We start from the raw sequence: 72,089 nt of genomic DNA, 5'->3' as shown, positions 1-72,089 counted from the left end.
CTGATGCATATCTTTCTCTTTACTCTTCCTGTCCCATGCTAACCTACATGAACTTTTTTGTTTTGCTACATACCAAGAACCACATTTTTTTTTTTTGCACATACACTATATCAAACATGCTGGAAACTTTCACCAATGTCACATCAGTTAATTCATGTAAATACTGCTAGGGTGAGAAAATGGGGCTAATAGAAGCTAAGACTTACTCGAGGTCATGAAGCTAGTGGCTATCAGAGTCAAGTTTCGAACCCAGGTTAATATGACTCCATAGTCCAATCTCTTTCCATTTCATTTCCATAAGAGCCTACTTGAGGTTCCCCAAAGAGACCATGTGTTTATGTTCCTCCACACTTTTGTGCCTGCTGTTCCTCTATCTGGAATGACTTTAATCCCTTGTCTCTAGGATAAACTCCTGTACATAATTTCAAACCCAACTCAGCTATTAAACTCTTTTTTCCCACCTCTTCACTCCTCCAAAATATCAGTTAACTCCCTATTCTCTGCTTCTAGGTATCTCCTATATGTGCTGTTATTTTACTTATCATGTTGTAGAGGAATTCATTTATAGATTTGTCATCACTTTTAGACAGTAAGTTCTTTGAGTGATGGTCCATATCTTTTCCGTGTTTGTATATTTAGCACATGATAGGAGCTCAACAAATTTTTGCTAAAACACATTAAATTGGGTATTCAGTTAAGGTAATTAGTATTGGGAATTAGAACTTGTATTTTTTGTAAAGGACCAGAAAGTAAATATGTTAGGCCTTGCAGGCCATAGGGTCTCTGTTGCAATTACTTCCCACTGCTGTTTCAGTGCAAAAACAGTCATAGAAAATAAAAGAATGAGTGTCACTGTGTTCCAATAAGACTTCGTCTACTAAAACAGTCTGGTAGGCCAGATTAGGCACTCACACTGTAGTTTGCTAACCCCTCATGTATTGTATGCCAGTAGCTTATGAGTGGGAATAGAGGCCTTCCTGAGCAGAAGGAACAGCATGTGCAAATGCCCTGCGGCAGTATCCATTCAAGGAAAAACACAAACCAGTAGGGCTGGTTTATGGTGTACAAAGAAGGGAATCATAATAGATACATCTGGTAAAGTGGGGCAAGGGTATGGACCTCAACAGCTAGAGTAAAGGTCTATTCTAAATCCAGTAGGTGTGGGAATGCCATTGAAGTTTTTTAACAAATTGATGACCTGCAGTGACTATACATTGGAAATTAAACTGCCCACATATACTTGAAGCACATGGATCAAGAGGTTTGTAAAATAACCTAAGCAAAGGAATAGCAGCAGTAAAAATGGAAAAACATGGGCAAATATGGGAGTGACAGAGGCAAAGTCAGCAGGAACTGGTAACCTATTGCACATCAGCATGAACAGAATAAAAATGACACTGACTTTTCTAGCCTTGTGTCTGGGAACACGGCAGACCCAATAATAAAATCAGGAAGGGCAAGAGGAGGAACTGACTTCAGAAAAAAAAAATGATAAATTTGTTTCAGACATGTTAAGTCTGATTTTAATACTTGTTTTGCCTGGTCAAAGCCCAAGTTTAAATACTGTGAATTATGACAACATTCCTTTCCAAAACTGGATTAAAATATTTCTGACATTTGGCAGGGAAAAGACTTTTAAGTTCTTTTCCAAAATATACCTTTCTGTGATGTTTGATCTCTGTTTAATTTTTATTTTAAGCTCCACTTGTCCTAACAACTAAAGAATACTTAGGAAGTTTTCTCTCCTTCCCTGTGTCTTTTAATTTTTCCAGTTGTGTGCTATGTAATTCAGACCATTCACTTTAAGTTCACATTTTCTCTGTAAAAATGGGATAAATTAATGGTCAGCACAGGGGATTTGGGTCTTCCCTTATGAAATGTGATTATTGAGTAAGCAGACTCAGGGTACAGTCCAACAATAAGAACACAAAAACCTAAATATCAAGTTAGAGACACAATTGAAATTGAACTCCAATCATAAGATATGTCCTGAAGGAAAGTTGATGTGGCACATAGAAATTGAGGTCAGGCCCCAAATAGCCAAAGCAATCTTGAGAAAGAAGAACGGAGCTGGAAGAATCAGGCTTCTGGAATTCAGACTATACTACAAAGCTACAGTAATCAAGACAGTATGGTACTGGTACAAAAAACAGAAATATAGATCAATGGAACAGGATAGAAAGCCTAGAGATAAACCCACACACATATGGTCATCTTATCTTTGATAAAGGAGGCAAGAATATACAATGAAGAAAAGACAGCCACTTCAATAAGTGGTGCTGGGAAAACTGGACAGCTACATGTAAAAGAATGAAATTAGAACACTCCCTAACACCGTATACAAAAATAAACTCAAAATGGATTAAAGACCTAAATGTAAGGCCAGACACTATAAAACTCTTAGAGGAAAACATAGGCAGAACACTCTATGACATAAGTCACAGCAAGATCCTTTTTGACCCACCTTCTAGAGAAATGGAAATAAAATAAACAAATGGGACCTAATGAAACTTAAAAGCTTTTGTACAGCAAAGGAAACCATAAAGAAGATGAAAAGACAACCCTCAGAATGGGAGAAAATATTTGCAAATGAAGCAACTGACAAAGGATTAATCTCCAAAGTATACAAGCAGCTCATGCAGCTCAATATCAAAAAAACAAACAACCCAATCCAAAAATGGGCCGAAGACCTAAATAGATATTTCTCCAAAGAAGATATACAGATTGCCAACAAATACATGAAAGGATGCTCAACATCACTAATCATTAGAGAAATGCAAATCAAAACTGCAATGAGGTATCACCTCACACCAGTCAGAATGGCCATCATCAAAAAATCTACAAACAATAAATGCTGGAGAGGGTGTGGAGAAAAGGGAACCCTCTTGCACTGTTGGTGGGAATGTAAATTGTTACAGCCATTATGGAGAACAGTATGGAGTTTCCGTAAAAAACTAAAAATAGAACTACCATACGACCCAGCAATCCCACTACTGGGCATATACCCTGAGAAAACCATAATTCAAAAAGAGTCATGTACCAAAATGTTCATTGCAGCTCTATTTACAATAGCCAGCACATGGGAGCAACCTAAGTATCCATCAACAGATGAATGGATAGAGAAGATGTGACACATATATACAATGGAATATTACTCAGCCATAAAAAGAAACCAAATTGAGTTATTTGTAGTGAGGTGGATGGACCTAGAGTCTGTCATACAGAGTGAAGTAAGTCAGAAAGAGAAAAACAGATACTGTATGCTAACACATATATATGGAATCTAAAAAAAAAAAAAGAAAAAAGTTTCTGAAGAACCTAGGGGCAGGACAGGAATAAAGACGCAGATGTAGAGAATGGACTTGAGGACACGGGGAGGGGGAAGGGTAAGCTGGGACGAAGTGAGAGAATGGCATGGACATATATACACTACCAAATGTAAACTAGATAGCTAGTGGGAAGCAGCCGCATAGCACAGGGAGATCAACTCTGTGCTTTGTGATCACCTAGAGGGGTGGGATAGAGAGGGTGGGAGGGAGATGCAAGAGGGAAGAGATATGAGGATATATGTATATGTATAGCTGATTCACTTTGTTATAGAACAGAAACTAACACACCATTGTAGAGCAATTATACTCCAATAAAGATGTTTTAAAAAAAAAAGAGAGAAATTGAGGTCAGGAACTTGCAAATTCTGAGTCAAGTTGCCAAATCTTGGTAACAAACACCCAAGAGCAGAGTCAGAACGACTAAGTCAAGTCACACAGTTGAGATTCACATACAGAAACCAGGTAAGTTTGAAGGTGCAGAAGAGCAGCCGAAGGGAGAATTTCTGGGTCTTAACTGACCGTGATCAACCAGGAAGTGTGTACTTAGCCCAAACGCAGCAATGTTTGGATCCCTTGATGTCTGTCCATGGCAGAGTTGGTTAAGTATATAACTTAAAATTGAAAACTACGTTCAACTCCCTATAGCATAAAAAAATGTAGATCCACCCCTACACACCTAATAGAAAGGCCAAAACCCAGAACAGTGACAACACCAAATGCTGGCAACAGGAACTCTCATCCATTGCTGGTAAGAATGCAGAATGGTACAGCCACTTTGGAGGACAGTTTGGCAATTTCTTACAAAACTAAACATATTCTTATTGTACCATTCAGCAATCGTGCTCCTTGGTATTTACCCAAAGGTGTTGAAACCTTATGTCCACACAAAAACCTGCACATGGATGTTTATAGCAGCTTTATCCATAATTGCCCAAACTTGGAAGCAACCAAGATGTCCCTCGCAAGGAGAATGATAAATAACTGTATACTGTGTACTGTGGTACATCCAGAAAATGAAATATTATTCACTGCTAAAAAGGAATAAGCTATGAAGCCATAAAAAGACATGGAAGAACTTTAAATACATATTTAGTTTTCTTAAAAGTGAAAGAAGCCAATCTGAAAAGGCTACCTATTACGTGATTCCAACCACATGACATTCTGGAAAAGGCAAAACTATGGAGACAGTAAAAAATATCCGTGGTTGCCAGGGGTTGGCAGGGAGGGTGGGGGGGATGAATAGGTGGAGCACAGAGGAATTTTAAGGCAGTGTAACTATTCTGTATGATAATATAATGAAGGATACATGACGTTACGCATTTGTCCATACCCATAGAATATACAACAAGAGTGAACCCTAATGTAAACAAGGGACTTTGGGTGGTGATGACATGTCAAAGTAGGTTCATCAATTGTAGTAAATGTACCATTGTGGTAAGGAATGTTGATAATAGGGAAGGCTATTCATGGGTGGCAACAGAGGGTGTATGGGAAATCTCTGTACCTTCCTCTCAATTGTTCTGTGAACTTAAAACTGCTCTAAAAAACCAGTCTTAATAAATTTTAAAAAATTAAGTTTACTAAAAGAACAACAACAACAAAGACGTAGATCCTAAAAAGGGTGATCAAATCAAAAGTTACAAGAAAAACTTGCAAATAAAAATTGTACCACAATCTGAACAATGTCTGTAGTTTAGTTATTAGTATTGTACCAAAGATAATTTCTTAGTTGTGACAAATGTAGCATGGTTATGTAAGATGTAAACATTAGAAGAAGCTGAATAAAGGTAGACAGGAGTACTCTATTGCTATCTTTGCAACTTCTCTGTAAAATCTAAAATAATTCCAAAATAAAATAGGAAAAAAAAAAAATCTCCACATAGCTTTCTGGTACTAAAATTTACGTGCTTGAAAGATTAGTCATTGCTTAGGATGGCTTTTCTTCCAAAAGCCCTTACTGCAATGAGTCAAGTAAGTCAATTGCTCAGGGCACGTATGTAGAAACTGACGGACCTTTTTTCCAAGCCTCGCTCTGTTATTTACTAGCTGTGTGACTTGGAGCAGGTTTACTTAACTTCCGTTAAATCTCTATTTATTTCACCTATAAAGTGAGTACACTAATACTTGCCTATTACAAAATAATCCAGAGTGCGTTGCACATCGCCTGACACATGGATAGTGCTCAATAGATGTGACAGTTAGTAGTACTGATTGATATCTGTATATCATCTGTGTGTGTGTGTCAAAATTTAACCTCCACAGGCAGAGCTGCCTATGCGGCACTCAGTGTGTCTCATCACTGCCCCAAATGGAACGCTAGACTTGTTTTGCTGTGCTTTGGGTTCACAAACAGAAGTTTCGTTCCAGCCTTCTCTCAGAAATATGATTTTCAACTCAGCCCCTCTTTTATATTAAAGTAAGCACCATGACCAGATGGTCCCTGTTCTGGAGTTCCAGAATGACATTAAAAATGAGTGGGCAGAGGGATCTTATTAGTCATTTGTTGGCTTCATAGCAGCCATTTCCATGAAATTATAGGACAATGACAAAAATTAAAGCAGCTTATGCTGGGCTTTGGAAAGCTGGTCTCTGTGTCTGCAAATACTCACAGGTCAGGAATGTAGAACAGGGGCAATAAATTAAAGAGTTACTGCTTGGCAGTCCCAGGTCCTTTTGGCTGAGAAGCCAAGACCTCTCTGGAGCTAGGCCCTGAGGAAAATAGTCTCATGACTGGAAATACTGCCATGCTAAAGGCCTGCAACACCTCAGCTTTCTGGTTAGCATTACCCCACCAGCGGAAGGGAGGTAGCTCTTAAAGGGCTGTGGGGAACCGCCCATGAACTGGATCCAATAGGCGAAAGAGAAAATGGAATCAAACCTGGGACTTTAAGCCCAACCCATCGAGGCAGAGGCTCCTGTTCAAGTATTCCCTGAGGCAGCCGGTCCCCCGATTACCTTTCCCTACCTTGGCCGCCCTCGTCTCTGCCCTACCATTCCTCTGTGAAGCTGCCTTCCCACTACCTGCCCCCGCCTCCTCCAGCCTACCCCGCAGCTCCATCTCAGAAGCTAATGACAGGGCTTCCCTGGTGGCGCAGTGGTTGGGAGTCTGCCTGCCAATGCAGGGGACGCGGGTTCGAGGCCTGGTCTGGGAGGATCCCACATGCCGCGGAGCAACTAGGCCCGTGAGCCACAATTACTGAGCCTGCGCGTCTGGAGCCTGTGCTCCGCAACAAGAGAGGCCGCGATGGTGAGAGGCCTGCGCACCGCGATGAAGAGTGGCCCCCGCTTGCCGCAACTGGAGAAAGCCCTCGCACAGAAACGAAGGCCCAACACAGCCATAAATAAATAAATAAATAAATAAAAATAAAAAAAAATTAAAAAAAAAAAAAAAAGAAGCTAATGACAGATACTGTGGAACAAATAAATATGGAGCTCAGAGACTCAAGACCTGAGTGCTGGTCCTAACTCCACCACTCGCTATGTGAAAAAGAGAATGAACACCTCTCACAGTTCCAGCTTTCTCACATCGAATAACTTCCTTTGCATTAAAAACAACAAATTCCTCATTTGGCCTATACTTTCCATATGGGATTGTTGGGAGGTTTAAATGAAACATTTCAAAAGTGTCTAGTACCTTGCAGGCACTCAATTGACATTAATTACCTCCCCCTTATTATCCATCAGAGAACTTTAGGAAAATACCCAGGGATTAGTGGTATAATTTCCACTGTCATTGGCCTCAATTTTGGCCTTGCTCATAGCACAGTGAAAAGTAGAATGTCTTAGCATTCCAAGAAATGTTGACTTTTGAGTTTTTAAAAGCCAAGTGAATATCAAACTTGAATTGTCTGCTCTCTGAGCTCAGATTCCTCTGACAACAATCGATTTTGATTGTTACACCAATATGTAGGAAGTAACTAGGGAATTGAATGGCCTTCTTTCTTAACACCCATATGATATTTGCTTGAATAATTTTGCTGACTCTTTCCACGTATATTTTTACTCTAAATCCATTGAGAAGAGAATAGTGAATGTGTCTTGGTCTAGATATTGTGTCTCCTTAGAAGCTTTTTATAAATATCTTCAAGATATGCACCCTCTTTTCCCAAAGAAAAGACACAGAAGCGATTGGAAGCCACTTCTCCTAAATATTATCCATTTCTTTAGCAGCTCCTAGAATTTCTAAAGGTGACAGAAAGTCTGCTTTTGTATTTTTTTGAGAATGATAGGGAAATAGAAGCCATTTACAAGTGACTAAAAGGTTGTATTAACTTTTCAGATTGCCTTTCCTTTAAAATCTCAGGTTGGATTCTTAAGTGCCTTTGTTTCCAAAGCAGACAAGGGTCAGTCAGCTGCTGTGCTTCAGCTGGACAGCATGTTAGTGTCAGAGTAACTGTCATTTTTTGTGCAATGATTTCAGCAGGGAGCTCTTATCTGTCTGCACACCTCAAATTTCTGAACTCAGTAACAATTGATCAAGTGTTAACTAGACTTACTGTGTTGACCATTTTGCAGTTTTTACACATATCGAATCATTGTGTTTTACACCTGAAAGTAATATAATGGTATATGTCAATTATACTTCAATAAAAAAATTATAATGTATTTTTTCCCTTACCCTATATTGTATCTGGTCTCCAACTTATAGAATAAATTATATTTTAATGTGATTACTTGAAAAACTTTTGTTAGAATGATGATTAGATTTTGAATGAAGAATAAACATATGAAACTTGTTTTAAAAATTGAGAGGGCTGGTAATGAAATGTAGCAGGTAAGAGTTAAATTCAGTGTATGGTAAAAGGAAAATTGTTTTAAGATGAAGAAGAAGAAGAGAAGAAAGCCATAAAAGCAAAGTAGAATAAATAATTATAGGGAAGCAGGATGTATAGTGATTAGGAGCACAGATGCCCTGTGTTCTCAATGCAGATCTACCCATGTTAGTTGTGTGATTTTAAGGAAATTACTTAACCTCTCTATGTCTTAATTTTGTCACCTATACCAGAGATGATGTGCTAATGGTATCTGTCTAATAAGGTTGCTAAAAGGAGTAAATGAGTTAGCATCTATCACATAGTAAGCACCATATAAACTTTGTTAAACAAATAAAAATCATAATGGCATAGTAGATACATGACACAATGCATTTGTCAAAACCCATGGAACTTTACAGCACACAGAGTAAAATTTATGAAGCCCTCATCATGTGATAGGCACTTTCTATGCATTAACTTTATAACCCCAAAATAACTGGTACCAGAAAAAATGCCACTTATAATGAATCAACCAAAACTAGGGTCTTAAATTTCATAGTGAGTAGTGAAAAAAATAGGTTTGATTGGATGTCCATTTCAAAAAGAAAACTAAAATTATGAAACTAACTTTATTAAAATACACATGTTTTAAAGTTTATATTATGCATGTATATTTATTTATTTATTTATTTTTAAGTATTTTTTTAATTGGTTGCACTGGGTCTTAGCTGCAGCACGTGGGCTCCTTAGTTGCAGCAGGCAGGCTCCTTAGTTGTGGCTCAAGGGCTCTTTAGTTATGCATGTATATTTATGTGGGAATTCTTAGAATTAACAAGTAACAAATCAACTTGGGTTTGTTTTCGTATAATTTTTGCAACCAAAATGTATGATGTCATGAAATGGCATCTTTTTCTTTGAAGCATGATCTTAAAGAGGATATTTTTACAAAAGATATTTTATGACTTGCTTAATTTTCCCAATATTTCTTTTAATCCTCTGATGTTCAAATCATTCTCCTCTGAAGAAACTATCCTGTTACCATCTTTGTCCCCCATGAAGTCCAGCCAGATCACACCACTTAGAGTTATTCTTTCCTGCCTTTGACTTCCAGAATCTTTTTTTCCCCTACTTCTCTGGTAACCTCATTTTATTCTGTTGGGTATTATAATTAGTCATTTAAATGCCTTTCCTTTGCCAGAAAATGATACTAAGAACTGCAACAATGTCTAAGTAACTTTTATGCCCTCTGTAGCACCTAAAACGGTGCCTTGTGTTCAGTCAGCCGCAGTTTCCCCATTTATAAACTAGAGGACAGTAACAAAACCTGAAATTCCTAATTCACAGGATTACTGTGAGAACCCATGAGACTGACCTTCCCCGCCCCAGACAGGGCCATGAGGCCACTGGCGCTTTCTTAATCTTCCCTGAGAATGCCAATCCTGCTGCTTCATAAGCCACGGCAGGGAGAGTTTAGAACTTTATCTCTTCCCAATAGCCCAGGTTTGTCAATACACTTCAACCTGCATGGTAACGCCAATCTATTAACCTCTGACCTCTGAGGTACAGCCTTGAGAACAATTCTGAGACCACGTACAGGACCAATGGGAGAGACTGCCATGATGGGATAGAAACGTCTGCCATGACTTTAGGATTGGGAACTGGTGATGTGTGGTCTATAATCTCAAAGTACGGCCACCAGCAGTTACTCAGCCCCTGATTGTGCATGCTGCTTTTCACATCAAGGAGTAGAACTGATTTCCCCCCGCTGAATCTGGGCTGGCCTTGTAACTTGCTTTGACAAATAGAATTTGGAAGTAGTGATGTGGGACTTCTAAAGCTAAGACTTGAAAGAGACTAACAGCTTTTGCTTCTTCTCTTTTAGAATCCAGATGCCATCTAAGAAGTCTGACTTACCTGAGGCTACCATGCTATAAGGAAGACCAAGATAGCCGTGTGGAGAGAGGGGGGCCATGCAGAAGATCACTGAGGTGTCTGTCATGTGAGTGAAGCCTTATTGGACCTTCAGGTCCACTGAATGCAGTTGAATGACTCTAGGTGACATTATGTGGAACTGAAGAGCCAGGCAGATGTACCCTGCCCAGATTTCTGCCCCACAGAATCATCAAAAATAGCAACTTGTTTTAAGCCATTAGGTATTGGGATGGTTTGTTACACAGCAATAGAAAACTGAAACATGGTAGTTTGGACCAGAGTTTTGCCATTTCTAACTTAAAGGGTACTGGTTAGCTCCCAGGCCCCTATTCCAGGTAATCTAATTCAATTGCTTAAAGATTAGTATATTTTAAAACTGTCCATCAGACTCTCCTGTAGAATTAGGGTTCAGAACCACAGGTCCAGGTAGAATCATAAGTGGATGCACCGATTTAGAAAGTCAAACTGAGCTGAAACAGAGGAATAAGACTTTATCTGGCTAATACCAGATCAACAAAATAAAACAAAAACTCCTTAGTCATCGACAACAAGCCTCATTACGTCAGGCAAGATGCAGAGGAGCAAATAGAGAAGAACACAGCAATTAGAGATAAATGAGTAAACTGGAAGATAAAAGAACATTCCTCTTGGGTTTTTTTTCCCCCTGAGCAAATATAATTTTTCTATGTTTTTTCTTTTCCGTGTGTCTGTACTAAATGAAACTTGCCTGGAGTTGGGTGACAAAAGTCTGCATTTCATTCCTATTAATGTCATCTTGAGCTAAGTTTGCAGTGTGTTTATGGGTCCATTAGGTCCTTATCCCCAAATTCAGGCCCAGTATTACCTGAGTTGCAGCATAATTAACCATACAAACAAGATAGATAGATAGATAGATAGATAGATAGATATACATATTTTTTTGCCAAGATTTTCAGGATGTTACATTGTGCCTCATATCCCATTTTCAACTGAAATTTGGATTAAAAATGTTTGACAGTTTTTGGTGAAAACACAAGAGGAAGGAGTTTAAGCCCCTCAGATGTGTGGAGTGCTGTTATACATGTTCACATTACACTGGAAAGTCATTAAGGAAATACATATGCCAAACCACGTCATCAATTTTGAGATATTGACTCTAACAGAGATGTCAATATTCTAGTCACATCAGCAGAGTTTAATTTCAACTAATGTCTACTGACATGTGACACTTTGCCTGCCCTTTAAACCATTTATATCTTTGCTTTAGGCAAAATGCATTCTGTCTCTATTGATATATAATTAGCAAGTACTTGAATCTAAAAAAACTGTAGACGTGAAAGAAAGAAAGAAAGAAAGAAAGAAAGAAAGAAAGAAAGAAAGAAAGAAAGAAAGAAAGAAAGAAAGAAAGAAAGAAAGAAAGAAGAAGGAAGGAAGGAGGGAGGGAGGGAGGGAAGGAGGGAAGGAAGGAAGAAAGGAGGGACGGAGGGAAGAAGGGAGGGGGGGAAGGAAGGAAGGAAGAAAGGAAAGAAAGAGAAAGAAAGTGCTGGTTTTCACTGGAGGCATGTCTGCCTTTGAAGCCTCATATTTCAGAAGCTGAAATAAGAGTCTCCAGTGGTTTTGATTATAATCATTGCTATGTGGTCCTCGCGCTTTCCAGGGCACCTCACATAAGACCACATGTGAGATTGGCTGAATAGCGCTGATTAGTGAATGAATATTACAGAGAAAAGCCTAGAGGTCTTTCAGCCCCCAGCCACTTTCCAGGAGGGGGAAGAACATCCTCTGGGCCAGGCACATTCAGTCTTTGGATGTGTTACTATGAAATACTTTCATCGCTCCAGTTTCTACTCATGTGGATTTTTCCTGGCTCCAGCTTAGCGACCTGATTCTCTAATTTTCCCCCCTCTGAGAACATACTTTTTCTTAAGTTATTTTTTCTCTGAAATCCACACTGCCTCCCCTCCCTTCCCTTTTGATTTCTTAGTCAGCCTGGAGACTACCTCACCAGTTGTGATTAGCCTGAATACTTGAGGGAGGGAGGAGGGCTCTCCTTAGGGAGCAGGGGAATAAAGCGAGATCCCCTCTTCTAAGAGTAAGGAAGAGAAACCCAGGCCCACGTAAGCTGATTAGGGCTCTCTTTGCTTTTTCATCTATTGTAAAGCACCAAACTCTGATGAGGGCCTCTTCTCTCTGTTATTTTATAACCTTAATTGACCCATACCACACACTCTCAGCTTGTTAGGCTAGATATACTTTCTAATATACTTTCCTGGACCAAGTAAAGAGCAGAAATATACAACATTTAAGTGCAAGTTAGCAGCTTTCTCAGTTTTTCTATCTCAGTCTTTTCCGTGTGTCTGTTCTAAATGAAACTTGCCTGGAGTTGGGTGACAGAGGTCTGCATTTCATTCCCATTAATGTCATCTGGAGCTAATTTTGCAGTGTGTTAGTGGGTCCATTAGAACCTTACAAATACTATTTCTGTGAAAAAATTATGTTTCCTATGTTTTTCACAAGTCAATTTGTCATTTTCATCAATCATAATAGCTATGATTCATGCATGCTGTGCTCTGTTCAGGTTTTTAACTACATTATCTCTAATAGTCCCCAAAATAACCCTGAAAGTAGTTATCAATATCCCCATTCTATAGATGAAGAGTCTGAAGCCTAGAGTTAAGTGTATAATAATTTGCCCAAAAGGGCACAGTTAGTAAGTGTCAGACCTGAGATTCAAACCCAGGACTCTTTAGCTCCAAACCTTTATATTAACCACTACGTTCAACTGCCTTTCAAAAACATGCATGGCCAGCTTGAAAATTATCGAAGAGGGAGAGAAAGAGGAATTTTTTTTTTAAGAACAGGAAAGACAGGAAAAGAAATGAAAAAGTTCCCTATTTGAGCGTAACAAGGGGTGGGGATGAGAGTAGGGAGAACGAAGGAGTGGCGTTCAGAGCTGTTTAAACTGAGGGCAGGGCAGTGCAGAAACACCCTGTTTTATGGAGAGCTAATTTAATACAAGAAAGCATGTTATCTAGGTGCCCAGTTTCCAAGAATGGTTACAGGCAATGCCATGTTTAAAAACCAGTTGTTGAATTTGATGCAAACTCTACCTAATAAACAAGAAGTCGTTTGGGCTTCCCTGGTGGTGCAGTGGTTGAGAATCTGCCTGCCAATGCAGGGGACATGGGTTCAAGCCCTGGTCTGGGAAGATCCCACATGCCACGGAGCAACTGGGCCCGTGAGCCACAATTACTGAGCCTGCGCGTCTGGAGCCCGTGCTCCACAACAAGAGAGGTCGCGATGGTGAGAGGCCCGCGCACCGCGATGAAGAGTGGTCCCCACTTGCCGCAACTAGAGAAAGCCCTCTCACAGAAACGAAGACTCAACACAGTCATAAATAAATAAATAAATAAATAAAAGAACGTGAATTTCTAAAAAGAAAAAGGGAAATAAAAAGAAGTCGCTGAGCTGCTGGGCAATCCCCTTTATCAATTGATGGCCATTATCGATTTGGAGAAGAGATTGACTTCTCCCTTTTGATACAGAAAGCATAAAATTCTAGTCTGCTACCATAAAATTTCATAAACTTTCTCTTGACCCTTTAATAAGTATAAAAACAAGACGAAATATGAAGACAGAAACCTACTTCATCATGTTTACACATCCCCCTTTGCATGCTAAGACCATAATATTTTATTCCCTTTTATGTATTTTTCAAATTCCATAACAAATATCTATATAATTAGAATTATTAGATACTGATTTAAAAATCTCTGTTGATTTGTATTAGTTTATCAAAATTGATGTTGATAATGGGCACTTGCCATATGATTGCTTTATTGATAGACACTCTCTTTAGATCAGAGACTCCTGACTGAACAGCCTGTTATACTGACACCAAGCATACCAGTAACCTGCTCCCTGACCTATATAAGGTAACTATTTTGTGTTTGGCTTTATCGTCGATGAAGCTCCTGATATTTTCCGGAGCTGAGTTTCCAGAGCAGCTATAGCTGAGAGTTGGCTGTCTGGCTGGAACTGAATCCCTAAGAGGTACATGGATGAAATCATGGGAGACCGTGGTCACTGGTCAACAGATACTCGGAAACCTATGGGACATGTAATTTCATTTTACCTTTGAGGTTTGTGTCAAGAAGATCATTCACTTTTGCAACCATGGCACTGAGACATTTTTGTAATTTCCCATAGCTTAAGGGCTTTTCATGCTGCATTAAGTATCTATGGCGTTTAAACAGCATTACAGCCTATTAAATCCACGACCCACAAATAAGGAGCTCTATAGACACAAAAGAGTAATGCACAAGAACAGTTTTCTATAAGGTTATTTCTCTATAAAATAGAAAAAAGAGGGGCTTCCCTGGTGGCGCAGTGGTTGAGAGTCTGCCTGCCAATGCAGGGGACGTGGGTTCGAGCCCTGGTCTGGGAAGATCCCACATGCCACGGAGCGACTGGGCCCGTGAGCCACAACTACTGAGCCTGCGCGTCTGGAGCCTGTGCTCCGCAACAAGAGAGGCCGCGATAATGAGAGGCCTGCGCACCGCGATGAAGAGTGGCCCCCACTTGCCGCAACTGGAGAAGGCCCTCGCACAGAAACGAAGACCCAACACAGCCATAAATAAATAAATAAATAAATAAATAAACCCAAAGTTTAAAAAAAAAAAAAAAATCCTTGGAGGCATCCTCGATTCCTCTCTTAAAAAAAAAAAAAAAAAATTTATGTAAAGTAGGAATTTGGGTCCTTGGGTCATTGATAAATGGAATATAAAGGGGAAAAAATTTCAACTGCTTCTACCTAATTTCCTCTGTCACATGATTTGGCTTCTTACAGCAAATGTGTCTGTGGCATTACATATTCAAGGCATTAGTAGTCATTGCCTTAGAATTCATGACTTCTTACTTTCCATGCCGAAGTTTGACCACACCTGTGTACTCAATACACAGCAAGGAACCTTCTCATTGCAATAAAAATAGCTTCAACCAGGGGCTGCTCTAATTTTGCTTGGCTTTGGTCTTATGAAATGACTCACCTAACACTTTTTAAAACTTCTCTGCATATTGAATAAATAAAATGTAACTGAATCACTAATTTGCAGTGACTAACTGCACTAACTAACCCTCACTTGAAGAGAGAAGGATTGCAAAATTTTATGCCCTGAAATGAAGCTACTTTTTTTTTTTTCTTTAAATGGATGCTTGGAAAATCACCGTTTGACTTCTGGACACAGTGTTTCAGACTCCAGTGTTAATTTTATTAAGCAGTATAATCAGAAAGTCACTTGAATCATCATGTAATAATTTGTGCTTCTGGACCTTAATAGATATGGCTGTAAGAACTCAATGCTCAAATAATTATTCCAATAAAGAGAGACATAATCAACCCAATGTTATTCAGACTCCAAAGTAACTCACTGTAGTGATTCTTATTTTTTTTAAATGTAATCTTAAAAAAAAAAAGAATAGGGAACTAGGAATTTTTGGAGGCTTCCTACAACGATGGTGAGTTGGTAACTTTGGAAACTCAAAAGGAGGTAGAGAGACACATTTTATTGACTCTTACACCAAGTACACACAGTCTAAGGGATGAGGGTAAATTTCCTAATTTCGATAGAATTTCACTCTACTCTTTAGCAAAATTGAACTAGTTGTACTGAGGGATCTCACCATATGCTATGGAGAATAATTTATGTATAATTTAAATACAAAAATAGTAAAATATTCAGGGAATAGGGAATAAACCCAAATATCTACAGTGTCACAACACTGTACAATAATATACAGTACCCATCACCCTCCCTTTTAAAATCCTGCTTATTTGTGTTACTTTTTCTAGTCTAAATGGTACTCAAATTCATTTATATGAAGGCTTTCTTAGATTACAATTCCACATTCATTTGACAAACGTTTAATGAGTACTTAGTGCTGTGTTGTATAGAGGATGATGAATATGGTTCAGCATTCAGATTGCTCACAGAGTAGTTGCAGAGATAGAAATACAGGCCAATAATTGTCATTGTGAAAAATGTTATGAGAGTATCAAGTATTATGGGGTCCCAGGGGAAGGAAGGTACTATTTGGGTCTCTTCCGTTCTCTGTTATCCATTCTCCTTACAGGCTTTCATCCTCGCCACTCCACACTGTTCTTATCCAGGTCAACGATGGCTCCCACGTTGCTAAATCTGGGTCATGTCTTAGTCCTCATCTCACTCAATATGTCAACAATATTTCACACAGTTGTTCATTTCCTCCTTCTTGAAAGACTTCCTTCACTTGGCTCCTGGGAGGTCACTCTTGCTTCACTTCATGTCTCACAGTCACTCCTTTTAAGTCTTCTGTGTTGGCTCTTCTACAGCTTTCCAAGCCCTGAACATCAAGTACTTCAGAACTCAGTCCCTGAACTCTATTCTCTTCTCCCTTCTCTCTAAGTGATCCTACCTCATTTCAGGGCTTTAAATATCATCTATTTCAGATAACTCCCCAATACCTAGTCCCACCCATGATATTCCCACTGAACTCCAAAGCATTTATGCAATGGCCTACCTGACATTTCCACTTACAGGTCCAACAGGCATCTCACACATAATATGATTTTTTAAAAAATCTTGATTTTTCCCACCCAATCTGTTCCTCCTACAGTCTTCGCCATCTTAATAGAGGGAAACTTCATCCTTCCAGTTCCTCAGGTCAGAATTCTTGGCATTGTCCGTGACTATTTCCTTCACATTCTACCTTTCAGCTTTGCCTTCAAAACATATTCAGAATCTGACGACTCTTAATACCTTCCCTCTTGTCACCCTGGACAACATTTGTCACCTGGATTATTACAATAGCCTCTTAGCAGGTCTTTCTGCTTTTGTTCTTGCCTCCCTATAGTCTATCCTACACATGGCTATCGCTGTGATCCTATTAAAATCTAAGGCAGATTATTTCACTCTTCTGCTTCCTACCCTTCAATGGTTTCCAGTCTTACTCCAAATAAAAATTAAAGTCCTTTCCATGGCCCACAAGGCCCTACAAAATCTTGCCCATAGCTACCTCTCTGATCTCATCCCTCACTCATTCACCTCACTCCAATCTCACTGGCCTCCTATCATTTCCTCCAGTATACCAAGAATGCTCTGCTTTGGGCACTTTGCACTTGCTATTCCCTCTGCCTGAAATGCTTTTCCTACTACCACTCCCCACTTTCTATATCCACATAGACTGAACTCATGCTTTATTTTCATCTCTGCTCTCATATTACTTCATCCTAGTGGCCTTCCTCAACCACTGTTTAAAATAACATCCTCACCCACCTACCCTGCCTTATTTTTCTTCATCCTAGTTCCACCTGGCATGCACGCTGTTGCTTGCTACTTGTTTATTGTCCACTTGCTTCCACTAGAATCTAAATTCTATCACAGTTGAAAATGTCTGTTTTTTCACCGTTGCCTCTCTAGATCTTAGGACAGTATCTGGCATATAATAATCTTCCAATAAATAATGAATTTTAATGAATTAATATATTTGAGCTGAGAAAAAAGGACAAAGGATCCCAGGCAGAAGAAACCAGCACCTGCAAAGGAATAAATTTGGTCTGTTTAAAACAGAAGTGAGCAAACTTACAACCTGGGGACCAAATCTAGCCTGCTACTTGTTTTGGTTAAAGTTTTATTGAAATATAGCCAGGCTCATTCATTTACATTACTATTTATGAATGCTTTCGTTCTACAACAGCAGAGTTGAATAGTTATGAAAGAGACCATATGGCCTGCAAACCTGAAATATTTACTATATGGCTCTTTACAGAAAAAGTTTGCCAACCCTTGGTCTGAAGGGTAGAATGCATTTTGGACACGGTGGGAAGATGGAAGAGTCAGTACGGACACGCTGGAAAGGGTTTATATGAGTTTGGACGTCACATGTAAGTCAAGAGAGAGTGAGACAATGGGTGCTTTTAGGCAAGGGAGTCCCCTGAAAGGCAGGAACTATGTCTAATGTACTTTGTGCATTAAAGAGTACTTGCTATTTAAACCAGTTATCCCAGTGGCAGCTGCTGCCAGGACGCCTGTCTTTATGTCATGGCCACGTCTGGGATTAGCTCTTGACGTAGGAACCAGAAAGTGGTGAGGATCCCTTTGCTTCTTCCACCCTTCTATATGAGGTGTTGGTTTGGAAATGATCTATCTCTTGTGGTGAGTCTGGCACAGATGGCCCCAACAGAATCCATTATTGCCTCTAGATAACTGGCCTGGGCTGATCTCAAGAGTCCCAGAAACATGAGGGTGGTTCTAGGGTCACCAAGAGACTTGTGTCTCCTCAGACTTGTTGGTCCTGCTTTAGGAAGCTTCTGGAATTTGAGAAACTTTGGAATCATTTCTATAGAGGGTGACAAGAAAAACTCTAAATTTTCAGTGGTTTGACAGCTCGTCAGACCTTTTCCAAGTTCTCTAAACCACGTGAATCAGTGAGACTTTGCCACTGGGTAAGGTCAAAAGACTGCTGATCCGTTTTGCTTTTACTCAGATTGGATTTCACAGTAAAGCAGCCTTTCCCCTGCTGTCTTGGGCTGTTATGATTTTAGCTTCAGCCAGACCCTAAGTTAGGGCAGGAGTAAATTTTGAAGCAAAACAAAAAAGGAGAATAAATGTGTTCTGAATTTCACAGAACAAAGTGGAGCTCTGGCTTGTGGTGGAGCTTGGGAGTAGATGCCCCCCACCCCTCTTTCCTTTGAGAACTCAGTGGTGAAATCAGGTCTGCTCCAGTGAAGCTGCGGCATTCGGGTTTAATCTGATAGATCCCAGTGTGCCTACTTTGGTTTGAGACTCGGTTCTGGCCTGACATTTTTTGCCCATCCCTCAAAGTGTGTATAAGCAGGGGAAGCCAAGTTTCCACTTGTATATACTGAATCATTCAACTAGAAGTCCATAGCCCTTACAACAGCTCATGTTGTTTATTGGCTTGCCTTTAAAAGTTCAAAGTATGGGTTATCTGAAAACTGATAGGTTATCATTTGAAGGAGGAAGTAGAAAGTGCCAAATAGGCAACAGTCTAGGCCTAAGAAAAAGAAACAGAACTTTGATTTCTACTGTAGCCTTTGGGAACCCGCCTTTCTTTAGGCTTTTACAGTACACCAGAACTTCTTTTTTTTTTTTTTTGGTTTAATTTAATACTTCAATTTTCAGGAAGAAGCCAGATCAAGCTTTTTAGGCTTTATCCGCTTGGGATGTGCTGAATTAACTGCAGGCTTCATTTTGTAGGAGTTGGTATCAATGGATGGGGTGCTAGCTCAGCCCTTTTGAAAGTAGCAGACGGAGGTGGCTCCAATAATTCCATTAAGGCCGTGGATACACACTTGCCTTGGGGATTTGAAGTTGGGCTTAATCAAATCTGGATTTGACATTTCACAGCCCACATCAAGGGTTTCTACAAAGGAACATCAGAGCAGTGCCAGCTATGCTCTTGCTCTGACTTAGTGCCTTCTCCTGGGGAACTGAACAGGCCTTGTGCTAATCTTGTTGATGCTTTCGCTGCACCTCTGCCCTGCTGTACAGCACTCAGAGCTTCTGCAGGCCACAGTTTCTTGCCGTCCATGAAAAAGTATTTATTTAGTGCCTATCATGCCCCACGGCGCTGGGCTAGGGTCTGGGATGGGTGCGACGGTAAACAAGACTAACTGTACTCTGAGCTGCATTTGTAAACATTACACATAGTAGGAGCTACAGATGCTCAACCCATGGCTGAAAAGCAATTAACTATTTTTATTCATTCATTACCAACCGTGTCCTAATAGGTTATGTCCGCCCTTGAGGAGTTTAAAGTCCAGTCCAGTGGTTCTCAGCTTTAGTCACCTAAGAAGCCCCAGGAAGGCCTATTTCAAATGGGAATGAGGCATCTGCACTTCTCAGAGGCAGATGTTTTTGAGGCACTTGTTCTTTGGACCACACTTTGAGAAATATTGATACATGTAGAAGTGATGTAAACAAACCACTGTGAAAATAGCATAATAAATTCTGCACCTGTCACAGTGGAGGCTCAAAGGTGGGAGAGCACAGTCCTATTTGGGAGGCCAGAGAAGGCTTCCAAGATGAAGATCTAGATCTTGCGGGATGATGGAGGGTCATTTTTTTTTTTTTTTTTAAAAACAGACTTTGGGCTTCCCTGGTGGCGCAGTGGTTGAGAATCTGCCTGCCAATGCAGGGGACACGGGTTCGAGCCCTGGTCTGGGAAGATCCCACATGCTGCGGAGCAACTAGGCCCGTGCGCCACAACTACTGAGCCTGCGCGTCTGGAGCCTGTGCTCCTCAACAAGAGAGGCCGCGATAGTGAGAGGCCCGCGCACCGCTCTGAAGAGTGGCCCCCGTTCACCGCAACTAGAGAAAGCCCTCGCACGGAAACGAAGACCCAACACAGCCAAAAATAAATTAATTAATAAAAAAAAAAACAGGCTTTAAGACTTCACTAGATCTTTTTTTTTTTAATTTTTTTTATTTTTGGCTGTGTTGGGTCTTTGTTGCTGTGTGCGGGCTTTCTCTAGTTGCGGCGAGCGGGGGCTACTCTTCATCGCAGTGTGCAGGCTTCTCATTGCGGTGGCTTCTGTTGTTGCGGAGCACGGGCTCTAGGCGCGTGGGCTTCAGTAGCTGTGGCGTGTGGGCTCAGTAGTTGTGACTCGCGGGCTCTAGAGCACAGGCTTAGTAGCTGTGGCACACAGGCTTAGTTGCTCCGCGGCATGTGGGATCTTCCCAGACCAGGGCTTGAACCCGTGTCCCCTGCATTGGCAGGTGGATTCTCAACCACTGCGCCACCAGGGAAGCCAGTCAGACAGTGCCACAGGTGGGAACAGCTGGGAGCGGGAGAGAATTCCAGGCAACGAGGAGAGCAGGAAAAGGACACCAGAGTGGAGAGGGTAGACCTGTTTAGGTGCCCTGTGAGCATAGAGCTGGGAGGGACAGTGAGGGCATACGGTGCTGGAAAGTAGTCTGGAGGCAGGTCATGGAAGATCTTGAAAGCCAATGTCGGATTGAGAAACCATTAGTGAGAAACCATTTTGTAGCAGAGAAATAACGTGATCAAATTTGCATATCAGACGGAGTAGTCAGGGGGCAGTGTGGTGTTGGATGGGAAACAATGTAGGAGACAAGGAGCACTTAGGAGGTTCTCCATGAGTGTCATTAAGTGTAAAAACAATAGGGTTGTTGTCAGGATATACATGCAAAGCATTCTTTGGCCGTAAAGATATATATGTAAAAAAGCTGACCCACCAGCCACAGGAAGAGTGGGAATCACAGAGGAGCAGGCTGCCAGAACCTTCCCCTGGGAGCTCCGCCGTTAGCATTAGGCAGGTACTATCCCTGCACCTGCTCTCACCTTTCTTTCCATTCACTGGCTTCCTCTATGTGTTGTATCTTCCTCACACCTTCTTCCAACTCCAAATTTCTACTTGCTTAGGAATAAAGGAAAAAGATGCAGATGGAACACATGTGACATATGGGGTGAGTGTAGGAGGACCCCCAGAATCTCCTCAATGCTGCCCCTTCACTTAGCAGGTGGCCTTGAACAAAGCCTTTTGCACATTAGTGATCCATTTGTTAGTGGACCCTGAATTTATTTATTCAATGACAGTCATTGACTGGTTTTTTTTTTTTAATTATCTTTTTTCCTAATGGAAAAACCTACAAGTTTGAATTAATGCCAAGTAATTGATTTTGTGAGCCACAGCTGCAAAGGAGTATGAGATGCATAAATGTAGGTTTTTTATTTCTCTAGCAAGACTTTGTTAATTCAGAATAGGAGAAAACAATTACTAGCATAAATATATGAATATTCTGAACTATGGACCATTATAAAGCATTCAGTCTTATTTTCAGGTGTAAGAATTTAAACTTAGTTCCTATTACAATTACGTCTTTGAGGGCCTCCTTAAATAAATTATTTAGAGTGATTCGTAATGGACATGTCAATTCCTTTTTATGTAAACAGTCCTCCCACATTTTTTAAATGGTATATTATTTTGCACAACTTTAATATTCTCCTTGCTAAAGTTGAACGCATTATTCATTTCTTTAGAAAACCCATTGCCCCATGAAGTGAAAGATAAATTTCAAACTCTGCCCTAGCACCAACTGTTACAGATTAAAAATATGTCTCACTATCTAAGATTGAGAGGAGCATATTTTGGCAACCAAACTTCGTAAACGTCAGAATAAGTAAGGTTTTTCTGTGTCAGCCACAGCTTCTTCCCAGAGGTCATTATCCAGGCCTTCAAGACTCTAGGTCAGCCTTGGATTCAGGTTTCAAAAGCCTTTAGTTCTACAAACATCCAAAAGTCATGAAAAATTCTCATTAGCCCATTGGCAGTGTTCCCCGTAAATAGCGACTTCCACTTCTTCCCACAAGGCTGGGCTAAGAGAACTTGCTGTCTGAAGCAAATACATACCCCACGTCCTCACCACACACAAGTTCCCACGAAAAACAAGCAAAAACGGGACCGGCAGGAGAGGCAGACACAGAGATGTCTATCCATTCCCTGTGCTTCTTTGGCCCATACCTGCTCTCTTTGAGGCTAGTGCTGATTTGCAAGCCTTGGAAGGAACTGGTTATGAAGGTTTTTGTCAATTAAACGGAAGCCAAGCCTCCCCCTCTTGGCTGCTCCAGTGGAGCTGGTTGCCCTGTGGCTCTGGATATTCTCTCTACGTGGTGGCTTCTGGGACGGTGAGCCTAGTATCTGTGCAGCTGACATGGAGGCAGAGGGGACGCATCTAATCATCTACAAGCGGCATGCATTTAAGTTCTCCTAAACCATCTCTGACAAGCTTCAGGTGAGGCCCCATCCCTGGGGTGTGTATCAGTTTGGGGGAATCACTCCATGTCCTTCAGGATTTTATAAACTTTGATCTTAGCCCCTCTTAATGGGAATCTCTCAAGGCCTAAGTCTTGACTATTCTGTTCTGTCCTCACAGGATATCTCTTAATCCACTCCATCGATTTAGCAGCCCTTTCTTAGACTTTGGAGTTCTGTCCTGTTTCTTTGAGAATTCAATTCAGGGAGCAGCCTAGTATAACGGGTAACTTCATGGTCCTTGGCATTTGCAAGTCCAGAGATCAAGCCCAGGCTCTGCCATGGAATTGCACTGAGATCGGGGACGAGGTGCTTAACCTTCCTGAGTTTATTTCCTCATTAGTAAACTCAGAAGAGCAACAGCACACTCTTTATCAAGTTTTTATACGGGTTAAATAAATTAACACATATACCTGTTAGAATACCTGGTCCCTACAAAAGTAAGTGTGATAATCTGGAAACACAAACATAACTAGATGACTGAGTTCTCTTCTTTACATGAATGTTTGACCAACTACGATCTACGTATTTGGTAACAATACAATCCCAGAATTTTTCTGACCCTGAATAAAGCGCAGTTGATCCCATCTAGCCTTAAAGTGGCAGCTGTTCTAAAGGTGTTGACTTTGTACCTTCCATACACAGGACCACACTGTGCATCTTACTGAAAGCCACATTCATTATTTGTCACTTGTTCAATGCCTACTCTTGTCTAGGCACTGTGTTAGGCAGTGAAATCTCACAGGAGAATAAACCAAAGCCTTTACCCTTAGAAACGTTATAGTGCGGCTCATTGTATGGACATAGTTACTGCAGGAATTGCCCTGCTGATTAGTCAGTGTTTAAGTACCATAACAAACAGTCCCAGTGTCTCAGTGGCTCAATGAAAGCTGACTTCTTATTCACATTGTATTAGTTATCTATTGCTTGGCAGCAAATGACTCCAAAACTTAGCAGTTTAAAACAACAAACACGTCAAGTATACTTCAATTTAAAAACAAAAAAAGGAATTTTCTCACAGTTTCTAAGATTTGAGAATCCAGGAGCAGCTTCGCTGGGTGATTCTAGCCCAGTGTCTCTCACAACGTTGTATTCAAACTATCTGCTGGAGTTGCAGTCATTTGAAGGACCAACTGGGATTAGAATTCTTTTCCCAACTCACTCACCTGATTATTGTCAGGCCTCAACTCCTTGCTGGCTGTTGGAAGGAGATCTCCATTCCTTACCATGTGGGCATCTCCACAGGCATGGCAGCTGGCATCCCCAGAAAGTAATGAGAAAGAGAGGATGAGAATGAGCGAAAGACCACCAACGGCAGAGGTTACAGTCTTTTATAACCTAATCTCAGAAGTGGCATACCATCACTTCTGCCATATGCTATTGGAGATGAATGCACAAGGGTATGGATACCAGGAGATGTGACCATTGGAGGCTGGCTACCACACAGTGAACATGAGTCATAGTCTACTGTGAGTCGTTGGTCAGGGGAGATGGATGGGGGCAGAGAGTCTGCTCCACACAGTTTCATTTTAGGACCCCCATCTCCTTCCGTCCTGAGACTCCTCATTATGCCCTTGGCGTTTTCCACCTGATGCTCTGCATCTTGCCAGGAGGTCAAGAGTAAGGAAAAGGCACTAGGGTTGCCCAGCAGATCTTAGTGGCCAGACTTGGACGTTGTGTACATTACTTTGGCCCACATTCCTCCAGCCAGATATCACCTAATTGCAGGGGAGGCTGGGAAATGTGTTCTATCTGTGGCCCTGGATTAAAAGGAAATGGGATTTGGCAAATGTATAGCAGGCACTCTGCCACACCCTCTATTTGAAAAGAGATTGTACATTTAAACAGCTTAATTTTTTAAAAAACCAGTCTGTTCAGTTTTAACACAACGACAGAAAAATATGATTGCCTGCCACTATGTGACAAAGCAGCTGATTGATTGCATATTTTCACCTTTTCAATGCATTGTAAATGCAGCCCCTATTTAAGGGGCCTGAAAGCAGGTGGTGGAGAGCAGTTCCTGAACCATTAAGTTTGCCGCTTTTTCAGGAATACTATTAGGATGCTGGCAGAAACAAGTCTTGCCTTGTTTCCCAAGTGGGGAAAGAAGAAAGTCTTTGTTCCCAAGCAAATGAAAATACAAATCACAAGACTAAAATTATGGATGCCAAACAATATATTAAAATGTGGCTTGTGTGTAGTATTTGCATGCATTTTAATATGCATCTGTCCTTCCCCTTGCTAAATGCAGTAGGCACTGAAAATATTAAGCCACTGAGTACACCTAATAATTAGAGGAATTGTTTTGAAATATATTGTCACCCATTTATGTTCCTATTGCCAAACCTCTTGGTCTTTAAGGGCTCTGAGATGTCAAATCAGATCATTTAATTGGTCAGATCTCAGATCTCTGTGGCCTAAGAACAACTCACCAAAGTATTTTTCATAAACTGACGTGATAACACTCAAATGACTGGAAAAACTAAAATCATTCCTAGGATAGAAAAATTTCATATCAGATTTGAAAGTTGGAAAAGTCTGTAGAGAACCTCGGTATTAGATATTCCCATCTCTCCTACTTCTTCTGAAGTCTGGCCATATTTAAGATTTCATGAGACATTTAAGACCACTTTTTGCAAAACCCAAATTTGCTGAGCCTTTTGCTCCAGTTATCTTTGCAGCTGAAGTTTTCAGAATCAGTTTTGCCCTTCTCTGGAGTTTGTTTGCCTGGCTTTCTAAGTTGAGCAAACCCCAGAGAGAGAAATCACTTTTAGGGCCCTAGCAAAAATGAACCAAATTTCAGCCACACGTAGAATCTTTGCTCTCTGCACATCGAGGCTTCTGGGCCAGAGAAGAAGAATATATTTCATGAGAATGCAGCTCTAAGTCATAAACATGAAATACATCAAGCTCCGTGTTGTTAAATGGCACTTACCTCACCTGAAGGCTTTTGCCAAGAAGAGCAGAGGGTTTTAATGGGGAAGGAAGTAAGGAAAGAGCCTGGAGCTCTGGAAAACAGGCCCAGCCACATGTGATTTTTAGCTGAGGGGGCTTCCCACCCCCTAGGACGCTAGAGCAACAAAGTGGCCTATGTGCTTTCTCAAACCTCGGCTGTTTGTTTGGGGGGTAATGCTCAGACTGGGGCATGAGTGATAACTGCTTCACGTAATTACGAAGACAGCTTGAAAACTATGCCCCTCTTTGTTTCGGCCTCCAGATGACGGCCGTCTAACCGCTGTTTGTGCCAGTTTTATTTCAAAGCGCTTTTCTTTCCATATTTCAAAGGTCAGTGTGTTTACTGGTGGCCAAAAAGAGCCTGTGTGTGAGAGAAAGAAACACATGTGGTTGAGTGGCAGAGCTGGATGAGGAGTCAGAACTGAATTCCAATCCTAGATTGGCTTCTAGATCTGTGAGAGAACTGAATTTATTTGACCTCCCCTTCTTCATTACCATAGAACGGAGAGGAAGTAAATGGCATCAGTGGTCTCTTCTAGGTGAGAAAAAAAAAAAAAAAATTCTAGAAGTCTGATTCAGGAAGAGGAAATGGAGGTGTTCCCAGTAAAGAAACATCATCAAATACGTAGCCAAGAAAATGTCCATTTCATCTTCTCAAAATGGAAATGTTTCTTCCTTCAAAGAAAGCAGGCTGTATAGTCTGGTTACCCTTGGAAACCTTGAGATTGTTTTCAGTCAAGGAATATTAGCACAGGGAAATAAAGCAAACACCAAACACTTTCTCAGGAGTCTCCGTTGGCTTTCTGACATCATTGCTTAGAACATCAAAGCTGATCAGACTGAGTTACCTGCCCTTTTATAAAACATTAGAGTTTCTATTATGAATATTTGAAAACAGCATCAAATTTCAATTACATAAGCTCAATACCTATTTCAAATGTCCTTCATGATTCATTTTCTTCTAACCTGTGTCTTCCACATCCATCTTCCCCCCGTTTTCTGTATACTGAGCTGCTGGGGAAAGGAGGTGAGTAAGCTGCAGAAGTGGTAAAGAGCATGTATTCCGAAAGCAGGTTTACCTGGGTTCAAATCTTAGTCTTCCCACTTATTAGTTGTGTGACCTTGCATAATTTACTTAATCTCTCTGTGCCTCAGTTTCTTTGTCTACTAATCCAAGTACTCACTTCCTGGTGTTGTGAGGATTAAGTGGATTGATATGTAGAGTAGTGCCTGGCTCTCAGCAAGCATTCAATTAGCTAATCATGAAAAACACTCCCCTTTTTGAAATGAATTCTGTATTTGGAAAAAAAACTTCTCTTTCGTGCCACCATTTCTCTTCTTGAATCAATCCACCTACACTTGTAGAAGTAAAAAAGTAAATTTGCAAATGCCAAGGGAACAGTGCCTGTGTTGTAAAAGGGAGAAAAAAGTAAAATAGAAAAAGAGAACAAATGAAATGTCTAAAACTTAATCTTCCAGTGACTGTGAATTTCCAGCCTCCTTTGAAGTAAGGGTACTCTTTACCTTGAGTTCATACAAGACAAACAGAATTCTCACTACTTGACCAGGAAAAGGCATGGCAACTCTTGGCTATGAGTCAAGAAGGAATGAAGGGGGAAAGGGGGGAGCACAAAAAAGGGGAACTGCAATGTATTGAAGACCTTGGCTAGGCCTTGCAGTTTCATTCCATTTAATCCGTTAGTTGAATATTATTACCTCCATATTACAATCAAAGAAAGCAGGGTTCAGGAAAATTAAGTGACTTTTCAAAGTCTATTCAGCCAGCCATTGGTGTTGCTGGGATTTAAACCCACTTCTACTGGATGCCAAGACCCCTGCTCTTGTCTCCTTTCTATATCGCCTTTCTAGGAAGGATTCGGCTAGGATGGGGTCCTGAGGGGCCATCAGCAGCATAGACTGAACCAAGACTCCAGCTTATCCATTACCACGTGCACAATATTAGCAAGAGGCTAATATTTCTAAGCCATTTCTGCCCTACTTCAAATGAAGTAGACTCATGTGAGTCTTTGTTGTGAACCACGTAATTTTAGGCATCAAGGAGAGGGGAAACTTTGGAAATGAATTCCCTTTCACTGCTGAAGTCAGAACCTCCTCCTGGGTCACAGCCTTTCCAGCAGTAGTCCATGCTAGCTTTTCAGCGTCTTCAGCATCTCTGCAGAGTAGACAGCAGGCTGACCTCACCCAGACGCTCGCGGCAGCTGGTGCCACGCATACGCAGAACGCCAACCCCATCCTCACCCCCCGGCCCACATCCGCCACCGCAGACCCACTGCGGGAGCTCCCCTGTTGCTGCTGGGGATGGCGATGTCCACACAGCGCAGAGAAGAGTCACTGTGACACAGTGATGGCAGGCGGTTTAACATAACACGGTTCTGAGATCAGACCTGGATCAGTAACCGCCGGAAGTCGCAGCTCCAGGAAGGTGGCCTGGATAGAGTTAGGGAAGTTCCCAGAAGAGAAGCGGCCACCAGTAGAAGCGGCAGCAGCAAACTTCAGCACAGCTCACTGGCCAGTATCCCTGGAGGATATGACACTGAAGTCAGCCTGGTTTCCAATGGCAACCACGGGCGCGAGCCGCCAGGGGAGGCTTCTCCCAGGTTCTCTGTAGGTGTATGAGGTGACACCATCACTTTTCCTTTCACAGATGTACTGTTCCATTTGGTAGTCAAGGTTGGTGCCACCTAAGTGGGTTCCTGCTGCAAGGAATTTGAGGACATCCTCCTTTTTCATTTGCAGGTCATCAAGGGCTCCCGACACTATGAACGTTTCCCTTTAAGTCACAAAGGGAACCCAGAACAGTGCCTTATTGACCCCTCTCTAGGTAGCCTGGGAAAGCACAAAACTTTTTCATGAAGATGAAAAGAGTTTGGGCACTTGAATTCCTTCCTGATCATGACCTTGACCCCCACCCCCTTTATTGCCTTAGAGCAAGTATGGTCCATGTTGATAAGAATCTGGCAAAGAAGCCCAGGTTATTGTTTTCATATCTAATTATTTCATTTCAATTCAGCCAGGTTTTCTAAACCTGTTTGTGTGTGTTTAGACATACAGCGTAAGTAATTTGTGAGTATTTACTGAGAAGCCTTATCCAAATTCCTTTTAAGAAAGATGCCAGGACCTCATTCTCAATTCTGTTACTGAAGCTGTGATTTTTCCATTTTAGAGTTGAGATGCTAAAGCTAAACACGAATATGGATTTCACTTTCAATAAAATCACCCGCTGGTAAAACGCAGATTAAAACAGAGCATTGGAAATCAAGCTGCCTTTTTCTATTAGAACTAACAAAAGCTGTTTCATTTTCCAAATCCAGAGTTCTAGATGCTGAAATCCTATTTGTAGGAAATGCTAGGCATTATTAAAAATGCAGATAATTATCACAAGCTGGCATGTTTTCTTGTGGTTGCCAGGATGTTTTAACGACAAAGCTAAGGACAGGTGCACATAATACATCAGCATTTTAATCAAAGAACAAAGAACAGGGAGAAGACATGAAATGCTCCAAAGCATTTAGGAAAAATAATGCTTTCTCTGGACACTTGGCAGTGACCTCATTGTTAGGAAAAAGCTGTCTAATAAAACACATCTCTTTCCTTATTATCTCTTTTTCTCTGCTTATATTTCTCTTCGGTCTGTAGTTCTTCATCTTAAAATAACAGCTATAATAGTAACAATAACAAAACCAAAAATTTTGTTTGGCTTAGTGAGCCCTTTAGTCCCTATCTAAAAAAGAGATTCTTAACCTGGGCTCCATGTTTTTTTCTAATGGTATTTTTTTTTTTCTGGGAATTAGGTTCATAGCTTTTGTAAACATGCAAAGTACTTATATCCCTCCCAAAGAAGTTAAGCCAAAAAAAAAAAAAAGACAAACAAACGCTGAAGAAATATAAGGTACCCTTCTCTTAGTGCATCACTCTTGTACTGCCACTTTGTTTCAGCTGGGCTTTTGATAATAGCTAGAGTGGTCAATTCGAAGTTAAATTTTCTTGTCAGAAAAGATACGGTGCTGCTCATTACTTTGAATACTGTAGAAAGATGGAATCACTCAGATATCCTGCTATCCACTTCAGTTCAAACTCACCTTCCCTCCAAACCATTTCCACTTTACCAAGGTACCATGACCTCTTCCTTCTCTTTTTTTTTTTTTTAATTTTATTTTATTTATTTTTGGCTGTGTTGGGTCTTCGTTTCTGTGCAAGGGCTTTCTCTAGTTGTGGTGAGCGGGGGCCACTCTTCATCGCAGTGCGCGGGCCTCTCACTGTCGCGGTCTCTCTTGTTGCGGAGCACAGGCTCCAGACGCGCAGGCTCAGTAATTGTGGCTCACGGGCCCAGCTGCTCTGCGGCATGTGGGATCCTCCCAGACCAGGGCTTGAACCCGTGTCCTCTGCATTGGCAGGCAGATTCTCAACCACTGCGCCACCAAGGAAGCCCCTCTTCCTTCTCTTAAGCACCCTTGTTTGAGATCTAAGTTGTCTGGGAGTCTTTCCAGATGTTTATCTCTCCGTCTAATCTGTTGTCAATCCTCTCAGGTCATCTTCAGAAGTCTCTTACATACAACTCTTCCTTTTGGTTCTTAAAAACCAGCATAGTCTACCCTTGGTGGTTTTTACCACTGACTGAACATGAGGATTACACGGGGGGCTTTTTACCTCATACTGAAGCTTAGACCCTAGACCCAGAAAGTTCCATATAACTACTCAGGGATAGAGCCTAGGCATCTGAATTTATTAAAAGCTCCTTAGGGTGCAGCCAGTGCTGAGATTCATTTGCCTACCCTATCTTATTTGACTGTATTTTTTACTATTCTAGTTATTTTACCATCTAGCTGGTGATCCTGTCCAATCTTGCTACTCTCTGCCTTATTCCATATTACTTTCCTCTCCCCCAGATTAATCTTCTCAGCATCTTAATTTCGTTATGGTTTTTTTTTTTTTTTTAATCAGGAAGCCCTGTTGCGTTCCACTGCCTGTCTGTAGAGGCATTTAAGTTGCTCTGCAGGGCTTTAGGGGCTCCCCGGAATCCCCTGGGGCCTCTGACTCGGAAGAATGAAGGAATAGTGCTCTTGAGCCTGTCTCTCCCCTAGTTTTGCAAATACGACCCTCCAAAATAAAGTGACTCAACTTGCTTAAAGACACAATCAGTTAATGGCAGAGATGGATCTAGAACTCAAATCCCCTTACCCTCGGCCCCTTTGTTGAATTCAGAATGCTGCCTATCCCAGGGCTATAATAATGGGGGATAGAAGCCAACGCTGGGCCTTTGCCATTTTCCTCCATCGGCTCGCTCTGTTCTGCAATTTTGGTTTTTCTCTGTTTGGAACGTTTTCAGCAGGTGTATCTGCATCTTCAGGAAAATCAGACGTGACTGAAAATTTTGGCTGGTCCAATTTTTCGTGACTTGTTGACAGCAGCCCTGGGAGCTGTGGGACCAGTAACACCGCGGCCTCGATGCCATGCCTGTCAACCTAATAATGCTGTGTTTAAACACAATGTGTTCTGCTTTCGCCTAGGAGTCTGTCTATGCTGCTTTATATTAAACAGTTAACTTTAGGACAAGCTCTATGGGTTATGGAAGTAGCAGCTTATCTGTGAGTCAAAGAAAACCAATGGTCAACCTGCCCAGAATTATTACCCTTACCTGCCTTGCACATTAACTGAAGTTCTCAGTTTTGGTCACTCTTCCTGGTAATAAGGCAATCTTCATTTTGTAAAATGCAAATGTGACATCCAGAAAGCATAACATTAACTTACCAGCATTCATTACTATCTTAAACCAGATTTGATTTTTTACTTTTTATATTATCACCTAGTTCAGAGTGAAGTCCTAAAGGAATGGAGCTAGTGTGGGTAAAAGTTGATTGGTGAAGGGTGGGTATGGAGGAGAGCAGAAAGAAAATCTACAGCTTGGGTACAGTGTTATATAAGGAGCCTGGACATTAACAGGAGAGAGAAAAATGGAGAGAGTGCCAAAGAATAAGTTCTGCCTGATTCCCAGTTTTGCCAAATTCAACATTTTCCCCAGAGTTCTCCTTGGTTAGCTCCCTTTCTTTGTTGATTTTGCCCAGCATTGGATGAAATGCTGAAAAATTGGAAAGAATAATAGCAATCATGATAGCTAACTTTTATTGATACTGTTTGCCAGACATTGCTTGAAGCATCTACATGCATCAACTTATTTCATTCTTCCCCCGACATTTGGAGATGCCATTAACAGCCCCATTTCACAAATGATGACACTGAGGCCCAGAGGTTTGAAGAACTTCCTTAAGATCATCCAACAAGTAAATGGTGGAATCAAGGTTCCAACCCAAGCAGTCTGGCTCCAAAGCCTGTATTCTTAACCCCTGTGATCTGCTGTCTCCAAAATCACATCATTTGTTTTATTTATTTATTTTTTTTAATTTTATTTATTTTTATTTTATTTTATTTATTTTTGGCTGCATCACGTGGCTTGTGGGAGGTTAATTCCCTGACCAGGGATTGAACCCCGGGCCCAGGCAGGGAAAGTGCCAAGTCCTAACCACTGGACAGCTAGGGAATTCCTGAAGATCACAGCATTTGTAAGCAAGTGGTAGGGTTAACCTTCAAATATAGACAGTCTGATTCCTGCTCATTCTACTATAACCTCCTGGGCTGAAATGGATTCTTGAAACACATCAGACCTTTACAGTCATGGAGACTCTAGTGGTCCAGAGAAAGTTTCTTGGTTTAGGAACTTCCTAAAGTTGTAGCAGTATGGTGTCTTAATAACAGTGCTCTATTGTTTTAATATAAAATGCCAATCTGACAAACGCAGTTGGGCGTAAACCTCACAAAGTGTTGGGCAAAATCCCTGCCCGGCTGTTACTGTCCTAGACTGAAATGGAGAATTCAAGCAAAATTACTTCTTGTCTCTGTAAAAGGTCAGCTGGAATGAAAATTGGTTAATATTTCTCCTTCCTCTATATAGCCAAACACTGCTAGTATCCAGGGAACATCAAAAGTAAACCTGAAGTCTTGGGTTTAGGAAATCACTGCACCATCTTTGGTTGTATTTAGCAAGGCCCTCTGGAGGGCTTTTTGGATATTATCTAATGAATTCTTATAGACATTCAGCCAAGTTTTAACCCCTTGGAGTGCCACCTTCCCGCTAAGAAGAACTTCCTGGAAATAAAGCAGATGACAGGTGTCAGATTAATATAAAAATGTGGCTATAGTTTGGAGAAAGACTTGCTCAACTCGTCTTCTCCCCTCTAATGATGGGAAGAGTTCTGGGAAGATGGTCCATTTGGCAGCTGGAGAAAAGAATCAAACGTGTATTAGGCTAGTGCTACTGGAACTCAGCTTCTTGGTGATTCTCTGGGAGCTGAGAGAATGGAAACAGGATTGCTGAAGGGAGATGGGAAAGGCTGAGGGATGGAGCAGCAAGTTTACATGATGTATAAACTACAGGGGGCTCCATGTTTGAAATTATTCCCTCTTCTTCTAATAACTAGCTATTTTCATATTCAAATTATTTCTCCCTACTGTTCAATAAATAAATGTGAAATGAAATCAAACAAACAAAAATACTCATTTTGTCAGAAAAGGTTCTTTTCTGTTATTCCACAGTTTTCAGGAGGGAAATGCCTCGCCCGCTCTGTTAATAGATTTGACCTATCTTTGCTTGAGAACATCTTTCATTTCCATGGAAGCCTTAAAGAAGCAGTAAGACATAGCAACAGGGATTCCCAATCTTTTTGTCAAGAGAAGCCGCTTTTCCTTTTCTCTAGAGCTTTAAGGTCAAGGGATGGGGATGGGGAGTTTCCAGCAGATGTTTCATTCCTCCCTGGGGAGACTGTCAACCCCCAGGCCACTGACTTCTGCTCTATGAGATCAGGCTTCGAGATTTACCAGCAGATTTTCATTGACTGGTTGAGAACTCAGGTACAAGGATTCTTCCATCTGACGAGAAATGGTAAAACTCAAAATAAAAAGAAAAAAGCGATCACTTGCTGTTTCACTTCCCCAGAACATGTTCCGAGCACCAGCTAAACTCATTTCCCACCAGGTTTAGAATGAAGTTGACATAGTTTGGCCTCTGGAATTTCTTCGTAGCTTTGCACCATCTTTGTATATATCCCGAACTGAGTTTCAAGTTTCATTCTCTTGTTGCCCTAGGCTGAGTTCCAGGCTTACCATATTGATCGAATGGGACCTTCAGCCAAGTTTTCACCCCTTGGAGTGCCACCTTTCATCTAAGGTAAGAACTTCCCTGGAAATAAATCTCTGACTATAGGTGCTCACAATCCCCACTGTTTACTCTTAAACCGTTCGTATTTCTTGAATTTTCAGGGTAAAAACTGAGATGTTGAGTTGAGGGTACAAACTGTGCTTCTGTTCTGAGTTGGAGGATGTGTAATATGGAGATGGAGAAACTGTTTGAATTGTCCAGGTAGCCATGCTAGGATGATTCCCTAGGAATACCTTATGGAGGAGTGTATGGGCATCAGAATTTAACCCATAGAATTGTAGATTTTAGAGTTAGAAGGAATTTCAGTATATCGTTTGGTCCAGTCCAAACGTCATGGGTAGAATGACCTCATTTTACAGATGACACAGAGGCCTGGAGAGACTAAAGCCATATCTGAAGTTATCTGGTTATCTTCTAAGAGTGCCTAGGGTCCTTATCTTCTGCCTCCTACTTTATGCTACTTTACAAATATTTAAAGGAACCTATGATGCCAACATGTAATGACTTATGTACACGTGGTGTTTGCAAGGGAGAGAAAGAGAATGGAATCTTTATGAGATCAGTCCTTCTTATTCCTAGCCTAATTTGACTCCTTTAAGAATCTGGCCCAAACTCAATCAAAGTAATGCCCTGTCACATAGAGTTTATGGATTAATTGTTTAGATGCCTGACTTTATGGCATAACATGTTTCCTATTCCATCTTTGTTAACTTTATTCCATACTGATCCTCTGTTGAAGTCTCCTCCTATCCTTCTCCTGTTTGCCTCGTGACCTGCCACCTCTGCTTGGTTTTTTTGCTTTTTCTTGGGTAATCCCCCAATAAATGAGTGAGTCCTCAAAAGGTCGGATAGGTAACACTATTCCTGGGTCAACCAGTTTCCCAGGTCTTACCTCCTATATGCTGCTTGTAGACGACCCACATCCAGTCTATAAGAGACATTGGTGAGTGGCGAAGACCTTTTCTGGTGATAGTTATTGTAATTACGAACTCCAGAGCTATATAAAAATTGCTTTCATCATCACTGGAATAAAGATAGAATTTAAGAAGAGTGAGAGAGAGAAGAAAACAGATAGTGGGGGTTAGTTTGTGGAGTTCCCAGTTAGTGTGTGTCTTTGCAGTAACCAAGTAGTATCTGGAGTGCTAGATTTAGAGTTGAAATACAGATTCTGCACTTGAACTATGCATTTTGAATTACTGCAGACAGAGACCAAGAACGCAGTTGAAATAAAAATACCCATTCCCACACAGACAAATGTGGGAGAGGGAACAATATGGAACCTGAGAAGGAATGGCATCAGGACATAGACATTTTTGTTAACCTCAGTAGCTAACATTCCCCCAATTGCTTTGTAGAAAGAAGCAGAAGCTTGTTTTAGATGATTATTATCACCTAATATTATTGTGAATTTATCTCATTCAATATTGTTGTAAATTTGTGCATATATAGTTATACTGTCCTCAATATCTATTGCTGTGTAACAAATTACCCCAAGATTTTGTGGCTTAAAACAACCACCATTTATTATCTCGCAGTTTCTGAGAGTCAGAAATCCCAGAGTGACTTAGCTGGGTGGTTCTAGCTCAGAGTCTCCTTTGAGGTTATGGTCAAGATATCAGCTAGGGCTGCATCATCTGTAGACTGGGATGGGCCTGGAGGATGTTTCCAAGAAGGCTTGCTCACTGGAGTCGCCAATTTCTCACTAGTGTTGTCCAGAAATTTTAGTTGTTTGCCATGTGGGCATCTCCATAGCGCTGCCTTGGTATCCTCAAGACATAGTAGCCGGCTTCTCCCAGAGTGAGTGGTCCAAGAGACGGAAAGAGAGAGAGGCAGAACACTCAACACAGAAGGTGCAGTCTTTTGGGGGGTCCTTTTTATTTTGGTAAAAAATATATAACATAGGTTTATCATTTTAACCATTTTTAAGTGTATAATTCAGTGACATTAAGTGCATTCAGTTGTTGTGCAGCCATCACCACTATCCATTTCCAGACCTTTTCATCGTCCCAAACAGAAGCCCCGTATACCCATTAAACGATAATTCTTCATCCGCCTAACTCCCAACCTCTGTTCATCTCAGTTCTACTTTCTGCTTTATGAATTTGTCTATCCTAGGTACTTCATATAAGTGGAATCATATAATATTTGTCCCTCTGTGTCTGGCTTATTCACTTAGCACAATGTTTTCAAGATTCGTTCATGTTGTAGCATGTATCAGAATTTCATTCCTCTTTATGGCTGAATAATATTCCACTGCATGTATATACACGTCTTGTTTATCCATTCACGTGTGAAGGGACATTTGGGTTATTTTCACCTTTGCTGCATCTTTTTATAACCTAATTGGAAGTGACACACCATCACTTCTGCTGTAATCTAGTCCCTGGAAGCAAGTCACTATATCGAGCCCACACTCACTATATTCACACTTAAGGGAAAGAGAGGAATATCAAAGAATTTGTAGATGTATTTCTAAAAGAATAAAAAATACCTAAGTTAACTTTACTAATTGAACGTGATTCTTTTCATGGGGTTTAGACATTGTTCTTAATTCTCTTAATGGTTTTGTAAAATCCTGAGCTTAAGAATCTTTCCAAGGACTGTACCCAGAATAGCCCCAACCAGAGCAAAGCACTGAAAATGGGCAAACCAGAAAAATGACATGCTTTACACAAGTTGCCCAAACAAGGTTCATTTTGGTACATGAGATACCAAAAAAATGCAGACCTAATTTCTATGCTGCTCTTAGGCCTGGATTTATCAGCAGGAAGAATGAAAGTAGGCCTGCCTCATGTTTCATTTTACTGCATGTGAGTGGGAACCTTTTAAGTGGCAGTAGTGGCCGCAACATATGTGTTTAGAACATATTCAGAGTTATTCCTGTTGGAGCCTGTCTTTGTATGTGGTTGAAAGAAGGCTTGGTCTCTAATGACAAAAATAACAACAAAGGAATGATCCCCCACCCTCCTCCTATTTTCCTTTTTATTAATCCTGTAAATGTTTCCTTCTTTTCCTTCTTTTAAGACTGGTACCACAAAGCTGAGCTCCTTTGCCTTTTTAGTTTATTACACTACTTTCAATTGTCTATTTTGTGATGAATGTAAGGAATTTGGAAGTAGTTTGCAGAGGTGAAGCCAGGGAGGATAAAAAAGCAATTACCTCGTGCCAATTACACCAGGAAATTGTGGAGGTGCCATTCCTGCGGCATTTCTGTCCATTTTTCTTCATTACTGTAATGGTGGCCGCTCTCCTTATTAGCCAACACATTTCTCTTCATTACCAGCTGTGGTGATGGGGGTGATGATGAGCGCTATTTACAGCTGGAATTCTGTGACAGGCCCAGGAGATGAATAATAATTATTCAAACAGATATACGGAGGCCAAAAAAGGCGAGTGGTTAAAGTCAGGCTATTGTGTCCCAGAAAGGCAGGGAGATAATTTCTTTTGAAGGGGGTTTGGTTCATATTCCTCAATCAGGGACTCCTGCAGTGCTGGGCTGGAATGGCTTATCTGAGGTACTCAGTGTGTTCTTACAAGAACTGAAGGGAAAACAATGAATCGTTTAAACCGTAAAACAAATGTCTATTCCCATTGAACCCTAGCTTCATCTACAGGGAGGAAGCAGGGCTTTCCTTGAGTCTACGCTCAAAAGATAACTTATCCCAAAACCTTCCATCCCATCCCTCCACCCGTGTGTCCTGCTATCTATCTGTCTATCTGGGGGAATCTTGTTATGGCAATACTTATAAAGTGTATTAACTATCATCTATCTATCTGTGTATGTATGTATGTATGTGTGTATCTGTCTGTCTGTCTATCTGTCTATCTATATAGTCAGCGTTCTCCAGAGAAACCCAACAAGCAGGATGTGTACAAAGAAAGAGGAAAAGAGATGTATCTTAGTGAATTGGCTCATGTGATTATGGAAGCTTGGAGAGTTCAAAATCTGATGGGGTAAGCCAGCAGGCTGGGAACTCAGGGAAAAGTTGCAGTTCTAGTTCAAAGGCAGTCTGCTGGCTGCTTGTTCAGGGTACGTCAGTCTTTCTTCCATGAAGGCCTTCAACTGATTGGATGAGGACTACCCACATTGTGGAGGGGCAGTCTGCTTTACTTGAAGTCCACTGATTTAAAGGCTAATCTCATACAAAAAACACCTTCACAGAAACATCCAGAATAATGTTTGACCAAATATCTGGGCACCATGAGCCAGCCAAGTTGACACTCAAAAGTAACCATTACTCTATCTGTCTGTCTATCTATCTATCTATCTATCTATCTATCTATCTGTAAATCTAGACCAACAAAGTACAAAGAATTTCTGCCTCATAAATAAAGGTGCTAAAATTGGGTTTTTACCTAATGACAAGTCTTTAAATTGGACTATTAAGATTCTTTTGGAGGTGAGGCCAGTAGTTGAAGAATCCAGCAGCTCTAGTCAGGAATCGAGCCTTGCTTTCTATCCAGCCTCCTTCCAGACACTTGAATTGAGGGGAATAATTGCTCGAAGGGCAGGAGAGGATCTGTAAGTGAATTTGGAAAAGAGGCAGAGTGTAAATATCTTTGGGAACTGTGGTGAATTGTTTAGTAAAGAACATCTTTCAATTTAATCATCTAATTGCTCCTTTTGCTTTGACTTTCTCCCTAGCAATGACCCTCACAGTTATCCCATGAACCTTGCTCAACTAAAAAAGGTGTTGTTGAAACAGGCTGCAGAAGTTCCAAGCCAGACAAGTAGGAACAAGTCAGCTTCCCAGAGACAGGCTCACGGGCAAGACTCTAGTTAACCCCTGCTGGCCTGGAACATTTGGGAAGGAGGCCTTAGGAAAAGATTTCCACTAGCAGGGCATTGCCATTTGCAAACTCTGATGTTGTGTGCAACCTGTTAAGAATGATAGAGGCAGTATTCCAGCACAGCAGGCTTTCAATATGAGACAGAGGGATGAAAGGAGTACAATATGAAGACAGCAGGTGAGAATGGATGTATCACACAGGGAAAAGATGTTAGAGGAATACTGAGATATATTAATTCTCCCCAGGTCCCCTCAAATTCGGTAGCTTCAGTGAAAGCAAAGGCAGGCTCTTGAATTAGGCCCAGGCTCCTAACAGGTGCCACAGCACCATCTGCTTAGTAGCAAAAGGCATAGGAGGTGAGAAAGACACACCTGCATGCCAACCAGTGATATTTTCTTCAATAACCTTGATTTCCTTAGGGGCCCTCACAAGCTGTCATGTGTGGACAAGCTCAGGGAATTTGATGTCTCCTAAGTGATGCTTCTCCAGAGTTAGGCTACTCCTGCAGGCAAGATGGCATTTGCCCAGTGGCTTTTGGGATAATTTGCACTTTTCTAAGGGCTTGAAACAAGCAACAGAAGCAGCAACTGCTTGGCACCTGGAAAGTCCTTCCTAATGATCTGGGTCTGGAGAGGCTTCTCAGTTTACTGTCTATGGGCAAGTTGTCAGACTCTGTCCATGACAAATCGTTCACCATTGAGAAAGGGCATGTACCTTCCCACCTATCTCATTATAATTTAATGAAACAAGGACCAATGAAAGGTAAATAAAAGCATGAGTCAACTACATCTCTGAGAGATAGAGCTCAGGGATTTCCTGAAGTAACTGGCTCAGTCTTTTGGACTAGGTATTTTATTTATTTTCCTTAGTGTTTGAGCAACTTGCCGTTTCCCTAAACCAATTTCTTGAGCCTCTGAGCAGGGAGCATGTTATGACAATCTCCCCTATGTAGACCCAACCAGCTTGAGTCCATTATGACTTTGCCCTAGCTTGGCATCTGACATCCATTTGGAAGGTGTGGGTGCACTAATTTCACCAGGCCTCTCCCCACTGCCCCTGAGTAACCTTCTCCAGTCTCATGGATTCAACTACCACCTATAGTTGATGACCTCCAATCCATATCCCTCTTCTGAGCCCCATACTCTCATCTGAGCTTCAGCCTGGACCTCTCAACCTGCATGTAGAATAGACACCTCAAACAACATGTCCAAAACTGAACTCACCCCAAACTTGCTCTTCTGTTTTCTTTCTTGACTCTGTTAGTGGCACCACACTTCACCAGTCACTGGAATTAGTTACCCTTAGCTTCTCCATCTCCACCCACCCTCATGCATGCACATTTAATTTATCACCAAATTGTGCTGATTTCATATTCTGAAAAGTGTTTTTTCCAATGTATCTCTTTCTTTTCATTCCTACCACTATTACTGTAACCCAAGCTCTTAGAGTCATCCTGATTTGCTTGTAACTACTCTCTCTGCCTCTTGTCTTAACTCATTTAAGACTACATAGCTGCTGAATAATCTCTAAAATACTTAAAATCTTTTAAATCTCCCCATCATTTACAGAACTAAACACTAAACTACTTATTCAGGCCCTCTTTGACATCCTTCTCCAGTGTTTTCTCCCAATAACTGCCCCTTTCCCTTTCTCCTCTTGTAATACCCTTTTAATTCCCCACATGTGCCCTGCTGCTTCCAGCCCCATGCCTCTGTGGGAGTTATTTCTTCAGTCTGGAACACTCATCCCACCCTTCTTCACAGGCTAATTATGTCTGACTCATCTTTAATACTCAGCTAAAGCGTTATCTCTTCCAGGGAATCTCTTGTGAACTCCCAGATGGAACAAGGACTGTGCCTCTCTACTATCCCCTATAAGACTGTGGATATCTCTGTTATCATCCCCCATGTCCATCTCTCTCACTGGATTTTTAGAACATTAAAAAAAAAAAATCTTTACCCTCAGGGTTCCACAATGGGCACTGAAAATTTTTATTTTGCACTGAATTCCTATGTCTTTGTATTTTTAGACCCTCAACCATAGAATATTACTAATTGTACCAACAAATGTATTTGATTCACTAAGACATCATAATATCAGTTTATTGTGCATGGAACATCCCTATCTAAAAATCTCCAAGGGTTTTGAATATCTCCACTCTTGAAAGCCATACATCTTCTCTGTAACCCGCAACATCTACTTCTCCAATACCACTGACCTCCTTGAGACATGACTGTTGGATCTGTGATGTATGTTTCCAGTATGACAGACATTGTGGACTTACTCTCTTGGTTGCAGTTCTGGGGCACCACAAACTATCATCAGAACATTACACAAGCCAAAACAGCCTAGCACACTTGTGTGTTTGTGCCTGTGCTTCATTTCTCAAATGGTTCTGATACTTACTCAAATTTAAGAATCATTACCTAAGTCTTTCCATGTAACCTAAAACTCCATTAGGATTTTGAAAACCAGTATATGCTGTCTCAAATTGGCCAAAAAGTTAAGTAAAATTTACCTTTTCCCTGCAAACTCAGCTAAACCAGGTCTCTCTCAACCCTTACTGAACCTATGGGACTTTCTTTTTTAAGCTAAGCTCAGAACTTTGTGTTTCTAATATTTTACATTTCATTGGCTAATTTTGGAAGCTACTTCAGGACTGCTCATTTCATTGGGAATCCATAACCTACCACAGAAGACCTTAGCTAAGCTGTATGTACAAATTTAGTCATGAAATCTTATATCCTTGCAGAGTTTTCATCTAAATTTCCAGTAAAGATGATGAGACCTGAATCAAGAACAAGAGTCCCCCTTTTTCCCCCATTGTAATCCATTTCCCCACATGGCAGTCTTTGATCTTTTAAAATCATAAATCAGATCACATCATGCTCCAAATTAAAATGCTCCAGTGAATTCCCTTACACTTACTATGGTCTTCAAGACTGCACTGACCTGGCCTTGCAGACTTTATCTGCCTTATTCTTTCAACATGCCAAGCTCATGGCCAGTCCCAGGCCTTCATATATTGCTAGTCCTTTGGTCTAGAATGCTCTTACATCAGATCCCCTCGTGGCTGCTTCCCCTTTAATAGTCAGGTCTTGGGTCAAATGTCAACACCTAAGAAATATTCCTCTTCTCACTCTAGCTAATGTGTATGTTTTATTTTTATTTAACATCTGTAATTATCTTTATTTGTTTAGTTGTTGTTTTGTGAGAGCAGAATGTTGTCTTGTTCATCAGTGTATCCCCAGCACCTAGAAGATGCTCAGTAAACATTTTTTGAATGAATAAAAGAATAATACCTTTTTGCTTATTTACAATGATCTATTAATCAACCTGCTTTGGATATAGTTATTCAGTTAGCTACTGATTATGCTTATGTTATCAACAGGCATAATAAGAAAGACTTACCAAAACTCATTCTTGATACTGACATTTGTGTGTAATATAATTGTGGTATTTTTCCTGATATCTGTATGTCCATCCAAAAAGGAAATCAGGTTCATTTGACAGAACATTTTCTTAATGAACCCACATTGGTTCCTCGAGATCATCTTTTAGCTCTCTAATTTAGAATTTGCCAAGAATTTCTATCCATTACAGTGGATTTTACTCTGTTGATTCCCCCCTCCCTCATACATTCTTTCTGAAAACCATGGGGTTTGTTCATCACCTCTCTCCTTCTACCCCTCTCATACTTTGTGATTTCTAAAAGGTCATTTACAGTGTCCTGCATTCACATTTATTCGGTCTTTAGTGTGATGGAGGTAGCAAAGTATATGATTGAGCGGCAGAATATGGTCTCTAGAGTAGTGCTTCTCAAAATGCAGTGTGTGTAAGAATTACCTGGAGATCTTATTAAAATGCAGATTTTGATTCCATAGGTCTGAGATTCCACATTTCTAACACACATCCAGGTAATAAAAATGCTGCTGATTTGTGAACTGTATGCTGACCGGGAGGCTCTAGAGTCAGACTGTCAGGGCTCAAATCCCAGCCCTGCCATGGGCAAGCTGTTTAGCTTCCCCAGGCCTCAGTTTTTCCATCTGAAAAATGGAGAAAACAATAGCATCTACTTTCTAGGTTTTTGTGAGGATTAAGTTAGGGGGTATATATCAAGCACTTAGAGCAGAACTCTGAATCTGATAATAAACATTTTCCATGATTATCACTACCTTAGAATGTAATTCATCCAGACTTGAGTTCATATAATTGTGATATACTTTCTTATTATCTGCTCATCCATCTTGGGCTTTGATTCCCCTTTAAACTGAATTTCTATTTCCCATATTTTCCAGTTTATTGCTTTTTGAGGTAAAGATGAAAGCATATAGGAATGGAGAACTTTAAATTGTTTTTGTCATGCATTAATCATGTACCCTCTACCCCAAGTCAGCTTATCCTTTTCATGTTTTTCTTCTTGTTCCAAGTACACTTTGAAATATTCTATTTAATGTTCTTGGCATTTTGGTAAACTTTAATTCATTCTGACATGATTCAATGTCAGGAGTCTATTTAACAGTAATAACAGAATCATTTTATATTAGTTATTGAGGATAGCTAAGTGATTTATTCAAATCCATTTTTGTGGCCTAAATGAACAAGAGCTCCTCACACTGAGTATCTTGCTTCCCAGGTGAGGAGGCCAGATAATAACAGGTAAGCTTTCAATTACCTTTGATGTGGAACAGATAGAACAGGTGTGGAGTTTATTATCAGTTCTCCGAAAACTCACCACACCCTTGTTTAAAGACAATTTAGATAACTGGGATGGTAATGAATGGGATCATTGCTAGGTGCACATTATATCAATTTTTACAAAGTTGTTGCCAAATTCCAGTTTATTTGGATAAAAACCAACTTAGGGTGTACTGTCACTAACATGCCTTATAAATCATGGCTATGCTAAGTATTACAAAAATTAAAGTGATAAGTCTGCAGTTCTCACAAAGCAGCAATCATTAGCTTATATGATAAATTGGAAATCATCCACACCTAGGCCAGTGGCTGAGAGCAGGCAGAGTCCACGGCAAACTATGCTGTGTGAACTGTAAATAATAAGGACAACTTGCATTTGCAGTCAATTTAAGAGATTATAAAATCTTCCCGCATATATTATTTTATTTGATCTCCCCAGTGGAATCTTAAATCATTCCTCAGAAGCACTTATTTCTTTCTACCACTTATGGAGTGGTAGTCAATACCGTGGGCTCTTAAATCAGATTACCTGATTGTGTTAATTTAGCTCCTCCAGAAACAGATGCCAAACTGGTATTAAACATGCAAGGATTTTCTTAAGGGAAATGCCTGTATTGGAGAAAATGGGAGAGGGAGCTGGGATAGGCTGGGTGAGCCATCATCAGTGATGCATGTCTGACCCTAAGTGAAGGAGAGAGGGAGGGAGGTTGGGTGGAAGCATCTTAGACTGCTGTGAAGTCTAGGAGAGGCGTGGCAAGGATCTTGAGGAGTTCTTAGGGCAGAGTGAGCTGTCAGAGAACCCCATGTCATCCAGGAATGGCCCTACACAGCATGCCTGCAATAGATTTCAGTGTGCTGCAGCTGGGCACCTTGGTCAATACTGCATCCTGTAGTTGGAGATCATAGGTACCCCATGGTTCAGATCGTAGCTCCACCATTAATTCGCTGTGTTATTTTGGCAAATTGCTCTGCCTCTTTCAAAGACCCATCTTACTCATTTGTATACTGGTAATAATAGTTATATGTCCTCTGCTGTGTGGCTTAAACCCTCACTGCATCAACTGCTTCCATAAAATAGGGGATCCAAGCCCATCTACTGCTTAGCATGTGATAGGGCTGAAATTCATATCCATCCTGGGCTAAAGGGCTTTCTAATGTCACTCATCAGGAAGGATTTGAAATATTTTACCTTTTGACTTTTGAATAATATTCTCTCTTAAAAAAATGTATAAAGAACACAGAGATAATATACTGGGAACAAAATGAACAAGAGTCTTAGGAACATGTAAAACTAATACCAAAAGATCTAATATCATGTCCTTGGAGTCCTGGAAGGAGAGGAGAAAGAATATGGGGCTGAAGAAGTGCTCAAATACCATGGCTGAAACTTCCAAAGGACATAACCTACAGATTAAAGAAGCTGAGCTAACCACAAACAGGATAAATCCAAAGAAACACAGAAATCTGCATTAAAGACGCATCATAGTCAAATTACTAAATATTAAAGACAAAGAACAATCTTGAAAGCAGTGAGAGAGAAACAGTACCTTACCTACAAGGGAAAAACAACTTGAATAAGAGTGGATTTTGCATCAGAAATATGACAGAAGGAAGTAGTACAGCATTTTTCAAGTGCTGAAATTAAAGAACTGCCACTGCAGAATCCCATATCCAGTGAAAATATCTTTTAGAAATGAAAGGGAAATCAAGAAATTCTCAGATGAAGAAAAACTAAGAGAATTTATCACCAGCAGAACTTCCTTTAAAAAAATGGCTAAAGAAAATTCACTAAATGGAAAGGAAATGATAAAAGATGGACCCTGGAATGTTGGGAAGGAAGAAAGAACATGATTAGCAATAATAAGATTAAATACAATAGACTTCTTTTAGTTTTCTGAATTATGTTTGATGGTTGGAGCAAAAATTATAACAATGTCTCATATGGTTCTAAATGTATATGAGGAAATATTTAAGCTAATTACATTTTAAACAGGTAATAAAGGGCATACAGCTCAGAAAGGAAGAAATAAAACTTCCTAGATCTAATAGGTAAGTTTCTCAAGGTGCAGGATTCAAAAAGCATACCAAAAAAAAAAAAAAATTGTGTTTCTACATACTAGCAATGAACACATAAACACCAGAATAAAAATACAATACTATATACAATTAATCAAAAATAATGTACTTAGGTGTAAATCTAATAGAATGTATATAAGACTTATATGCTAAAAACTACAAAATGGTGACAAAAGAAATCAAAGAAGACCTATTTAAATGGAGAGGCATACCATATTCATGTATTAAAAGATTCAACCTAGGAAAGATAAAATCCCAGCAAGAGTTTTATAGATATAGCTGGTCAGGGAACTAAGATCCAGCAAGCCACATGGTGTGGCCAAAAAAAATAAAGAATAAAGTAGGAGTAATCATGTACTTGATTAGAAGACATATCATAAACTTCAATCATCAGAATATATGGTACTGACAGAGGGATAGACACATACATCAGTGGGACAGAATACAGAAGGAACCCAGAAGTAAATCCACGAAAATATGCCCAACTAATTTTTGAGAAAGGTGCAAAAGCAATTTAATGAAGGAAAGATAGCATTTTCAACAAATAGAGCTGGAGCAACTGGACATCCATAGACAAAAACTGAACCTCAACCTGTCTTACATCTTATGCAAAAATTGACTCTAAATGGATCATAGACTTAAATGTAAAAAAAACTTAAAAACTTTTAGAAAGACAATGAGAGATTCTTCAGGATCTAGAGCTAGGCAAAAAATTCTTAGATTTGACATCAAAGGCAAAATCCATAAAAGAAAATCCATGAAAATTGATTATGTAAACTTAATTAGACTTAATCAAAATCATACTTTTTGCACTGTGAAAAATCCTATTAAGAGGATGAAAAGACAGGATACAGACAGGCAGAAAATATTTGCAAACCACCCATCCAAAGGACAAGTATCTAGAATATATAAAGAACTTTCAAAACTCAATAGTAAAAAAACAATAATCCAGTTAGAAAATGAGCAAACGACAAGACTTTTCACAGAGAGAGTATACAGAAAGTAATTAAGCACATGAAAAGATGTTCAACATCATTAGCCTTTAAATGAAATTAAAACCTCAGTGAGATAGTACCACACACTTACCTACTTATATGTCACATGTAACCTAGTAGCTTAAAATTGAAACCAAAGTATGGAAAATTTATAAAATATACAGCGTACTCTAACAGACAAATGCATGAGGCACCCCTGCACTTTATACTATTTGCCAGACACTCTTATAACCCTTCGCAACAGTAATTTAGAAAGCATATAATCAATATTTTCTAGTTAAATGATTAAATTATTGGATTATTGAATAGTTGAATGAATAAATCAATGTATGAATAGATGGATGGTGCTATAGACTGAATGCTTGTGTACCCCTAAAATTCATATGTTGAAACCTAATCGCCAATGTGATGGTATTTGGAGGTAAGTGTTTGGGAGACACTTAGGTCATAAGGGTAGAGTCCTCATAACTGGTATTAGCACTCTTATAAAAGAGACCCCAGACAGCTCCCTTGACCCTTCCACCATGTGAAGACACACATCAAGAGAATGGCCATCTGTGAACCAGGAAACAGGCCCTCACCAGACATGGAATCTGTCAACACCTTGATCTTGGACTTCCCAGCCTCCAGAACTATAAGAAATAAATGTCTGTTGTTTAAGCCACCCAGTCTATTGTATTTTACTATATATTCTATTATAGAGGCCCAATGGGCTAAGACAGATGAACGGATAGATGGATGTGTGTGTAGATGGATGGATGGATGTTTGGAATCAGTGAAGTGTGGATCAATGTAAAACATGTTAAGACATTTACAAGCATGAGGTTAAAGAGCTTATTTTAACTGAATTCTGGTCACAACACCAATTTAAAGGCACAGGGCCAGGGCAGAAAGATACAGGAAGTTCAAAGAAAATCAGAAAAATTTGTCACACCTTGTAAATAGTAAATAAGAACTCCTTAATTTATAGACATCTTTGGAAAAAAGGGCATAACTTCTTGGGATAAGTACATAGTACAGATGTTTTGTTTAGAACTTTTCCTGTTAACTGCTGCATAATCTGGCCATTTGCAGGACTGTGTATCTTTGATCTCTCAGACTTTTGGCTGACCACACCTTGGAAGTTAGCTATTTGTTTTCAGCATGGCAGGAAATGCAATGGCAAGCTTCCTGACAAGGAAGGCCTGTAATGGAGCAACATGTGTGCTGGCACAACCGTTTGCCTGCCTTTGACCCTTGACAGGACTTGACTTCCACCTTTTGAGCATTCTGTTTCCTAGCTTTGGATCAGAGGTCACCACACTTGACCTCTGGTCTCAGTGTGATCTCTGACACTCCCAACTCCCAACTTGGTTTTCATTGTTCTGCATAATCTAAAGTTCCCCAGGATCCAGAAAAGCTCTTCCACTAGTTCCCACCAGCTGAGGTCACCTTTGTTCTCTCCCTCCCCTGGTCCTGGCTGACTGAAATCTACAGCCCCTAATCATGGCGTGGTCCCTCCAAGTTGCCTTGTGGGCTGACTTTGATTGAATGCTAATAATTATTATTAGGAGTGCCCATTTTCTGAAATGCTAACCATGCTACTACATTTAGCATCTCATTTAGCATTCAAGAATCCCATGAGAAAAATATCATTTATCCCTGTCTTTGGAGATCAGGAAACTGAGGCTCAGCAAAACTGAATGTAACTGGTCTAAGTTCATACTGCCAGAAAGTGTCAGATTTAGGACCTGTCATTTTTTACTGTAAATGCATTTCCCATGCTTTCTATTTATTAAAGGTTCTCCATTCAACATCCCATTGTTGTGCTGGGTACTGAATATATGCACTGTGAAAAAGCTTTGTTTTAGTTTTAAAAGATGTTCTATTTTTCAATGCACTGGGCAACTCTCATGTGGATTTTAAGTCCTTTCAATCCTACCTCTTATCTAACCACAGATACAATAACTAGTTCTATGAAGCTTTGACCAGCTTTAGCAGGTGCAAGCTGGCAGTACGTCATCTCAACTCTCTGATACTTAGCTTAGGACATTTGTGGGAAAGCATGCCACTCATGCTTGCATAATCCAAAAGTACCTGGGAGCTAATGCCCGTGAGTTCACCCTTGACCAATATGGGGTGGGAGCCAGTGAACCACTTCCCCCTTACATCACCCATGGCCTTACATTTTCCAGATGCCTCTGCTAAACCTGCTCCAAAGATCCTATAGCAACAAGCACCAGTTAACCATAGCAGTGGTCAACTGGGAAGGACATTTTCATGCAAATCACAGTTTTACATTTTACATGTCTGCATGATTGTGCACAAGGAATAATCCAGTTTATTTGACTTAATCAGTTGATTTAGCTTCAACAACAGTTTTATAACAATGTGGCCAGATACCCGTATGGAAGGTATTACCAACATATTTGTGTGAACTTATGTCTTTCGCATTCATAAGGGAACTTTAATTAACTGCTAAGTAAGACGACTCAAGTTGGTTCAGAAGTTTCCTGGCTGGCTGTTCATGGTTCTTATGTAAATGGTAACTAAAACCTTTCCTTGGTGATAAAAATCCACACCAACAAATTAATAGGTATTCTTTCACATTCCTGAACTTCACTTCCACCCGCAGTAAGCACTATCCTTGACAAGATGTGTAATGTCTGTACCTGAATGGCTTAAGCCCCTGTGCTCTCTGCAAAACATACTCCCTGGCCATTCTAGCTCATTTGATCACTAGTTCTGCAACTGACTGATTGAGATGAGGAGGGAGGTGAACCAGGGATGCACACTTTGGAAAAGCTTCCTGACGATTCTGATATTCACCCACTCCTTCCCTTCCCACTACCCTCTGCCCCTCCATACCATACATGATCTCACACCTGTGCTGCAGGGCAAGCCCAGATGCAAACAATGTGATGGTACAATAAAATCATTTCTGTAGAACACTGCCTTTAGAATCTCCATGGATCAAAAGTAAAACCAGATGAAGTTTTACTGGAGGGGAGAAAACTGGAAATTGAATGCCTTTCTTTCATTACATATATATATATATATATATATATATATATATATATATATATATATATATATACACACACACACACACACACACACACACACCCTTAAGAGGCCCAGAGTTAAATTGCTTTTTGTGAAATCTCCTTAGCAAGTGAATTTGTGTAAAAGCAGATAAGCTTAGAAATTCTCAGAGAATCAGATATTCCAGGTAATCATGATCTGGGGGTCTGGGGAATTGACAGTTGTGGTTTATTCTGAATGTCAAGCCATAAAAATATAGAAATAGAGATTATATATAGATTATACACCACAGCTGATACTCTGTTTTAGTTCACCTTTGCACTGAAAAGCAGTCCTCTAAGCTGTAGAAATTAACTAGTACCGTCAGCACAGAGCTGCATTATTAGACCAAACAGCAAGATGAGTCATATCAAAGTAGTATTTGAAAGAAAGGATTCCATTAGCTACTTTACTGTCTTTTTTTTTTTTTTGGTTGCGTTGGGTCTTCGTTGCTGTGCGTGGGCTCCCTCCAGTTGCGGCGAGCGGGGGCTGCTCTTTCATTGCAGTGCGCAGGCGTCTCATTGCGGTGGCCTCTCCCGTTGCGGAGCACGGGCTGTAGGCACGTGGGCTTCAGTAGCTGTGGCACACGGGCTCAGTAGTTGTGGCTCACGGGCTCTAGAGCACAGGCGCAGTAGTTGTGGCGCCTTCCCGGACCAGGGCCTGAACCCTGCATTGGCAGGCGGACTCCTAACCACTGCACCACCAGGGAAGCCCTTTACTGTCTTTTTTGTATGATACAAAAGCTAGCATCAGTGCTCATGTGGGAGTTAAGTCAGTGAACATCAAGCTTCCAGAAAGACCTTCTGAATTATCCAGCGTAAAAAAGAAATTATAAAAATGAAAACACACACACACACACACATGCACGCACGCATGCATGTGCACACACTTACAGGGATAGCAAGATGATTCCATGATAGCTGAATCTATTTTTGTAATCGTAAATGAAAGCATTTATTAAATTGTTAAATATCAGCCTCCATGTGACACTTCTCAAAATGATACAAATTTCTTCCTCTTATACTTCATTCCAACCTCTACTATAGCCTTTATGACATTTTACCAAAGTGTGTTACATATCACCTTTCTTCCCAAACAGATTATAAGGGCGTAGAGGACAGAGGCCTGCCCAGTCAGCCCTAGCATGTGTGTGGCACAGGGTAGACAACAAGTACATGTTTTGGGGAGTGAATTAGTGAATGATTAAAAATTATTTGGTAGTTGAATCTATCCTAGTGGTATCCAAGCTTTCTTTTTGATCTGAGGACACACCTTGGCTTATCACTGAGAAGGCTCATTTTCTGAATATATCACGGTTCTCCTTGTAGATCATATGTAAACTGTTAGCTTAATATAGAAAACATACTATGGAAAATTGTGTGAAATACACAGCATACACCATAAAAGACAAGTGCATGGACCATCTCTGAGCCCTGTATTGAATGTATATTATTTACCAGATACTTTTATGCACATTCTCTAATTTTCTCCTTACAGCTCTTTGAGGTGGTCATGTCCTCCCAGATCAGGAAATGGAGATTCAGAAACTCAAAGTAATTTACCCAGAGAGACAAAGCCAGGCACACAATCCAGGCTTTCGGAATCTATGCTCAGAAATTCAGCTGCTTTCTTCCTTTAAGAGTATTTGTTTAGACGTATGTTCCAAGGGGGAAAATATCCCAACTAACTGTTTGGCACTGCATCAGTTCAACACGAATCAACCTGTTGGTGAGCTGAATTATTCACTCTTCACTTGATTAGTTTGTCATCTTGTACACACAAGCATACTCTGGTTAAGAATGAAAAATATCTTTCATAAGACTGTTCAGCTCTGCCCCTGGCATGTTCTGTTCAGGACAATGTTGTTGTTATTTTTCTTTTAAATCCTCAGGCTTCTTATTCCAAATGCAAAACAACTCAAGTTCCTTTGTGTTTTCATTCTGTAATTTATTCTTGGAGTTATTCCTCATGTTTTATTTAAAATTTTTTAGGTTTTGCTTTTAAAATGCATGTGTGATGCATGTATAAGTTTTAATGCGGGGGGGAGTCGATATTTTCCACCTGAAAAACATACCTTTAATTTTATAGACATCAATAGACAACTATGATTCGCTATATAGAAATTCACCTTATAGGCAACTTTTTAAAAAACATACTATTCTGCAAAACGCAACACCTGTTCAGACTGAGAAAAGAAAAGGAGAAAAGATATAAAAATTCCTTTTGTAACACCATGAATTCTTTGATCAGTTGTCTCTTTTCTCATTGCGATTTTCCCCCATCACTACATTTCTAAGAGTCCAAATGGAGAATTATAATTATGGAAGGTGATGGAATGAGTTGAGCTCCACAGATGCTGAGGCAGCCGGTTTACTATTAGATTTCAAAGGCAACATTCCCAAACTGATGCCTAAGGAAATTTGTTTTTATTTGGATAGCAGAGAACTCGAGAGGAATAAAATGATAGCTTTACAAGTGCTATTCAGCACTACTGTGTAAATAAGTAGCTTACACAGCCAGACTTAGCGATAAACAAAGGAACATGTCAACTGACATTCAAATCTCATCACTGCATTGATGTAATCATCCTAGGTATGGGGCGAAATAATTTATATAAACGTGTATAGAGGCACAGAAAAATCACCAAATACAAATTTTCAACAATTTATCATCCAACAACATAATCCTCGACAATAAATGCTAGCGATACCTGATTGTTCTTGTGTTTCAGCCGTTTCCTTTATTTGAGCAACTAGAGATTTCTAATGACCTCCTCATCACATCAGACTGGTGGGACTGACCTCGTTCAGCACAACCAATTGTTCATAATTGGGTTTTGTGAACTGTGCTGAGTATTAGGTGCTTTCCATTGAAACTGCCTTCTATGTGATTCCCCACGAGTCCCATCCATTTCAGCTTTTCATTTCTTGCAGTAATGTGGTCATGCTCAGAGCTTCAGAATCTTTACAATGTGATGAGGGATATGGGTGGGGATCTGTCTGCTCTGAGATGCAGGGGTTACAATGGCCTCCCTAGCTAAGGATTAGTGTTTGTGCATTTCAACCAATCGAAGAGTTCAGTTATTATTTAAAGTAGTTGATTCCACTTACTGGTCCCCACACTGATTCCACTCTGTGATCAAATTCTTACCCATCCACTGTGAAACGAGGAGAAATAAGATTAAGGTAGGGAGTTTTAATAACTCTAAGCTATTTTATTTTAATTCTGAAATTCCACTTCTTGGAGTCATTCATGTGAAATGGTGGAGGTTATAGATGGTAATAATGCTGGTTTTAAAATCCCTACTTGGATAAACTAAGAATTGACAAGTATATGTCAACTCCACAACTATTTAGACTTTGCTGGTCTATAAAATCCAAAATTTACTATCAAAAATTTTATTCAAAAACGTATTGAGAAAATTACTTATTCTTTGAATAAAAGATAAAAGATAACAAAGTTTCATAGATATTTTGCAGTTAAATCCCAGATTGGGTAAATATCTAATTGTAAAAGGCAGAACAATAAAAGCCACTGGAAAAACTAAATAGTAAAATATTATCATCAGACCAAGGAAAACTTCTAAACAAGACAGGAAACCCAGAAGCCATAATGGAAAAAAAAAATTATAAAAGTACAGATTTGACCTTAAGGATGTTAGTTCTCAGAAAGTTTATTATCCAGGTCCCTTCAGTTTCAGCAGAAGTCAAAGTTGTCATCATACAAAAATGCCCCCTAATAAATATTAACGACCCCACTCCTTCCCTGATTAGTACTAATACCTACTTCTGTCCATTATGTCAATAAACTAATTATTGTCTGATGTTGCAGAGAATGAATAAACAATTCAAATTCTAAACAAATTGATTGCTAAGTGAAGTTACAAATCTTATAAATGTTTCAGGATTTTGTGAAATGATTACAGCGATGTTGGAGAATTGCTTGAATCATAAGCAAAGTTGCTGACAAATGAGGATCCAGAAGAGTTGGACCAGTTAACAACTACTATAGAGGTCCTTAGGCAAAAGAATAAAACTCTCTAATATTTTTACAAAATAGATCCTCTTTATGATCATAGTGGGAAAACACTTATGCTGTGGAGGACTTTTTAAAGTGCTAGAATACAATCTGACTTATACCTTACCACTATCAAAATAAACCAATTTTCTTCGAATGTTCTAAAATTAGCTAATTTTTAGAATTAAACTTAATATCAGATTAAAAATCACCTTAATTCCTTATTGTCATTTTATTTTAAAGATAAGGACTAAATCAACTTTAAAATGTATTTACCTTGACATTTTGGTCTATTTTTATTTTATTTATTTTAAAATTTGTTTGTTTATTTATTTATTTATTTATTTTATTTTGGCTGCGTTGGGTCTTTGTTGCTGCGTGAGGGCTTTCTCTAGTTGCGGCGAGCAGGGGCTACTCTTCATTGTGGTGTGCGGGCTTCTCGTTGCGGTGGCTTCTCTTGTTGTGGAGCACGGGCTCTAGGTGCGCGGGCTTCAGTAGTTGTGGCTCGCGGGCTCCAGAGCGCAGGCTCAGTAGTTGTGGTGCATGGGCTTAGCTGCTCCACGGCACGTGGTATCTTCCCAGACCAGGGATCTAACTCGTGTCCCCTGCATTGGCAGACGGATTCTTAACCACTGTGCCACCAAGGAAGTCCCCTATTTTTAAAGTGGAGTCACTTAATTTAGACTTATTCTTGTATCAGATTTCCTTGGTGACCACCTATTCATAAATGTACATGCTTATATATATGGAGGAAGACAAGCAAAGACTGGGAAAAAGTATTTGTAGCACCCCCTACTGATAAAAGGTTATTATCTTCAATATAAAAAGAGCATCTACAAATTAATATGTAAAAGATAAATACCTCATATAAAATACTAATGAAGAGTATGAATTCAGAGACCAAATTATGAATTCAGAAGAAGAAATATAAAGCTATGAAGAGATACCTAACTTCACTAGTATTCAAGGAACAGTAAATAAACTAAAGCAGTGAGCTAACAGTTTCACCCATCAAATTGACAAAAATTACACACACACAGACACACACACACACACACTCATTCCATTTTGGCAAGAGTGTGAAGAAATGGACACTCTCATTGGAGTGTGAAAATTAGATTCCTTTTTGCTGACTAATTTGTAATCTATACTAAAATCTAAAATAAGTATACTCCTTGACCTAGCAATTCCACATCTAGAACCAATTTTGTACAATATTAGCAAGAATACATAAAAATATGTATACAGGATATTCATTATAGCATTATTTGTAGTGACAAATAAAAGAGCTTATTAGAAAATTTCAATACATGTGGTGCATTCATACAATGGAATATCAAAGACTCATTAAGTAAATGAAATGTGATTTTTTTTTTAAATGTCCAAAGTATAGTATTATGTGAAAAAAATCCAGCGGCAGACAAATTTGTTCAACAATGTTCCATTCCTGTGAATATATAGGTTTGGCACACATGCACACACATGTACACACACACACACGTTAAAAATCAGGTGTGGTATTCACCAAATTCTTAACAGTGATTATCTTTGGGAGGTAGGATTGGTAGGGAAGAGAGTGAGTCTCACTTCTTGCTTTATATTTATTTTTTAATGGCGGAATAACAGGTGAGTATGTTTTTTTGTGTGTGTTTTTCAATATTTTAAAATATAAATATATAAATAAATAATACCAGGGGCTGAAAAAAGGCCTAGGACCTTATTTGAGGCTGCAGATGGTATCCAAGGTGATTTCCATGGCTGCGAATACACTTACAGCCAAGATTCACATGCATGCCCTCCTGAGCACATGCTATTTCTCATCATCTAGTTCCGTTCTCTTCACCTGGGGTCCGGGGATTCACGAAGATCTGTGTGTAAAAGTAAGGGGGTCTGTGTACTTGAAAGGGAAAAAAATTACGTCTGCGTTTTTACTAACCTCTAATTGAAATTTAGCCATTTCTAAAACTAAGGGGCCACAAATCCCAGAATTGTTAACAGTATCTGCAACTTTGTCAACAATAGAAATCATAGCTGTTTTCATATCGCACTGCAATTGTTAGAGGCATCTCTAAACATAACTTTTGAACTTCTCTATCCTCAGAATAAATCATTTCAGACCCTCCATTAGATCTTGTTCTCTAACACAGTGAAAAAGAAGCACATCTATTACTATATCACAAATATGAAGTTTTTAAAAACTATTTTGATAACTATATATCAGCATAATTGGTTTCCTTTGTAATCCTTGTGTGTGTGTGTGTGTACGCGCGTGCGCGTGCATTTAAACATTATTTGGAAAAGGAGTCCATAGGATTCATCAGACACCTCCCTCCGCTGCCCCAGGGGCCATGGCACAAACATAAAAACATAAAATAAGAATCCCTTTAAGTATACTGGACTTTTGGAGAAAGACATTGGAATGTAGTAAACATGATGCTAGATTGTAATTTAGAAGTTTGCGGCTTACTCTTTACATCCTGCCCAAGGATAGATAGCCTTGAAGCCTTTTGAAAGCTTCTACTCTGTGCCAGGCACTTTTCCAAGTTCTGAGTTGATGATGTTCAATGAACAGGCAATGAGCAGTTCAATAAGCTCACATGGAGCTTACATCCAGAGAGATGAGGTGGGCAGAAGGCAGATAGAAAATAAACAGGAGATCAAATAAATAATTACAGATAGAAGTAAATTCTATGAAGAAAATAAAAGACTATGGACAGGGATTTAGAGTCTTTTGTAAGTGCATCAGGAAGCTATTGTATGTTTTAAGCCGAGTGGAAAATTGATTATAGGAGGACAAAAGATAGGGGTGGTTTGGAATATGGAGATGGAAACATGGTAATGGAGAAAACTGGAAGGAAATGAGTTATGTTTGGTTGCTGACCAATAGTTTCCTCACTCCACTTAAGGAATAGAACATCCATTCTCGAGATTATAAAACCAATCCTCTCAAATCACTAGTATATTCTGTAGATTAGACTACATTATACCTGAACAATCGTATTAAAACATGAATTCAAACTGGTCATTGGACATGATTTAGAGAGGCAGTAGGATGACTGGGTATAAGCTTAGGCTGATAGAATTCCTACAGAAGATTGAGCCACATCTTCCCTGTAGATACAAGGAAAACAAATCAGATTCTGTGAGAAAAACATGTTGACAAAGCATGCCATTCCAAACCACCAGAAAAAATTAGGAATCGTATCATATTCAAAAGATTAAGGACAAAATGTCTCGGGATAGAGCAGTATTTTCAACAAAGGCATGCATGACCACACTTGCAAGATGGAAGCCTGCTAACCAGTTCCTAGCAACGCTGGGGATCTTTCATAACAAGGAGCCTCTCAGCTCAATGACACACAGCCTTCATCAGCAACAGCTGTGTGATCATTGTTAAGGCCTGGCAGCCTCAACACGTTGGCAAAGCGCCTTGTGCAACGATATCGCCAGAATTATCTATCAGGGGTATGATACAACGCAATTATGTTGCTGCTTTTGATGTTGTTGCTGTTGCCATTCCTATAGCTACCATTTATTGAGCGCCTACTCTGTACCCTGTGGTTTACTAGGAACTTTACGTATATTGTCGTACGTAATCCTCATACAAGCCCATGAGTTACGTACTACTGTCTGATGAGTTCAATGTATTGTTTGTATTACATATGTAATATATGCATTGTATGAGGAAAAATCTGTCTATTAGACAGATAGGACATTTCCATAATTGCAGAAAGTTCTCCTTGACAGTGCTGGATGCTAGATGCTTAAGCAAATGTTCTATGCTGTCCAATTCAGTATCCACTAGGCACATTAGTTATTGAGCTCTTGAAATGTGGCAAGAGCAAATGACGAACTAAATTCTAAATTTTATTTATTTAAATTGTATTTTAAAATTTTAATTTTATTTAAGTTTATGTAAATATAAACTTTTTTGTTTATGTAAATATATAAAATAAGTATATTTAAATAGCCAGTGTGGTTAGTGGCTACCATATTGGACAGCACAGGTCTAAGACCAAGTTCACAAGGCTAGCAAATACCAGAAATAGGGATTCAATCCTGCGATTATCTGGTTCCAAAGTCATACTTTAAAAATTAGTAGTAGGTGGGCACCCTAAAGGATGCTATCATGTTTGCACCATTAGAGCATTTCAGTTAGTGCTTACAGCTACTTTCTTCTCTGTGAGCCTAAATTCTGGTGCCTTTAGCAATCTGTCCCTGAATATTCTGTATTCACAGGCAGTGCCATCTACTGTGGACACATGGGTATTAGAACCCCTTGGTTATGTCCATCAAGCTAATCAAATGTGGAGGTAGGAAGTAACACTGAAAGAGAAACTAGTGGTGCTAGGTATTTTCTGTTTGTCCCCTGATCCACTCCCTACTGTTTTCCACTCTGCTCTGGCCCAGAGGCCTGATAGTCTATGGTCTGCTTAACAGGGCTTCCTTGTCCCATGGCTTCTGGTTGGGCCCAGCCAATGGCAGCCTCTAGTCAGAACTTGAAGGGTAGGAAGAGAAAGAGGTCCAGGTCTTTATTCCTCCCAGCTCTCTCTGCCAGGCTGTTGTTCAGCAGTGACTACATAATTCTACTTGAGAACACAGCTCCTAGTGAGTGGCTCTCTCCTCAGCTGCAGGTCTCACTAGGTTCCAGTAATCATTCCTACTATTTCCCCTCCAGCTAAAACTGGTAACAGCTTCCCACTGTTGCCAGCCCTCTGGTGCTTCACTGAATCTTGTTGGTTTTCCTTAACCCTGTCTGCAGTTTTGTAAACAATTCCTTTACTAAACTCCTTTCTGCAACCCCTTTTGACTGTCATTCATTTCTTTTTTTTTAAAATTCATTTATTTTATTTATTTATTTTTGGCTGCATTGGGTCTTCGTTGCTGCACGCGGGCTTTCTCTAGTTGCGGCGAGTGGGGGCTATTCTTCGTTGCGGTGAGGGCTTCTCATGGCAGTGGCTTCTTTTGTTGTGGAGCACAGGCTTGTGGCGCACAGGCTCAGTAGTTGTGGCTTGCAGGCTCTAGAGCGCAGGCTCAGTAGTTGTGGCGCATGGGCTTAGTTGCTCCGCGGCATGTAGGGCCTTCCCGGACCGGGGCTTGAACCCGTGTCCCCTGCATTGGCAGGCGGGTTCTCATCCACTGCGCCACCAGGGAAGTCCAGCCATTCATTTCTTTGAATATCTTATCCCTTGCTGGAGATTCAGATACTTAGACTATTTGATGAAATTAAAGAATAAGAATTATTAGCTCACTAATAAACTAACAATAAAGAAATAACATGGTATTTCATTAAATGGTTATACATATTCTTAGTCACAAAAAAAAATGCAGCACATTACAGATTATATATATATGAAAGCTTGGCCAAAAAGCAATGTCTAATAGCCTGAACTTTATTTTGTTATTAAAAGGATCCAAAGAACATATATGAACAGGGCCATTCATTGTAGCATTATTTTGTATATAAAAAAGTTGAGGCAAAATTATATGTCCATCAAAAGACATATGGTTAAGTCAGAATGGCCATAATCAAAAAATCTACAAACAATAAATGCTGTAGAGGGTGTGGAGAAAAGGGAACCCTCTTGCACTGTTGGTGGGAATGTAACTTGATACAGCCACTATGGAGAACAGTATGGAGGTTCCTTAAGAAACTAAAAATAGAACTACCATATGACCCAGCAATCCCACTACTGGGCATATACCCTGAGAAAACCATAATTCAAAAAGAGTCATGTACCACAATGTTCATTGCAGCTCTATTTACAATAGCCAGCACATGGGAGCAACCTAAGTGTCCATCGACAGATGAATGGATAAAGAAGATGTGGCACATATATACAATGGAATGTTACTCAGCCATAAAAAGAAACGAAATTGAGTTATTTGTAGTGAGGTGGATGGACCTAGAGACTGTCATACAGAGTGAAGTAAGTCAGAAAGAGAAAAACAAATACCGTATGCTAACACATATGTATGGAATCTAAAAAAAAAAAAAAAAAAGGTTCTGAAGAACCTAGGGGCAGGACAGGAATAAAGACCCAGACGTAGAGAATGGACTTGAGGACATGGGGAAGGGGAAGGGTAAGCTGGGACTAAGTGAGAGAGTGGCATGGACTTATATACACTACCAAATGTAAAATAGCTAGTGGGAAGCAGCCGCATAGCACAGGGAGAGCAGCTCGATGCTTTGTGACCATCTAGAGGGGTGGGATAGGGAGGATGGGAGGGAGATGCAAGAGGGAGGGTATTATGGGGATGTATGTATACGTATAGCTGATTCACTTTGTTACAAAGCAGAAACTAACATACCATTGTAAAGCAATTATACTCCAATAAAGATGTTAAAAAAAAGAAAAAGACATACGGTTGGAGTACTTGTTTTATAAGGAAAACTATGTAGTCATTAAAAAGAATGAGGAATGTCTTTAAATACCAAAATGGAAAGATATCTATGACATACCTTTGAGTGGAAAAAAAGTTGTCAAACTGTACATACAATATATTGCAATATTTCTAAAAATAAATGTGAATTAACTTATTCCACAAATATATTGAGTACCTTCTATGTGTCAGGCATTGTTCTAGGATCTAGGGATTTAGCAGGAATCAAAACAGACAAAAGTCCCTGTCCTCGTGGAGCTTGCCCTCCACTGGAGGGAGGCAGACAATGAATGACATTAGTCAAATATATAGTATGTTAAGAGATGAAGTATGCAGAGAAAGGGGTAGAGAGTGTTGTACAAGGAGCCCAGTGTTGGAGAGGATGGTGAGGGAAAAGCTCACTGAAAAGTGACATTTGAGCATAAATGTCAAGACATGAGCATAACTGGGAAAAGAACATTTGGGTAGTGGGAATAGGAAGTGCAGAGGCCCGGGGGTTAGGATTAGGGTTAGGTTTAGGAGCACACTTCAGTGTGCCTGATGTGTTGGAGAAGAAGGTGAGGAGGGCAGAGTGGCTGAAGCAGAGTGAGTGAGGAAGAGATTCATAGGAGAAGAACTTAGAGAGGTAGTTAACTAAATATATGTGTTTGTATGTGGATTTTAAAAGGTCTAAAAAGTACCCACCAAACTCTTAACAGTAGTTGTTCCTGGGGAATGGGGAACAATCCTTCTTTTTTAAGAAGTATTCAGGGTTTTTTTTTTAATTGAAGTATAGTTGATTTACGATGTTGTGTTAGTTTCAGGTGTACAGCGAAGTGATTCAGTTATTTTTATCTATCTATCTATATTCTTTTTCAGATTCTTTTCCCTTATAGGTTATTACAAAATATTGAGTATAGTCCCCTGTGCTATGCAGTAGGTCCTAGAGATATTCAGTTTTAATTTTATATATTGATGTATTTTTTTAATAGATTTATTTATTTTTTATTTATTTATTTTTGGCTACGTTGGGTCTTTGTTGCTGTGCGTGGGCTTTCTCTAGTTGTGGTGAGCAGGGGCTACTCTTACTTGCGGTGCGCGGATTTCTCACTGTGGTGGCTTTTCTTGTTGCAGAACATGGGCTCTAGGCGGGCGGGCTTCAGTAGTTGCGTCACACGGGCTCAGTACTGTGGCTCGCGGGCTCTAGAGTGCAGGCTCAGTAGTCGTGGCGCACAGGCTTAGTTGCTCCGCGGCATGTGGGATCTTCCCGGACCAGGGCGCAAACCCTTGTCACCTGCATTGGCAGGCGGATTCTTAACCCCTGCGCCACCAGGGAAGTCCCTGATGTATTTTTTTAATGTTAAAATAGATGGGGATGGCTTTTAACATTTTAAACCCATTTGTTTTTTCAAAGAAGAATCAGAAAACAAAAGACCATGTAGAGGTCTAGTCTTGCCAAAAAATTAAAAATAACTCTCCAAAAGCAGCAGTATTTTTATCAAAAGTGACTCAAGACATATTTGGTCAAAATCACACGTTGATATCCCAGGATTATTCTGAGTGTTAACCTCAGTGCACTGAGTTCCATTTTAAATGCCTGCTATGCCAATGACAGCCCCGCAACAATTACTTACATCCCTTGTCTTGCTAGATGCTATAGCCTCTGCCAGTGGATTTGCATTTATTTCTATTGAATTTAGGGAATTTGTATATGAGAATATCATGAGATGTCACCATTGTGATTCATTAAGCAAACCAACAGCCTTAATAGAAGCTAAGGATGCCCTGGAGCAAGTTGTTAGAAGAAATTGGCCAAAACAACTTGTTAGATTCTTCATTCAATATGTAATTGCATATTCAACAAAAGTCCTTCTGGGCTTCAGCTGAGACAGCATGGCAAAGCTCACTTCAACTGACCTCCATAAGATTAAATCGAGATTTCATTCCCTCCCTCTTTGCTCATTTTTACGAGAATAGTTATTCTTTTCAGGAACTGTGGGATCTCTCTCTTCCTTCTCCCCTCACTTCCTTTTTATTTTCCTCTTCCCTTCTCAACTCATGTCCATATTACCCTCATTTTTTCCCTCTGCCACATAAGTTGCACATTTCTCTCTTTCCTTCAAACCCCTGCTGGCACCTTTCTCACATTTGGTCTCTCTCCTGTCTCCCTCTGTTTTCCTTTTTTTCCATGTATCTCTTTTTCTAATTCATATCAAATGTTCATAACATGAAGTTGAAATATGTTATAATAGACTTTTTACTTTTTCACCTTCTTTCTTTAAAAAGAAAAGAATCAAAAACTGGGAAAACTCTGTAAAATACAAATAAAGTACTTTTCACGTATTTTTTTAAAAAGACAAAGAAAGGAATATGAAGGCTTGCCCAGGTGGATTTCTATCACTATATTTGAGGGCATGGTGTGCACTGGATGAGAACGAGACTGTGGGTAACTCAGTGGGGTGTTGCTCTGGTGACTAACAGGAAGGCATTAATTAAAAGAGAACTTTTAGAAGAAAAATGATTTGGAATATCTGTGGTGCCAGTCTCCATTCCTGTGCCCATAAAAGATACTGCCAACCAGTCACTGCCCTGCGCCTTCAGGGGTGCAGTTTCAAGATCCTTCTCAACACAGCACTCCAGGCAGCCAATACCATTCATTGACATTAAGGGTAAAACTTATTTATCATCCTGCTTTGGAAGCATCTCTTCTAGAATCATCTGACTTTGGGACTGGGCTGTACCGCTTCTCCAGAACCACAAGGTAAAAACAGAAGCAGTAAGTCTCCTTGGTCTTAGGGATCTGCCTCAAGGCTCTAACTTGGATGAGTTGGTCAGGACTTTTCTCCAAGACACCAAAATTTAATGAGTAGAATTTTAATAATTTTTAAAGGTTCTGTAATTTTTCCTTTTCCATTACTGACTCCCTTGCTGTAGGGAAGAGACTCCTCTGGCCAGGCACAGACCCTTCAGTAGCTGATGTACTCTATGGAAGGAGCCAAGGAGCAGAGGTCAAGGGCAGGTTGTCCATGGCCCAGGTTCCCTGTCTCCTCTTCTGCTTCCCCTCTCCTATCCACAGCCTGCCTTGACACACTCCTGGTAACTCAGGACTACATTTTTTGTTGTTCCATATACCGGTTATTGCTAAATGTACCTCTAGAATTACTTGGTCTTCTTTTACTGGATAATGGAGCCAGTCTTGCTACATTAGTACCTCCTTTCGGTGTGAACTGGGGAAGTCTTAGAGCTAAAGCACAGTTTGAAAATATGAGTCAGAAGCCTTAATAATACCTGTCTCTTTAACCTAGTGAATACAGTTTTATAACAAATTAAATAAAAATTTAACCACACACAAGTTATTCATCTGAGCATTGTTTGTAACAAAGAAAATAGGAAGCGATCTAAATCTTGAACATTAATGAACAAAAATTCCATATGGAGTAACATGCAAAAACTTAACCCGATGACTTATTTATTATATTTGTAATATATTGTTAAGCTTTAAAATTTAAACAGAATAAAACTGCAAACAGTAAAAACTCTATCATCTGTTTGCAAAAATACTGTATATGAAACAACTAAAAACATCTGTAAATAAAATCAAAATATTACTAAAGCTTATCTCTGAGGGGGTGGGCTTATGTATTATTTTTATTTTCTTTCTTTTGCTTATCAATCAGCAGTTTCTATATTTTCCAAAATGAATCTATAAAACGTTTTAAATATAAATAAATAACAACAATGAAAGTGTTATTCATTTTAATGAAAACCTCCTTTTCATTGGTGATTGTATTAAGTGGGGAAGAGTATTGAGACTGCTTAAGGTGTTATGGGGCAATATTAATGCATTAATTTCATCTTTGAGTTTTGTAGTTCTTACTACAGTGCTTTGGAAGGAGGAGGGGCATTGGAGTTGCCCCATGTCGATAAAGGGCTGTTTGTTTCAACTATGTTTATCCTGTGATTGATTTATGGGGTAGGGATGGTTTTTGTTTATTATTATTGCTACAAAATATAACAATATTGCAACACCTACTGAACAGGTGGTTATGAGGAAGGAATGAACCTGAAATGAGAAAGTCCTTTTTGGAAGTATGGTTATGTACAAACACACAGTGCTACTAAGGTATTGTCGTATAGTCTAAACTCTTCACTGGTTGAATTCTTTAACTGGTCCTTTTGTAATCATGGAAGCACAAATACATCTGAGTGAGGAATAGAATGACCACATCAGATGCACATTTGTGACCATTTCTTATGCCCCACATCTCCTCTTGAATTTAAATTAGCCTCTTATTCAGTTGACTCGCTTTCTGTTTTTCTTCCAAGTAAAAACAGCACAAAGTCAAAACAGTTCAGAGTAAAAAACTGAACACTAACAAATTGCAAAAGATTAGTAAGTTTAGTGCAGTGGTTTCAATGTGTGCTTCCTACCAGCAGCACTCAGGGCCACCTTGTGACTTTTCTGAGCCAGGGACACTTTGCCTTCATGTGCCCATCCCTTCATTAAATGAATAAATAGATAAATAAGAATTAATATTGTCATACTGCATTGATGTAAAGATGAATATAGTCCAGCTTGGATTATCATTATATATTCACTATTATTATTTTCTTTTGATTTTAAGAGCGATTAAAACTAAACACTTTTCATGGGCCTCTAAAAAGTAAAGTATGCTATAGGCACTATGCCCACTGTGTCTAATGAATAAGTTGGTCCTAGCATCACCTGGAAATTTGGAAATACAAATTCCTGGGCCCTACCTTAGACTTAATGAACCAGAAACTCAGCAGTGTATTTTTTTTTTAATAGGTCTTTATTGGAGTATAATTGCTTCACAATACCATGTTAGTTTCTGTTGCACAACAAAGTGAATCAGCCATATGCATACACGTCCCCATATCCCCTCCCTCTTGAGCCTCCCTCCCATCCTCCCTGTCCCACCCCTCTAGGTCATCGCAAAGCACCGAGCTGATCTCCCTGTGCTATGCTGCTGCTTCCCACCAGCCAACTATTTTACATTCTGTAGTGTATATATGTTGATGCTACTCTCACTTTGCCCCAGCTTCCCCCTCCCACCCATGTCATCAAGTCCATTTTCTATGTCTATCTCTTTATTCCTGCCCTGTAACTAGTTTCAGCAGTACCTTTTTTTTTTTTTAGATTCCATATATATGTATTAGCATACAGTATTTGTTTTTCTATTTCTGACTTATTTCACTCTGTATGACAGACTCTAGGTCCATCTACCTCACTACAAATAACTCAATTTCGTTTCTTTTTATGGCTGAGTAATATTCCATTGTATATATGTGCCACATCTTCTTCATCCATTCATCTGTTGTTGGACACTTAGGTTGCTCCCATGTCCTGGCTACTGTAAATAGTGCTGCAATGAACATTGGGGTGCATGTGTCTTTTTGAATTATGGTTTTCTCAGGGTATATGCCCAGTAGTGGGATTGCTGGGTCATATGGTAGTTCTATTTTTAGTTTCTTAAGGAACCTCCATACTGTTTTCCATAGTGGTTGTATCAATTTACATTCCCACCAACAGTGTAGGAGGGTTCCCTTTTCACCACACCCACTCCAGCATTTATTGTTTCTAGCTTTTCTGGTAATGGCTATTCTGACTGGCATGAGGTGATACCTCATGGTAGTTTTGATTTGCATTTCTCTAATAATTAGTGATGTTGAGCATCTTTTCATGTGCCTCTTGGCCATCTGTATGTCTTCCTTGGTGAAATGTCTATTTAGGTCTTCTGCCCATTTTTTAACTAGATTGTTTGTTTTTTGATATTGAGCTCCATGAGCTATTTGTATATTTTGGAGATTAATCCTTTGTCTGTTGTTTCCTTTGCAAATATTTTCTCCCATTCTTAGGGTTGTCTTTTTGTCTTCTTTATGGCTTCCTTTGCTATGCAAAAGCTTTTAAGTTTAATTAAGTCCCATTTGTTTATTTTTGTTTTTATTTCTGTTACTCTAGGAGGTGGGTCAAAAAGATCTTGCTGTGGTTTATATCAAAGAGTGTTTTTCCTACATTTTCCTCTTAAAGTTTTATAGTGTCTGGTCCTACAATTTAAGTCTTTAATCCATTTTGAGTTTATTTTTGTGTATAGTGTTAGGTAGTGTTCTAATTTCATTCTTTTACATGAAGCTGTCCAGCTTTCCCAGCACCACTTATTGAAGAGACTATCTTTTCTCCACTCTATGTTCTTGCCTCCTTTGTCATAAATTAGGTGCCCATATGTGCATGGGTTTATCTCTGGGCATTCTAACCTGTACCATTGATGTATATTTCTGTTTCTGTGCCAGTACCAAACTGTCTTGATTACTGTAGCTTTGTGGTATAGTTTGAAGTTGGGGAGCCTGATTCCTCTAACTCCGTTTTTCTTTCTCAAGATTGCTTTGGCTTTCGGAGTCTTTTGTGTTTCCATACGAATTGTAAAATTTTTTGCTCTAATTCTGTGAAGAATGCCATTGGTAATTGATGGGGATGGCATTGAATCTGTAGATTACTTTGGGTAGTATAGTCATTTTCACAATATTAATTCTTCCAATCCAAGAACATGGTATATTTCTCCATCTGTTTATGTCATCTTTGATTTCTTTTATCAGTGTTTTATACTTTTCTGAGTACAAGTCTTTCGCCTCTTAGGCAGGTTTATTCCTAGGTATTTTATTCTTTTTGTTGCAATGATAAATGGGAGTGTTTCCTTAATTTCTCTTTCTGATATTTTGCTGTTGGTGTATAAGAATGCCAGAGAATTCTGTGCATTAATTTTGTATCCTGCAACCTTACCAAATTCATTGATTAGTTCTAGTAGTTTTCTGGTGGCATCTTTAGGATCTTTTATGTATAGTATCATGTCATCGGCAAATAGTGACAATTTTATTTCTTCTTTTCCAATTTGTATTCCTTTTATTTCTTTTTCTTCTCTGATTGCTGTGGCTAGGACTTCCAAAACCATGTTGAATAAGAGTGGCGGGAGTGGACATCCTTCTCTTGTTCCTGATCCTAGAGGAAATACTTTCAGTTTCTCACCATTGAGTATGATGCTTGCTGTGGGTTTGTCATATATGGCCTTTATTATGTTGAGGTAGGTTCCTTCTATGCCCATTTTCTGGAGAGTTTTTATCATAAATGGGTGTTGAATTTTGTCAAAAGCTTTTTCTGCATCTATTGAGATGATCATACAGTTTTTATTCCTTAATTTGTTAATGTGGTGTATCACATTGATTGATTTGTGTATATTGAAGAATCCTTGCATCCCTGGGATAAATCCCACTTGATCATGGTGTATGATCCTTTTAATGTGCTGTTGGATTCTGTTTGCTAGTATTTTGTTCAGGATTTTTGCCTCTATGTTCATCAGTGATATTGGCCTGTAGTTTTCTTTTTTTGTGATATCTTTTTCTGGTTTTGGTATCAGGGTGACGGTGGCTTCATAGAATGAATTTGGGAGGGTTTCTCCCTCTGCAATTTTTTGGAAGAGTTTGAGAAAGATCAGTTTTAGCTCTTCTCTAAATGTTTGATAGAATTTGCCCGTGAAGCCATCTGGTCCTGGACTTCTGTTTGTTGGAAGATTTTTAATTACGGTTTCAATTTCATTACTTGTGATAGGTCTGTTTATATTTTCTAATTCTTCCTGGTTCAGTCTTGGAAAATTGTACCTTTCCAAGAATTTGTCCATTTCTTTGTGGTTATCCATTTTATTGGCATATAGTTGTTTGTAGTAGTCTCTTATAATCCTTTGTATTTCTGCAGTGTCAGTTGTGATTTCTCCTTTTTCATTTCTAATTTTATTGATTTGCATCCTCTCCCTTTTTTTCTTGATGAGTCTGGCTAAGGGTTTATCAATTTTGTGTATCTTCTCAAAGAACCAGCTTTTAGTTTTATTGATCTTTGCTATTGTCTTCTTCGTTTCTATTTCATTTATTTCTGCTCTGATCTTTATGATTTTTTTCCTTCTACTGACTTTGGGTTTTCTTTGTTCTTCTTTCTCTAGTTGTTTTAAGTATAGGGTTAGATTGTTTATTTGTGATTTTTCTTGTTTCTTGAGGTGAGATTGAATTGCTATAAACTTCCTTCTTAGAACTGCTTTTGTGGGATCCCAAAGGTTTTGGATCTTCTTGTTTTCATTGTCATTTGTTTCTATGTATTTTTTTCTTTCTTCTTTGATTTCTTCAGTGATCTCTTGGTTATTTAGTAGCACACTGTTTAGATTCCATGTATTTGTGTTTTTTTCAGTTTTTTTCCTGTAATTGATTTCCAGTCTCATAGCGTTGTGGTTAGAGAAGATGCTTGATACAATTTCAGTTCTTCAATGTTCCAAGGCTTGATTTGTGACCCAAGTTGTGGTCTATCCTGGAGAATGTTCCATGTGCACTTGAGAAGAAAGTGTATTCTGCCACTTTTGGGTGGAATGTTCTATAAGTATCTATTAGATCTATCTGGTCTATTGTGTCATTTAAAGCTTGGGTTTCCTTATTTATTTTCTGTTTGGATGATCTGTCCTTTGGCGTAAGTGGGGTGTTAAAGTCCCCTACTATTACTGTGTTACTGTCAAGTTCTCCTTTCATGGTTGTTAGCATTTGCCTTACGTATTGGGGTGCTACTATGTTGGGTGCATAAACATCTATAATTGTTATATCTTCTTCTTGGATTGATCCTTTGATCATTACGTAGTGTCCCTCCTTATCTCTTGTAACAGTTTTTATTTTAATGTCTATTTTGTCTGAAACGAGTATTGCTACTCCAGCTTTCTTTTGATTTCCATTTGCATGGAGTATCTTTTTCCATCCCTTCACTTTCAGTCTCTATGTGTCCCGAGGTCTGAAGTGGGTCTCTTGTAGACAGCATATATTTGGGTCTTGTTTTTGTATCCATTCAGCCAGTCTGTGTCTTTTGGTTGGGGCATTTAATCCATTTACATTCAAGGTTATTATCGATAAGTATGCTCCTATTACCATTTTCTTAATTGTTTTGGGTTTGTTTTTGTGGGTCTTTTTCTTGTCTTGTGTTTCCCGCTTCGAGAGGTTTCTTTAGCATTTGTTGTAAAGCTGGTTTGGTGGTGCTGAATTCTCTTAGTTTTTGTTTGTCTGAAAAGCTTTTGACTTCTCCATCGAATCTGAATGAGACTCTTGCTGTGTAGAGTAATCTTGATTGTAGGTTTTTCTCTTTCATCACTTTACGTATATCCTGCCACTCCTTTCTGGCCTACAGAGTTTCCACTGAACAATCAGCTGCTAACCTTATGGGGATTCCTTTGTATGTTATTTTTTGTTTTTCCCTTGCTGCTTTTAATATTTTTTTCTTTGTATTTAATTTTTGTTAGTTTGATTAATATGTGCCTTTGTGTGTTTTTCCTAGGGTTTTTCCTGTGTGGGACACTCTGTGCTTCCTGGACTTGGGTGACGATTTCCTTTCCCATGTTAGGGAAGTTTTCCACTATAATCTCTTCAAATACTTTCTCAGACCCTTTCTTTTGCTTTTCTTCTTCTGGGACCCCTATAATTCGAATGTTGGTGCGTTTAGTGTTGTCCCAGAGGTCTCTGAGATTGTCTTCAATTCTTTTCCTTCTTTTTTCTTTATTCTGCTCCTCTGCAGTTATTTCCACCATTTTGTCTTCCAGCTCACTTATTCGTTCTTCTTCCTCTGTTATTCTGTTATTGATTCCTTCTAGTGTATTTTTCATTTCAGTTATTGTGTTGTTCATCTCCGTTTCTTCTTTAGTTCTTCTAGATCTTTGTTAAACATTTCTTGTATTTTCTCAATCCATGCTTCCATGCTATTTCCGAGATTCTGGATCATTTTTACTATCATTACTCTGAATTCTTTTTCAGGTAGATTGCCTATTTCCTCTTCATTTATTTGGTCTTGTAGGTTTTTACCTTGCGCCTTCATTTGTGACATATTTTTTTGCCGTCTCATTTTTTTTTTTTTAATGAGTGGGATTGTGTTCCTGTGTTACTGGTTGTTTGGTCTGCAGCTTCCAACACCACAGTTTGTTGGCTACTGGGTAGAGCTGGGTCTTGGTGCTGAGATGAGGAACTCTGTGAGACCTCACTCCAATGAATATTCTCTGGGGTCTGAGGTTCTCTGTTAGTCCAGTGGTTTGGACTTGGTGCTCCCATCGCAGGAGCTTCCCCCCTGACCCCACGCTCATGAATCAAGATCCCGCAAGCCACGTGGGGTGGCCAAAAAAAAAAGAGAGAAAAATAACAAAGTAAAAAATAAAATTAGACTTGAAACTAAAAGATATGTTAGAAAGAATGTAAAAATAAAATACAGGTGAATCAACAACCGGAAGGTACATCAGTACCACAACAGTAAAAAAGAGGAGGAGGGAAAAGAGAAAGAATAATGAGGGGGAAAGGCCTTGGTTGTGGAGAGCAGGGCCTAAGCAATGGTGAGGTTTGGGCAGTGTGTGGGGCCAATGCTCAGGACCCACAGGGCTGGAAAAGGCCCTGGGGGCTGTGGCAGGTGGGGCTTAGGCTCAAGGAACAGAAGGGGCCCAGGCATGCCCCCCACCCCTGGTCTCAGAGGACAGGAGACCTCACCTGGGAGCCCAGCAGGCTTCCTGGGCTCGAGTGGGCAGGGCAAATGCCCTCCTCTCCTCTCCAGCTCCTCTGTTCTGGGGTCTGGGAGGGCCTCTCCCACCTGCCTCTCCTGATCCCCCCCGGCCTCCTTCCTATGCCCCCAAGGACCCACAGCCTGGAGGGGCCTAGGAGGGTGGGGGATCAGCCTGGGAGTTCAGCAGGCTCCCCGGCCCTAGTGGGCGGGGCAGTCACCCTCCGCTCCTCTCCTGCCCTTCCCAGAGAGTCCCTCCCACCTGCCTCTCCTGATCTCGCCAGCCTCAGGGGTGCAGATCTTGTCTGGCCTCCACTTCTCCTCCCGCCTCGGTCCCCCTACGTCCTACTGGTTCACTCTGGGGTTCATCCCGTCTCCTTGGGGGTCAGAGTCCCCCACCCGCGGCCTGCAGGGGCCCTAGTTGTGGGGAGACGCTAACTCCGTGTCTTCCCATGCCGCTGTCTTGACTCCTCCCCCCAGCAGTGTATGTTTTTACAAGGCTTCCAGGTGATTCCGAACCACATTCAAGTTTGAGAAAAACTGGTTTAGACAATTCAAAGCACAATAGCTTGAACCTTACTCTGTAGAAGCTAAAAATTCTCCTTACCAGCTCCAAATTTTACTTCCAGGCGAGGCAAATGACCTCCATTGCCCCAGGTCTGTTTTTAGAGGTCAGAATGGGCGGTCATTTTTTGACTCTTTGTCAAATTTGGCTTTATCACATAGAATATGTTTAAAGACTTGAAAAGCAATATCTTACAAAGGACCCAATCACTCAGACTTTAAATGGTTTTATATTTGTGAATTTTATCTTGGGAGAGAAAAAGACATATACCTTCTAGTGACAGTCTATGTATATATATATATATCTGTATAATGCAGTACACATGTTTTAAAAATCACTGCACTATGCCAAGTCATGCAATAAAAACCAGAGGCAATAAGAAGTTCGGCACATTGTTATCAGTGACACATTAAAAAAAAAAGAGGGAATTCCCTGGCTATCCAGTGGTTAGGACTCAGTGCTTTCACTTCCGGGGGCCCGGGTTCGATCCCTGGTCGGGGAACTAAGATCCCAAAAGCCGCATGGCACAGCCAAAAAAAAAAGAAAGAGAGGAATTTAATAGAAACAGTCATAGCATTTCCCCCATCCAAAATGGTTAACGAGTGCACAAGTACTAAAAAATTTATGACATTTTATCTTGAAAGGGACTTGAAATTTGCAGAAGTGAGCATCAGAAGGATTGTAGCTTTTGAGTTATTTTGAAATAGTAGAGAGTTATCTGAAATGTGACGCAAAGTGTAACACTAGGTGTGGGTGAATGTAGCTCATGACACGTGGTAAAATAACAGCTGGTAGATGTTGGAGGTGTATGTATATGTGCATTTTGTGTATTCATATGTAGCTTGGTTCATCTGGGTGCAGTTTGCTGCATTCATGTAGTGTTTCCCTCATGTGAAATTGTACATAAGGAAATGCAAAATTTGCATTATGCTCAAAT

General features: G+C 39.8%; 1 pseudogene; it reads right to left on the bottom strand.

The window, feature by feature from the left end:
- Window positions 1-28,039: 28,039 nt before the first annotated feature.
- LOC118902802 lies at window positions 28,040-34,955 on the bottom strand (annotated as a pseudogene).
- Window positions 34,956-72,089: the final 37,134 nt, after the last annotated feature.

Source organism: Balaenoptera musculus, chromosome 10, assembly GCF_009873245.2.
Source record: "Balaenoptera musculus isolate JJ_BM4_2016_0621 chromosome 10, mBalMus1.pri.v3, whole genome shotgun sequence".
Lineage (NCBI taxonomy): Eukaryota > Metazoa > Chordata > Mammalia > Artiodactyla > Balaenopteridae > Balaenoptera > Balaenoptera musculus.
The sequence above is the reverse complement of the archived record's forward strand: the minus strand, read 5'-3'. Positions and strand labels throughout refer to the sequence as shown.